This window comes from Leiobunum rupestre, chromosome 1 (genome assembly GCF_980474605.1).
Source record: "Leiobunum rupestre chromosome 1, qqLeiRupe1.1.hap1, whole genome shotgun sequence".
NCBI lineage: Eukaryota > Metazoa > Arthropoda > Arachnida > Opiliones > Sclerosomatidae > Leiobunum > Leiobunum rupestre.
In genome coordinates, this window is record NC_143384.1 from 91,175,518 (window position 1) to 91,247,606 (window position 72,089).

A 72,089-nucleotide genomic window follows, 5' to 3' on the forward strand; every position below is an offset into this window, starting at 1 on the left:
AGAGAGATTTTCAAAAAATGGGTACCCCTTAATTTATGTACCGACGCAGGGTCAGAATTTCGAAACGCCCCATTTCGCACTCTCTTAAAGCGTTATAACATCCACCATTACCTCACATACTCCGAGAAAAAGGCCTCTATGATTGAGAGACTCGTTCGTACGGTAAAATCAAAATTTTTTAAAATAATTACCAAGACCGGCGATTTACATTATCTTAATAAACTACCATTAATTGCAAAATCTTATAACGCTCGAAAACATTCTACCAGAGGTGGGCGAAATCGCACATCAATCGAAGAAAAGCGTGCACCTCAATTCAAAATCATAGAATTCCCTTCGCCCAACGTAAATTTTCGTTTTAAAAAACCAGCTTCAACAATGTTCGCTTTGTCACGTGAACTAAGTTATATATGAGCTAGACGTCAACCAGGCGCAAATTAACCCAGTTTCGTGAAAAGCCAATTGCTTGGATTAACGAAGGGAGTATACCACAATTGAAGTTCTACTTCGTGAGAAGAACTGATCGGAACGCGTAGGAGGTAGCAATAGCGATGGAAAGCGATTCTTTAATATTTTAGATCTTCATCAAGTGTAGAAGCGATCGCGACGCGAAGAATGTACCGCTTCGCGATGGAAAGCGATTATTACATAGCTAAGCTCTACTTTCAGGGTAGAAGGGATTGGTATGAGACGGAGGTAGCGCTTCTCGATGGAAAGGGATTATTTCCTATATAATGTCTTTATCGAGAGTAGAAGCGATCGCTAGACGAACGAGATACCGCGTAGTGAAGGAAAGCGCTTATTACATATCTTTAGTGCTCCTTTGAGGGTTGACGCGATCGCGACGCGAAGGAGATCAAGTTTCGCGATGGACAGCGATTCTTTCATATTTTAGATCTTCATTGAGTGTAGAAGCGATGGCGACACGAAGGAGGTAGCGCTTCGCGACGGAAAGCGATTTATTTATAATTTAAATGTTCCTCGAGTGTAGATGAGATCGCGACGCAAAAAGGTAGCGTTTCGTGATGTAAAGTGTTTATTTTATATTTTAGGTCCACATTAAGGAAAAAAGTGATCGGAACGCGTAGGAGGTAGCGATTCGCGATGAAAAGCTATCTACTTCGGGGGAAGAAGCGCTCGCGATGCAAAATGGGATTCGAGAAGCCTTTTTCAAAACTTTTTAAAATGCTTCGCCTGATTAATGCTCTGTTTGAAGCATTTGTTGGTTAGAGAGTATATTTTACTTTCATATTTTTCTGTAAAACAGCGCTGTTAAAGGGAGTGAACCCTCCTTGTTTGGTAGGGTGCGCCATAGCTTATCTCTTATCTCGATAGAACGATAATAAAACATCCAATTCTCCTATTAGAGAAAGCGTACCCACCCTAAAGGCCCGTTTTCATGACGGCGATTTTTTTCGCGATTTTCGGAAGCGAGAGCGCGGAAAAAATCCAGCGATATCGCTGGCGATTTTTTCGTGCTTGCGAATCGCTACTAGTTATGAAATCGCGATAGCGTTCCGTTTTCATTACGGCGATATTTTGTTGCGAGAACACCCGAAAAGCGTTTTTTGCCTTTTTTAAAATGGCGGCCTTTAACTGGAGGAGCCGTTTGCTCAAATTGCTCTTGAAGAAAAACTTTTATTTCTTCGAATAAGTTATTATCTAACTTTTATTAAGAAAAAAACTATGCACATAAAAGCTGGTTGAAAAATCTTATTTGGGAAGGGGATTTAGAAACATTGGTAAGTCAAAAAATGTAATACAAAGACAATTTGCTATGCTAAAATTTTAATGCCTTTTAAAACATGATCCTTCCATGTTCAAAACATACACCATAAACAATTCAACCATTTGTTATCAATTGTTGGTCCAAAAATAAACCAAAAGTTATTAGTGATCCAATTCCACCAGGTTTAATGTTGGCTCTGACTTTAAGGTAAATATTAATCAAGTTCATTTAAGACGAGGAGACAGCTCGTTAAAAAGCTAAAATAAGTATCTTGCCACTGGGATCTGTTTGTCGACCCTAGTTCATCATCTATGCAATTATTAATTATGTTGACAATGTCATTATGACATTTTCTTTTCTCGGCTGATGGATCATTATCCATGAGCTCAGTGACATACATTAAGAAACCAAAGGTTTGTGGCTCGTTTTTACATGCATTTATTTCTCTAAAAATATAAATTAATATTATATTATTACTTGTCAAGTTTTGACATTTCAGCCAAAAAGACAGCCTGTATCTCAGCTTTGTTTTTCTTATTTTTTGGAGGTTTATATTAATACAGATTTTGTTTTTAAATTGGAACTTGGAGAACTATTAACTTCTTTATTTTGGCTGACATCAGTTTCAGTAATCACAAATTCTTGGTTACCAATAGGAATAACCTTAAACAGAAAAAGTAATTAAGAACAACCCTACAGAAAATTTAATAATTTTAAGGTTTTAACAAAAACATCCCATATCAAAATATACAAGGAAAATAAACCCCTAAAGTAAAATAAAATAGATATAATATTAACCCTAATTATTAATTTAGTATATAAATAATGTTGCATGACTGGTTATTTGGAATTAATTAAATGATCATTTCAAAGAAAACTATTATATCATAAATTATTCCTCGAAACCAATTATGTAGCCACACTCAATGTAGGGTCGGGGTAACAAGGCCCAAGAGGCTTAAAATGTGACTACACTATGTTAAAAACCCAGGTCAGAGCTTCACCACAAGCTTAGACTGTATAGGTAATAATAAGGAACGAACTCACAGCTGGAATGATTAACATGGCATCCCTTGATACTGGGTGGAAAACTGTAAATAATACAATCTTCGATATTACATGAATAATAAATGGACAATATAAATCAATATTATTTATTACTTCTGGCTCCATTATTGTAGAAACTGATTCATCAATATTTTCATTCCCAGCGCAGGTATCTTCGCAAATATAATTGGAAGATGTTATATGAACATTAACAGCGTATTAATTTTAAAATCAAATCTTTACGTAATAAATTTAATACTCACTCTCGTCGTGACACTACAGCCTTTAAAAATAGAAGCATTTGAAAAAAATGCCACTTAACTAGAGTTGAAAGGTTCTTCATCAAACTCTTGTCTCCTTTTTGTTATTGTGACATTTTTGAAATGGCCTCTTAACTTCCATATTTTCTTTAATTCGTCCACTAATAATTTTCGTAAATTGAATTATAACTTATTTATTACCCCCAACGACCAACATATTTTTAGGCTTATTTTATTACCTGTTTCTTTCATTTTCGATGATACATCATCCCATGGATGCGCATTGTTCCAAGTCTCTGTTTCTATATTCTTCAGTCCGTGTATCCCAAATTGAAGGATGATTTTTAATTAGCTCGATCAACGTTTCTTTCCACTTCAATCTGTTTCCGCTCTCTTCTCTTTTAATATATATTTTTTTAATAAGGCTTTTGTGGGTTTTTTTTATTACACTTCCCATTTTGCTAAAGGCCCAAGCCCCAAACAAAAAATGACAATATGATGCCAAACGCTCTGGAGGCTCGCCTGTCAACCCGGTTGTGTTGCGCAATATTTTGAAATGCAAGTACAGTCTCATTGGCTGAAACCAACCACGTTTCTAGTGACGTGCCGAAGGTCCCGTAAAAATCGCCCAGCGAGACGCGAAAAAGTCTACTCTGGTTAGAAGAGAGCGATTTTCTCTTCTCGCTTCAAAATATCGCGATCATGAAAACACCATGACATTTTCTCGCGCGACTTTTAAACATATCTCTCGCAAATCGCTGGATTTTTTCTCGCAAATCGCTCTCATTAAGACGGGCCTTAAGAGCTTTTCTGCCTTGAAACCTTTAATGTTTCATATTAATTTTTACCTCTCCGAGGGGACAAAGTCCCCTAGGAGGGGTTATACAACGACCGTGTCTGTCTGTGGGTCTGTGGGTGGGTCTGTGGGTTCGTCTGTGGGTGGGTCTGTGGGTGGGTCTGTGTGTGGGTCTGTGGGTGGGTGTGTCTGTCTGTCAGGACTGCGAACGCGTTCGCATTTTCGGTGCAAAGTGTAATCACTGCGTACGCAGTTTCTCAAAGGGTTGGCAAAACCACCGTGTGACGGTGAGCGTTAACGGATGCATTTGCGGTTTGGTTTGGATGGTGTTTTTTCGCTCACCGTCGTGACGGTTTGGTGTATTACGTTTTTGTAATGTTTATGCGTAGGTTGTGAGTGTTGAATTTGTTGTGTTTGTGTTCTGATGGATGTGCATGTTGAGTCTGTTGTGTTTATATGGGCGTTTTCTCTCCAACTTCTTCTTAATGACTTTGGGACGGACCGAGTGCTGAGTGTAATGCTACCTCTCAACGTTCAATGGCAGGGTTTCCACCAGTTGTACACGGTATTCGTCTTAGTATCAATTTGCGATCGCATCGGGCGGGATTTGAACCCGAGACCTCCTGATTGACAGGCGGACGTTCTACCACAGAACCACCGACACTTGTTACGCCTTATTGAAAATTAGACCTTCAGCTTTATCGGAAGCGTATTTAATAGAGTACGAAATTTTGGTTTAATTGAAATAGAATTGAAATTGAAATTATTGCATCGAAGAAATTCTAATTTAGCGATTTCTCATTTGATTAAAAACAAATGCGTCACCCAGGTTTCGAACCCGGGCCGTTCAGTTAGGCAGTCGAGCGCTCTACCACAGAACCAACGATAACTTCAAGCTACACTGCAAATAAGACACTCATTGTAAGCATTATAGTTAACAAAGTCCTGAATTTTTTTACGAATGAAATTGTGAAGGCCTAATGTGGTTTTTTTACGAAAAAATTATAAAGACTTAATCTTGTTTAATATAATAAGTTACTTTATTTCAATTTGGTACTTTTGTTTAGTGTTTTTTTAATGAATGGAGTTTAAGATTGTTTCTTCTATTATTTGACGTTTTATTTTTGCGGTTGTATATTTGTTTTATCTTTTATTCTTTTAAAATTATTTACTTCTTCCGCAAAATGGTTCATTTTTTGGAGGAACCTTTTTACTTATTTTTTGTGTATTAATGTTTTGAGAACCTTTACGTTTGGGAAAGGATAATTTTTGACGGAACCTTCAAAGTGTATACGTCGCATTTTCAAAAAATTTAATGGTCAAATCTTGTTTTAGCGCAGTCAGCAGATAAGATAAAGGGTAGAACCCGTTAGTTTTTTGTAATTTATTTAGTTTTTTTCAGTCGTATATTCTTATCTATTAGGTTTAGCGTATTGGTTTTCAAGCTTAATAATTCATTTATTAACAACATATCGAGTTGGTCTGGTTTTCAACTCGGTCGTAATTTATTTTAAACGTTTTCTCGGCTGATTAAGATGTTTAATGCAGTTCATCAATTGGGTTCGTTTGTGTTTATTTATAAAGAACCCTAACTATTCCCTCTACGGTCATTTATTGATATACGTTTAGTCAAGTGGCTTTCTGTGCTTTGTGAATGGTAAGTTTTTCGCTTCTTGTTAATAAGTTTTTTGTTGGTGTGGATATTTGGATATCTACGATTCCTAATGCAGTCATTGATATCCTGGGTGTGCGAGTCATTATATGATATGGGAAATTGGACGGTTTTGGTCTTTTTCATGCGGTATGTGTCACAACGTCAACAGGTTCCGACAGTCTACGAGTCGTCCACTACCAGATATCTACGGTATCTTGATCGGGCGATAGTTGAAATAAAATGAGCGTTAACTATGCGGCAAGTATTTCGTAAGCGACAAAAATACAAATACCCTCTGTAGATATTTCTTTCATTAAAATTGGCTTCGTATTATTTTTAACTGCTAAACTTGTACCGTAAATAGGGTTAAAGTCAATTGTGCATTGTTTTAGTACGTCTAACTCACTGTTGTAACTACTTAATTTATAATATTCTGAATAAATTAATCTCGGTTGTTTCGTCTCAATTATTTTAATTCAAATTAAAATTTTATACCGGGCGGGATTGAACCGGGATTACGTTATTAGTAAATAACTCTGAATTGGGGAGATATAACTTAGAGGGTCATCTCGAGAAATTATTACCACTAGGGACAATGCTTCCGAGGAGAGGTATATTTTGGCTTGCCAACTTGTTACCTCTCCGAGGGGACAAAGTCCCCTAGGAGGGGTTATACAACGACCGTGTCTGTCTGTGGGTGGGTCTGTGGGTGGGTGGGTCTGTGGGTGGGTCTGTGGGTGGGTCTGTGGGTGGGTCTGTGGGTGGGTCTGTGGGTGTGTCTGTCTGTCAGGACTGCGAACGCGTTCGCATTTTCGGTGCAAAGTGTAATCACTGCGTACGCAGTTTCTCAAAGGGTTGGCAAAACCACCGTGCGACGGTGAGCGTTAACGGATGCATTTGCGGTTTGGTTTGGATGGTGTTTTTTCGCTCACCGTCGTGACGGTTTGGTGTATTACGTTTTTGTAATGTTTATGCGTAGGTTGTGAGTGTTGAATTTGTTGTGTTTGTGTTCTGATGGATGTGCATGTTGAGTCTGTTGTGTTTATATGGGCGTTTTCTCTCCAACTTCTTCTTAATGACTTTGGGACGGACCGAGTGCTGAGTGTAATGCTACCTCTCAACGTTCAATGGCAGGGTTTCCACCAGTTGTACACGGTATTCGTCTTAGTATCAATTTGCGATCGCATCGGGCGGGATTTGAACCCGAGACCTCCTGATTGACAGGCGGACGTTCTACCACAGAACCACCGACACTTGTTACGCCTTATTGAAAATTAGACCTTCAGCTTTATCGGAAGCGTATTTAATAGAGTACGAAATTTTGGTTTAATTGAAATAGAATTGAAATTGAAATTATTGCATCGAAGAAATTCTACTTTAGCGTTTCTCTATTGATTAAAAATAAATGCGCCACCCAGGTTTCGAACCCAGACCATTCGGCTTGGCAGTCGAGCGCTCTACCACAGAACCACCGATAGCTCCTTAGATTCACTGAAATTAAGACAGGCATCGTAAGCATAATAGGTAATAAAGTCTTTTTTTATTAATGAATTTATGAAGGCCTAATCTGGTATTTTTTAAAGGTTAAATCTTGTTTTAGCGCAGTCAGCCGAGATTAGAGGGTTAAAGGGTAGACCCTGTGGGTGGTCCACTTTTTTAACGACCTATATATAGTTCTGTTAATTCAAAAGAGATAATTTAACGTTAATTGCTTTAAGAGCTGGCGGTTCGTCAAGTGGCTCTCTGTGCTTTGTTGATGGTAAGGTTTTTGCTTCTTGTAAATACATTTGGTGTGGATATTTGGATATCTACGATTTCTAACGCAGTCAATGATTTCTTGGGTGTGCGAGTCATTATATGATATAGGAAATTGGACGGCATTGGTCTTTTTCATGTGGTATGCGTCACAACGTCAACAGGAAGTGAACGAGTCGTCCACTACCAGATATCTACGGTATCTTCATCAAGGGCGAGTGTTGAAATAAAATGAGCGTTAAAGATGCGGCAAGTATTTCGTAAGAGAGTAATTCCAAAAAGCCTCTGTAGATATTTCTTTCATTAAAATTTGCTTCGTATTATATTTAACTGATAAACTTGTTCTGTAAAAGGGTTTAATTCAATTGTGCATTGTTATAGTACGTCTAACTTACTGTTGTAACTACTTAACTTATGATATTCTGAATAAATTAAAATTGGTCGTTTCGTCTCAATTATTTTAATTATAATTAAAATTTTATACCGGGCGGCATAGAAATGGGTTAATATTTTTAACAAATAACTCTAAATTGCGGAGATATATCTTTAAGGGTTATCTCGATAAATTAATACCACTAGGGACAATTCTTCCGAGGAGAGGTATATTTTGGCTTGCCAACTTGTTATTTTTTAAATGTTCTCTTAATAAACATATAAACAACAATATTCGAGCTATATTATAGTTTCGATATTTATTCAAATACAACTTTAAAATATCTCGCCTTTCCCATAATACCAGATGGAGATAAAGGGGAAGGATGGCACTGCCCATATGCTATAATGCTTTACGAGTGTAACAACAGTTCGACCAACCTCGAATTTCGTGATTTTTTCTAATTGGATGTCGTCAGCTCACGTGACTCACTGACGTCGCGAAAGACGCGAAAATAGATTGCTATGGCGGCGAATCTTAGTAAATCTGTTCAAGTTGATTTAATTTCACGGGGTAAAAGGTTTAAATCTACCCAAGTTAATATAAAGCCAAGTCAAGTTAAATGTTTAAGTAAATACGTGCAAACAGACGACTTTAAAGTTCTGGAAAGCGATAGTAAAAAGAGGAAACTAAACGATTCGGTAAGCCTTGTTTAATAACTAATTTTCTAACTTTGATGCTGACCCAAACTAGTCCTTAGTTTCCGGTTTTAATAATTTAATTATAAACAAATACTACTTTAAAAGGCAATAGTAAAACTATTAATAGTTTTAATTAAAATCTGCGATAAAATACATACCTCCAGGTTTCCAAACAAACAAAGTCTACATCGTCCAGTTACTCGAGTCGACTTAAGCAGACAAGAAGGCGGAATTGTACCGCGGAGATCTCTCGGGATTCCTTTTTTTTTGGGAGTAATTGGTAAAGTGTGTACTCCCGCCATATTTTCGCGCCTTTTTGAGGTTGGTTGGACTGCCGTTACAGTAGAGAACCTTTGTGTCATCCTTCCCCTTTATCTCCTTCTGATAATACTTATCCGGCCCCCCTCTATCTTTGAAAAATAGTTCCGTCAATTTAAAGTAATAAGGGGGGAGTTTACGCCCTTTTTGTTCCAACCCCTTAAACTATTACGCACTGTGCATAAGCGACGCCGTGAAATTGGTCTGAAAATAGTTATTTTAAATGAGATTTTTTCCATCGAAGGTGTTGAGTACATATAGGTGCCCTTTTTCTAAATATACCGGTGGTGAGCCGCTGGTGTTACGCAATGGGGTTTTTTCACCACCTTATTTAGTATTTTAGAACTTACGGACATCTATCATCTTCCATATCTTTTTAATGGAGTGACAGTGTGTCAGAATTTATAGCCCGGTTTACCTAGTAACAGAGACCATACCACCGGAGGTCTATCATCATATTGCCCTACGCCAGCGTCCCCAAGCCCGGACAGGTGACAAATCCAGCATGGGTAGCAGAACCCTACTATATACTGATGGTCGCACCTTTGACGCAAGCCACTCAACCCAGCAGAAGGAGAAGCAATGGGTGGACCAATCCCCACTTCGGGCACAGTAGTGGGATTAAGAGTGGATGCTGTAGCAACTCCAGCCGACTCCCTACCTACAGAGGTAGAGTCAAACCCTTTGGAGAGAGCTCCTAAAGGGGAACGACGAGCACACAGCAGTCCAAGTAACCCGGCACAGCCGGCACCGGAGATCCCGGTGTGACCCGAAAGGCCGGGAAACAGGACCGCCGTGCCAGCTTATGGAGGCCCGCCGCCCAACAGCAGGCTACCCAATCCGCTAGGCGGCCAGTTTGCACGGACCCTCTCCGTTAGCCTGAGCCGAAGCCCAGTATCCAGCCCAGATTTCCGAACTTCAAATTAAAAAACCACACTAAAATAAACAGAATCCATTAACAGTTTAAGGAACACCCAAACGTCTATTCGGTGACTAAAGACAATAGTAATTTATAAAACATATGTTCCAATTTGGTAGACACATAAACATTTACTTATTGTTAACATTTGTTCGTTTGTTTTGGTAAAGCCAGACCAAAAAAAATGTATACCACATTGATAATCTATTGTTTTAAAGTTCAAAAGTCCTATTTCTTTAGCTAAGCAATTTTTAGGTTTTTTTCTGTGAAAAAACCAATAGGGGCTCACCGAAGAGCTCTTAAAATGTCCGGTGACGTAAAAAAGCGACGATTTAACGTTAACGTCCCGCAGCGCCACCTGGTTTTAAACTATCTACCACTTAATTATAATAAAAGAAAGGTACACAAGGGGGCGCTAAATGTTATAATTGCCGATATCTGAGCAGTGCACTGTTAAAAATAAAGGTTTATAAAACGACCAAAATTGGACTTTTAATTTATTTCAAACCATTTGGTTACTGAAAACGGTCTAATCAATTATTTTAGACCCATTTTACTATTTCATGTTTAATACAATACCTTTTGGGGTATTGAAAGGGAACGAGCCCTAAGAGTTAACGTTTTCCAGTCCTGGTGGTAAAGGTATAAAAAAGTTATGTTCTAACATTTAGTCCTTTTGAATACCCATTTAATTCCCTTAAACGAAGAAAAAAATGATACGGACCAATTTCGAGACTATAGTATTTGAATACTACGTTATTTATTTTTTAATATTTTCTTTAAAATAACACAATGCGGAGAAATTCCAATCACCAGGAATAATTAACTAAGGTTAAGTCTTTTAAAATTTGATAACAGATTTAAATATAGGGGATATTGAATATGGCTACAAACTATTATAACCCAAATATCGGCACCATTTCAAGAATTCTTGCTATGTGTATATCAAACACTGAAAATATAAAATGATACTTTACATGATCAACTCCCTTCGTTCAAAGACTATTTACCCCTAGCGAAAACCAGCATAATCTGGCCATGTTAATGGTTAATCTATAGAGTCGTATTGAATAATAATAAAAAAAATTAATAAGGGCCTATTAAGGACTGAAAATAAAGTTGAAAAGGATTAACTTCTTAATGTTTATGAAGTAAAATAGATAAAAGAGTGTAAAATAAGTACTTAAACACTCCACAAAAGGACTGAATTTGGGGAGCAGAAGGTTTAAATATGTTCTATGATAAAACCCTGAATGGTCTTAAATATTGGAAAATGTTTTAAGCACTTTAGAGGTCTAAAATAAGACCTTTATTTTTAACAGTGTGACGTAGCCTGGAACTTTAGGGGTGAAACTCTATACTACATCTATAGTCTATAATGTATTTCTAAATGTATGTCCTTCTGTCTGTATGTTTTATGTTTTTCCCATTAATAACTTTTAAACTCCGCCAGGTAGCGTGCTGAAATTTTGACCGTGTGCTCAGCTCCCTTTGTCCAGTTCAACGCCACTATTATGACATCGCTGTGGCCATCTGCGCCCAAGCTGCGAGTTATTTTTTACCATTTAACGTTCACAATTTCCATTACACGAGGCTCTCCCCTGCATGGCCAAGTCGGGTACAAAATCTTAGTAATAAATATTTATTGACATATTTATTAAAAACTTTATATGAATAGAGATATTCGGTAATAACATAGGTATATAACAAAGCTCCTTCTAAGTTACAATCCATCCCTAGATTTCTCCCAAGTGGTCGATTGCGCCATCTGATAGCGGGGAAACGAAATACTAGGTGTACCACTTATGAGCGCGCTCCGAGGTTTTGAAATCGTTAAAACTATCAAAGCTCGTTAAGCCTAATAGGCAAGTTAACGATCAGTTTAAAACTTAAAGAATTACCATTATACACTTTTAGTAATTTTTTTAACTTAAAGCGTAAGGAACACAACCCTGATTTCAGGGTAAATAAGAAAGCGTAGTGAATGTCGATTGTAAGTGTTGTTTAAATTAAACCCATTTGACCCCAAAATTTAAAGATTCTATGTTATAATACGTGACTTATTTAAACCAATAATTTTTGAAGTGCTATATGACACTTCCCCATAGGCAGTTTTGAGCCTCGACCACCTAGTCGCTATCCATCGCAAGCGCTTTCTCCTTCGCGTCTGCTCTCGAAGGGTAGTTAAGCTATGTACTAATTGCTTTCCATCGCGAAGTGGTATCTCCTTCGTCTTGCGATCGCTTCTACAGTCGACAAACACCTCAGATATAAAGTAATCGCTTTCCAACGCGAAGCGCTACGTCCTCCATTTCGCGATAGTTTCCCCACTCACTGAAGATCTAAAATATGAAAAAATTGCTTTCCACCACGAAGCAGTATCTCCTTCGTCTCGCGATGGTTTCTACTCTCGAAGAAGAGATAAGCTGTGTATTAATTGCGTTCCATCGCGAAGCGGTATCTCCTTCGTTTTGTGATCGCTTATAAAGTCGACAAACACCTCAGATATAAAGTAATTGCTTTCCAACGCGAAGCGCTACGTCCTCCATTTCGCAATAGTTTCTACACTCACTGAAGATCTAAAATATGAAAAAATCGCTTTCCACCACGAAGCAGTATATCCGTCGTCTCACAAACGCTTCTGCTCTCGAAGGCGAGATAAGTTATGTAATGATTGCCTTCCATCGCGAAGCGGTATCTCCTTCGCGTCGTGAGCGCTTCTTCCTTGGAAGTAGAGCCAACACAATTTACAATCTCCTTTTATCGCGAATCCATCCCTCCTTCGGATAACGATCGCTTCTTCTATATCAAAGTCAAACTGCAATTGTTTTTAATCGTTTTCTTTTATAAAAGCACAGCCCTATCGCGCGATAAAGCATTCGACAATTGAAATAAGCAATTGTTTTATACGTAAAACATTCGCCGATTAAGTCAGGTTTTCGTTAGATTTCTTAATCATGAACTGCAATTTTTAAAGGAAAAGGATTACTTCACTAAGTGCAAATGTTCAAAAACGTGAAAAGGCGATAAGTCCCACCTTTGCATTCTACAACAGGAATCGCCCCTTAAAGATGTCAATAAAAACAATGAATCGGCAATTTGGAAAAAAAAACTATGGCAACCTTAGCATGATTGGGAAGCCAACTTTAAAAATTTGGGATAAAATTCGATTAGCCGTTGCAAAATCATCATTTGATAAAGCATACAGGGGAACGTTTACAGCCGAAATATTTGAAATTCATAGAGTAATTACGAGAGATCCCTGCATGTATATTGTGAAAGATTTGACCGGCAATATAATTAAAGGGGCGTTTTACACTCAAGAAATAGTTAAAATTCAAGTGTAGAGCGCTACAGTCTTTATTCAACATTTTGTTAACCATGGGTGAAGTACACATTCTCCTGGGTCTCGCGATCGTAATATTTAGTGTTAGTGCCACAATAGTGTCATCCGCGATGAAATTTAAAAAAAGAAGTCCCGAATATAGCCTAGACATGGGAGTTAGTGACAAAGCATACGATCTAGGAAGAGACACGTACCTCGTAAAATGTAACGAGACTTTCGACGTGCGACATTTCAAGAAAGAAGACGGAAGTTTGAAGCCATCTATCAGGGGAATCAACTTAACAAAAGATCAATATGAAAAATTATGCATTTTGACAGTGACGTGAAAGATGAACACTAATCAAATCCAATCTATACTTAAGTGTGACCCCCGCTCGAGAGATAAATTTATCGGAGTGTTTCCCGCTAATAGATTACCAAAAGTTCCAATTAAAAAAATCATTGTTTCGTAATCAACACCGATCCTGATACGCTTCCAGGCTCTCATTGGACGGCTGTTTACAAATCGGGCGACACTCTGGACTTTTTTGTTCTCTAGGAAGATCACATCGTGACTATGGATTTTTGCTAGAACGATATAGCAAACGTATTCGACACAATACTCATAAATTTCAATCAAATAAAAGCCAAAACTGCGGACCACATGTGATTTATTTTCTAACCTCGAGATGTATGGGGATTTCTTACAGTAACATAATTAACGAATTGTATAATTTCAATTTAAAAAGAAATGATAGTTTAGCGTTGTTGAATTTGATGAAAGAGTGGAAACGAAATAAATCAATTTGTTTAGAATAAAAAAATGTTTATTTATTTCACACATAATTATTTTTACACATTTTTATTATTCTTGCCAGCGAGAAGGAGGCCTGGTCTGTCTTTTTGGCCTGGGAGATTTTTTAGGCGATGGTGATTTAATTTTTTTTTGCGGCGATATTGGAACTCCACCAACAGCACCCTTCTCCAAAGATAGCTCTCGATCCCAATCATCTTCCTTGCTTAATTGACTTCCAATATCGGTATTTTCTAAGTATTCTTCAAATATTTCATTTTCTTGATTTAATCGTTTATGCATTTTACCATCAGTAATTGTCTTTTGTTGCTTAACAATCGGCGTAGATGATTTCCTTTTCCAAGAATCTACTGTCTTTAAGAGACTCTCCCCTAGTAACCAATTTAGCAATTTGGTCATTTTTGTAAAGTTCGTCTGCTAGATCATCAATAATAAGTAAAGAATTTATATTTGATTCCCAGAACTCGCTGTCCATTGGAGGAAGTCCTTGAATAAACTCTATATCGGTTAAAAACTGAGATAAATCATGGTAACCTGATTGCCAAACCGAATAACAATAAATAATTTTAATAGGTGGTTTATCGATTAATTCATTCCTCCATCTAATTAGTGAGTTCGTCCATGATGATTTGCCCAACATAGTAGGCCCTGACACCATCATTCGAAATGGTGAAAGAAATTTTATATAAGACATTACTGTTTAAACAAAGACAACATACTACGTATTTTGTTAGTACATTGACTGTTTTATAGAATATATGTAAAAATCAACAAACACATTTTAAATTAAAAAAATTATTTTATTAAAGTATAATGTTTCTTATCAAAAATCATTCCTTTACCAGTTATATAAACTTTCAAAAAATATCATACAAAAATAACATTTTTGGATAAAAAATAAATCATAATATCTCCTTCACCAAAAAAAATTATTAATTCCCGTTTTTTAGTAAAAATTCAATTTTGGAAGTTAAAAGTTTAAATCTTAGGTTATTTAAAAATAAAGTATTTACTCGATTTTCGGAAGAGATTTCATTTACGATAACTATGTGGTTAAATAAAACCTGTTTTGCGGGGTTTTTTACATTATTTTTAGACTTATAATTAAAAGATGACAATTTTATTTTACAATTCACCATCTTCACATTCTAAATAGCCGTAGGGGACACTAGAGATATTATCTTTTAGCACACGTTTACAAAATGTTTTTTTGAAAGTTTTACTTAAGTTGCCAACACGTAAAAGCATTTTGTACTTATCTTTTATTACGTTAAAGGGAATTTTCACCTTAAACTCGGTATTTGGCACAAAAATTATCTGTTTAAAAGAATCGAAATGGATGATTTCTGAATTATCCCTAGTAAGAGTTATCCCTTTTAATTTTATAATTGTCTGATTATTTTCAAGTTGAAAGCTGTAACTTTTTGGTCCAGTTGATACGAATTTTGTTATATATGTATTCGGAGTCTCGCACGTAAGTTCACCTAAATTACCACCGAGGGGGGGGGGGTAGCCATTCTTTTGGTAGATGTGTAAACTTCACTTCGTCAGTGTCAAAATAAATTATACGCTTTCCCAACTTATTAATTAACTTATGCAGATGAATACGCCCGTAACTGGTGACAAAGGCGGCGATTATTACGTTACCTTTTGTAAATGTGGGTGCCAACTCACTTTTTTTTATAACCTACCATGGCAACATCGTTGTTGATTAGATGAAAGTCTGTTAATTTATTCGTTGTGTCTGCTATAATCTCGGTTAATTGGGAGTAGCGATGGATAATTTTAGTTGTTGATTTATCCATTCTTAAGGCCATTCTTCCATATAATAAATTTTGCGCCAATTTCGCGGAAGTTCTTAAGGATGGGTTATCAACATTTCCTCAGGCTCTAACCTTACTCCATCCGCTTCGTATATCGCGTCTAAATACTCTTTTTGCTCTTGATATGTTTTAATATTAGGCGGAAATCCTGAATTTTTAACTTTTGCTAAAAAAAAATGTCAATATATGGTTTGAAAAAATTGGTTGTAATACTATAGTGGTACACCTCGAAAATTTCTAACAGCTGATAATTACACTCTTTTATTGAGTAGTAGATTTCCATCGAGGGTAAGACTACCGTTATAGCTCGTTCATCAATCATATGGGTACATTTTTCATCATTATTTATCACACAACTTCCACATAAAGGATAATAAAGTTTCTTATTAAAACGGTATGGAAGAACGGATAAGTAGAGGTCTCTGGGGGGGGAGGATTCGACAACTAATTATTCCAAAATAGGCGTCCGGTGCATAATCAAAGTTGAGTGTGATAACTTTAACATTTTTACAACCATATTCCATTTTTTGTAAGCAATACGCATACAGACTACAAAAGTCAAAATATCGGATTTGTTCTCCAACTAAAGGATCTATTTCATGGTACAGCTTAATTGTTTCTATACGCCCTCCAACTAAAGAATCTCTAGGGTTAGTTTTAAGAATAATTTTAATTGTATTAAAAAATGCTTTCGCCTCAGCATTTTTTCTCAACAAGTCTAATATCGCACATTCAAAAATTTGAATATATGTGTGGTTTGGTAAATTTTCTTCTATAAATTCTTTTCGGTCTAATTCTCTTTCTCGAATTTCTTTGAATGATTTTCCAATAATTGTATTAAAGCTCGAGCCAGAAAAATGTTTTGGACAACCGTGCCAGAAATCACCCATTACATCAATTACTATGGGTGGATTTTCACAGTAGCCATCTACGAAATACGGACCTACAGCCTATTCCCCATCCGTGGATCTGACCGTTTGCAAAATTAAATTATTTTCCTTCTCGTACCAAGATAAATATTTTAAGGCAATCTCACTTTGATTCTGTCTACTTGCCAAACCGATAGCCGGAATAGTACATAAGGTATATGGTTCTAAAAACTTGTCAATAAAAACATTATTAAGTGCCCCAGAAAGAGAAATACCCCCATAATTACTGATATCAATTTCAATTAGTTCTTTATATAAGATGCGAAATTTCTGCATAGCTAAGCGTAATAAATTACAATCTAAAAGACAATACGCTCTGGATTCTGATTTAATACAATAGACCGGTTCGAGCTGTTTGTGTGAATACCAATTTTTAAATTCTCGGTATTCCAACTCTTTCATTTTATTGGGATCAAAATATTTTTCGTCCGGAATTGGTCCTGGATAATTCAAAGTTTCTTTTGTCCAAAAAATATAGGGAAACTATCCTTTAGATTTAGGTAAGGAAAACATTTTAGGAAAATGCCTTAGTGGTGCATTAATATAGTTTAAAGAATCTACAAAACGAATGTCTACCCCTTTAATATAAATAGTAAGAATTTTGGCTCCATCGTAAATAACCTCGGGAATGACATGCTTAATTAATTTAGAAATAATAAACATTCCGTCGAAAGATCTCAGATTATGGGCCATTACGATGAGGTTTGTAAATTTCGGTCTAATTGTTTTTCTTTTCCGTTTCCCATCCGTAAGTAAAATAGTTTCATGTTGAAACAAAAAATTGAGAAAGTTATTTACACAATATTATCCTTCAAAAACCGTGGTTTCCACAGGCTGATTTAAAATTTCACTTTGTGCCACTAACAGAATAGGCTTATACATATTATTCTCGATTATAGTCTCAATATCAAAATATACATAGGATCGTGGTTTTTTTTAAAGGTCGACTGTTTAACATAATGCTGGTTAGGAGGATGTTCAATTTTACAAGAGTTGCAAGCTGTTTCACATTTGTGAGTTTTTAAAGTTTCAAATTGAACACAGCATTTTTCACATCTGTGGAAAAGCTTGCAAGTTTCATTTTTAAAATGAAAATTGTAACATTCACCTTGTTTTAAATACCTATTACAAAGTTTACAACGAATTAAAGGAATTTCTAAAATTTCGTGAAAATTTATACTTAAACACCTTTTACATTTAATATTTCTAGTGTCAAAGCAGTGGTGTTTGTTCCTACGATCGGTGGAATAAAAAACATTTTCACAGTCTAAGCACGAAGCTACGCCACCCCAAATGGAATGTAGATTTTTAGCTAAATGAACGTGCGTGCCAATTTTTACAAGTAGAATTTTGTTTTCGGAAGGGGGAAAACCCTTGAAATAAATTTGAAAATTTTCCGTTGCGTTAAATATTATTATCTGATATTTTGGGGCTAAATATGTTTTAGCTATATCACCAATTTCTACAGCTCCTTGTACAATTCCTACACCATCATGCAATTTCTTAGCGGTTTCAGTTTGTAATTTACTACGAAAGAATGTTAAGGCTCTATATTCTTTAAGAACACTTGTTAATGGAAGTGTTTTCTTTTTGTACTCGGCAATTTGACAGATTTTTTGTCCGACTGTGAGGGCTCTCGCTACGCATAAATTATCGATGTTATTTATATAGTAAAAATTGGTTTTAGTTTTTAAAAAAGCATCAAGATCGATAATGTCTCTGTTTTTTAGAGCTAAAATGTTTTTTCCCATTTTCTGTGGGGATTTCAAAAGAATTATACTGAATTTAATTTCTCCATCTAGTAAGAAATCTTTTTTCGATGAGCAATGCGAGCTATATGGTTAAATATTCTAGAAACAGTTAACTGATCAATTTTAATAAATTTAATGTTAATTGGATGTTCTAAATTTTCCGATTGAATTGCAAATCTGAGGAAATCGAAACCTGGTGCCTCTTGTCTTACGTATTTGAAAATTTTGGACAGAATCTTTTCAAATACTGTAAAAAATAAATGTGTGGGGATTTCGTTTAAGTGTATTAGTTCTAATTCAATATCAAGTTGTTTACATTTCCACTTTTTTGAATTTCTAGGGCTTAATTTTTGAATTTGATAAAACTTTTTATAATCAAAACTGTTTAAAGATGAAAAGTCTAATTCACTGTCCGAACCGTATTCACTGGAGTCTTCCATATTCTAATTTCGTTTCCAGGTCTAAAATGTTATTCTAATTACTATTACGAATAATTAATTAATGAGTTTAACTTGCCTTCGTAGGTGGGCAAACAATTTTTCCTTCCGTCTGGTCAATTATCTTTTTCAGCCTGTTTGTTGAGTTTATGATTCGGATAACGTCCATGGATAGGGTGTTGGCTAAGAACTTCACTCTTTTATAATCACCCTTCCAGTTTTTATACGAATATATCTGAATATCTAGATATATTCCCTTGTCGCTCGCCTTTTTTCTCGGAGTTTTAGTTTCGTAAGAAACTCCACCTTTCTTAACTTTCACTGATTGTTCGATACCAACTTCTTCGATATTTGACATACGACGTACAGTCCCGTTCAAAAGTTTCCGGCCGTTTTTAATCGTTGACCATTTTGTTCCTATAATAGCTAGGGAGACAACCGATACGTTTTTCGATAGGATATAAACACGAAAAACAGACGCTGTTGCAAAATTTAGTGTAACCTACATAAGGAAAATGAAAGGCGGGAAATTGCGAAACCCCACCAAAGTGAGGTCACGAAAAACTGATACTTGCGTTTCGAGACCACGATTATTGAACGCGAATTTTCACACAGAAAACAAATCTGTTTTTAAATTCAAAATCGCTTTCGAACTTAAAACGTTATTAAATTATGTGTGAAGCTTAAAATTCAGAGAATTAACCCTAACCCACTTTTCAAGTGAAACAAATCAACTTAATTCTGAAGCAAGCGTAATAGAAGGGAAAACAATGTTGGTCAAGACAGACAATTTTTGTTTTTTTCCTAGATTTCGTATGTGGTAGGTTATGAAATTATGTATAAAATATTCTGAATATTTATTTTGAAAACTTTTTAGACGAACCAGATTCTAGTTTTTTATTGAAGACATTTTGAGGAGATTACTCCATCACTGATATTATGTATTTATTATCGGTGATTATTATATAAATTCTTAATAGATCGCTGTAATACGCTATTGGAACGAAACAACATATCACAGCGGCTTCTAAGTTTTTGCTTTTTCTGACAACATGGTCCCCAAAAGCCTACGCGCCTATAGTCAGTTGCAGGCTAAGAAAGACAAAATATATAGTACATTCGGCGCAAGGATACCTCAGACCAGTTCCGGCCAGTCGACCGCGCGTAATTTAAATTTGACCACTTTACGGTCAATTTCAAATTTCGTGAGTTTCATCATTTTTTCGCGCCATCTAGGAACCGAAATTGGAATCTATTTTTTAATTTCATGTTGTCATGAGTTTAATTACGAATGCAGATAAAGAAAATTCGATAATTGAAGCTCCAAATATTTTAAATAGCCCAAGAGGTTACTATAAAAAGCATGATAAAGGTTTATGGTTAACAAGTAAAGAGAAAAATATAATTTTAAACGTCTATAGCTCATTAAGACCCCCAAGAAAGCGTGGTAACTATTTTAAAAGAAACTGCCGATTTAACTGGTAAGACGTAGAAATAAATTTACAAAATTAAATAATTATACCTACTATTTTAAATTTAAGAATGATAGGAATGCCTTAACTTTTTAATTTGCTCACCACCACAATTATGAAATTAAAAAATAAAGATTCCAATTTCGGTCTCTAGATGGCGCCAAAAGACGACAAAAAGAGCAAAATTCGAATTTGACCGTAAAATGGCCAAATTCAAATTTCGCGCCGTGGAATGACCGGAAACGGTCTGAGGCATCCTTGCGCCGATTGTACTATATATTTTGTCTTCCTTAGCCTGCAACTCACTATAGTTTAAGTTTTGGTCAGAAATATTGCCGCCTATTGGCTTATTTTCAATTTCACACAAGGATTTCGTCTGCATTTCCTTGTTTTTTTGCTCCAAAACAAATTTATGTTTTATCATCGTACAATCTCAATAGGGTTCGTTAGTAGGTCATATTTCGACATTTCAATTATAAAATATACAGCTCCTGTCTGACGTAATATGGTCTAAGGATGGTTTTATGTATAAAATAGATTACAAAACTATGCTATATCATATTTAGCTCTTGAAATCGCAATCGATCAATATGGCAGATAGAGTGGTTGTTCGTCGTCAAATTGTTGAACTTCATCAATAGGGTTTTTCTAATAGATTAATAGCGCGTCAACTAAATGTGGCTCGTTCTACAGTTGCTACGTGGGTTGATAGATATAGGAATGACGAATTTAATGACGGAGTAGACCAACTAGCAGGAACAAGTAGAGCTCAACCTTTCTTGACCTCAAGACGACTGAGGACGGAATTGCAACTTCAAGTTTCATTACCAACTATAAGAAGGGCACTGATAAGTCAGAATCTAAATGGACGCATTGCTTGTCAGAAGGAGAAATTAAGTGCCGCAAACCGACGCGGAAGATTTGAATTTGCCAGAGACCATTTCGACTGGACTCAAGATCAATGGGAGCGAGTGGTCTTCACTGACGAGAAAAGTTTCGTTGTCGGACACAACGGCCAGGTATATTTATAGTCTATTAAAAAAACCTGAATCAATCTTAAAAGCACGTTTTTCTAAAACCAAAGATTTGGGTTAGAAGACCGGTGGGTACACGATACGATGAACCGTATATTACTGAAGTCCAAAGAAGCGGTCGTTATTCCGTTAACGTATGGGGCTGGATGTCAGCTGTTAATTCTGGAATACTAGTTCGTATTGAAGGACGAAACACCGCAGCACGTTACGTCGAACTTTTAGAAAATGAATGCTTCCCTAGCGTCTTAGAAAGGTTTCCGCACGGAAACTTTGTTTTCATGCACGATCGAGCTCCAATTCATACGGCTAGACTGGCGACTCAGGCATTAGAAAGACTTAGCGCTGTTCACGGTTTTACGGTAATTAAATTAAATTGTTTTATTATAGTTGAATTAAATTTTAAACTCTAGTCGTCAATTTAAAGTGATTTTTGTTCTTTTATATGTAGATAATGATTTGGCCATCGAAAGGTTGTGATATGAATCCCCTGGAAAACTTTTGGGCGGAAATGGTCCGAAGAGTTGATCATTCTAATGTTAGAAATTCTGATGAATTAATTGAAGCGATACAAAATGCTTGGCGCGATTTAAAACTCGAAATTGAACTATTCAGGTCATATCAGGAATCAATGCCACATCGAATGCGGGAGGTATTTGAAAAGAGGGGATATTGGTCACATTACTAGTAAAATATTTTCTATAAATGGTTTATTAAAAACAATTTGAAATGATTATCATTATTAACTCTATCTTAAATGCTCTGAGCATAACTAGCTCTATTTTGTCTCATCTGCCTCGAGCTCCTAGGTCTTTTACTCTTGCCGATATCTCGCTCACACTGATTATCAATATTCATTTCTTAATAGATACTTGTGTTATACGTGATTCTATATCTAAGAAGTAGTTAGTGGGTTGATGAACTAAACCGCTAGGGGACGCTCGTGCGCTCATGCCAGGCTGTAGGGAGAAATACCGAGAGTCGTATTCTGGTTCCCGACTCGAAACTGAACACCAGCTCGTTTAGTTTTATCCACGGTTTGTTAAATAAATTAATCATTAAATAATATTTTCAGCAGTAAATCGCTGAATTCACTAGGACAAACCGGATACACCATTTGACAACTGCACCTTACCACCCAGCCTCTAAGCCGGCTTAACGTAGTGTAACGCGCACTCCAACCTCAAATGGGAAGTCACCGACAGAAATGATGTTGAACCGTATAATTTTCACACGCCTCGACTTATATCATCCCAGCAATATCACAGCTAAATATGTTTTAGACGCACCATGCAAAAACAGCAAACAGAAATTCCAAATCAGCGAGCCAGTGTTTGCCTATAACGGTGAAAAATGGTTCAAAGGTATCATTATATGCCATCTCGATAAAATTATTTTTACCATACAAACCTCAAGAGGATAAATACGCCGTCATCAAAACCAACTACGCTCACGGAAAGATTAAACACAGGTTTCGTGATAGCCAATCCCAGACATTTTCACAACAAGGGAAACTCCACTTCCGGAGAGACCTTCTACTTAGAGCACAAATGGAAATTTAATTCCGGACAACACTCTTACGAGAAATCAGATTCCTGACACTTCAAATGAGAGATCAAAACCTGCTACGGATCCTCCCGGCAAACTACCACCTCTGAAAACTACCATTACCTTTCGACCACAATTTTAATGCCCTGGGGACAACAGCGCTATAATGCTGTCCCGTCTCAAGATTACCACTACAACAACAAATAAAACCACTACTACATGTCGGTCATAGCAATATATATATATATATATAAAATGTCCACTGTGTTCTTTAATATTTTTCTTTCCACACCAATTTTAAATTTTGCTTAAGTTAGAAACTTTTATTCGGGATTCGGGGGTTCGAGGTATTGTTGAATATTTAGAGTGTTCGTATGGAATCAAAATAAAGTCAGGGTCGGGTTCGGGGATGATACATACCCGGAAAAATAAAGTCGGGGTTGGGGATGGGAAACTGAATTATGAAAATGCCCCAGTTTGCCCTACTGAATTCTGCTATTTACTGCTGAAAATGTTATTTAATGGGTAATTTATTTGACAAAACGTGGATAAAACTAAACGAGCTGGTGTTCAGTTTCGAGTCGGGAACCAGAATACAACTCTCGGTATTTCTCCCTACAGCCTGGCATGAGCGCACGAGCGTCCCCTAGCGGTTTAGTTCATCAACCCACTAACTACTTCTTAGATATAGAATCACGTATATCACAAGTATCTATTAAAAAATGAATATTGATAATCAGTGTGAGCGAGATATCGGCAAGAGTAAAAGACCTAGGAGCTCGAGGCAGATGAGACAAAATAGAGCTAGTTATGCCCAGAGCATTTAAGATAGAGTTCATAATGATTATCATTTCAAATTGTTTTTAATAAACCATTTATAGAAAATATTTTACTAGTAATGTGACCAATATCCCCTCTTTTCAAATACCTCCCGCATTCGATGTGGCATTGATTCCTGATATGACCTGAATAGTTCAATTTCGAGTTTTAAATCGCGCCAAGCATTTTGTATCGCTTCAATTAATTCAGCAGCATTTCTAACATTAGAATGATCAACTCTTCGGACCATTTCCGCCCACAAGTTTTCCAGGGGATTCATATCACAACCTTTCGATGGCCAAATCATTATCTACATATAAAAGAACAAAAATCACTTTAAATTGACGACTAGAGTTTAAAATCTAATTCAACTATAAAAAACAATTTAATTTAATGTGATATAGCATAGTTTTGTAATCTATTTTATGCATAAAACCATCCTTAGACCATATTACGTCAGACAGGAGCTGTATATTTTATAATTGAAATGTCGAAATATGACCTACTAACGAACCCTATTGAGATTGTACGATGAAAAACATAAATTTGTTTTGGAGCAATAAACAAGGAAATGCAGACGAAATCCTTGTGTGAAATTGAACATAAGCCAATAGGCGGCAATATTTCTGACCAAAACTTAAACTAGGCGCGTAGGCTTTTGGGGACCATGTTGCCAGAAAAAGCAAAAACTTAGAAGCCGCTGTGATATGTTGTTTCGTTCCAATAGCGTATTACAGCGATCTATTAAGAATGTATATAATAATCACCGATAATAAATTCCTAATATCAGTGATGTAGTAATCTCCTCAAAACGTCTTCAATAAAAACGAAGTTTTCAAAATAAATATGCATTATATTTTATACATAATTTCATAACCTCCCACATACGAAATCTAGGAAAAAAACAAAAGTTGTCTGTCTTGACCAACATTGTTTTCCCTACTATTACGCTTGCTTCAGAATTAAGTTGATTTGTTTCACTTGAAAAGTGGGTTAGGGTTATTTGTCTGAATTTTAAGCTTCACACATAATTTAATAACTTTTTAAGTTCGAAAGCGATTTTGAATTAAAAACAGATTTGTTTTCTGTGTGAAAATTCGCGTTCAATAATCGTGGTCTTGAAACTTAAGTATCAGTTTTTCGTGACCTCACTTTGGTGGGGTTTCGCAATTTCCCGCCTTTCATTTTCCTTATGTAGGTTACACTAAATTTTGCAACAGCGTCTGTTTTTCGTGTTTATATCCTATCGAAAAACGTATCGGTTGTCTCCCTAGCTATTATAGGAACAAAATGGTCAACGATTAAAAACGGCCGGAAACTTTTGAATGGGACTGTACCTCTTGAATAAAGTCCCCATCCGATTCGTCCGAATCTAATAACATCTCCTCTTCAGGCCTATCAAAAACTGAAACTGCTTGACTCGCGGAGCTTTGACTCTTGCTTGTGGAAGCCATTTTAGGCTGTTATGTTTTAATAGTAAAATTTTGCCCTTTTATACCAAAAGTAATTTATTTTTTCATTAATTTTTTTCAAAATATAAAACCTTGAATATTAAAGTGTTTAATACTACAAGGATAGAACCTAGTTATAATTTATCGGTTTGTAAATGGTATTTAAAATTGTTTGTGAATGCCAATTTAAATATAGACATGTATAAAAATATAAAATTTTTTTTGGAGGATTTATATTTAATCAGCTTTTTTATCATTGAATTTTCCGTGACAAAAAAGGCAACGCCCTAAGAGTTTTAATATTTTTGCTTTAAAAATCGATTATAGATGTAAGAATTTTGTTAATTACAGGGTTAGATGTTTTAAAATTCTATGGGAAGAAATATATTTCTGCAGGGTATAGAATTTAAACGAAGGGATAAAAATTATATTTCTGCAGGGTGTATTTGATAAAAAAATTGTCTTTTGACTTGATTTTAAACAGGTTAAATCAGGATGTAAAAAATTAAATATTTCTAAAATTTTCCTTATAAAAAGTCTGTCTTTACCGTATTCGTTTTATAAAATACTTAGCTTTACGCAAAGTTAGGAATTGTAATCTTTTTAAAATTAGTGATGTTTCGATTAGAGTTGAAAATTACTGTATGAAAACAGTCTTTCTTGAGTGTCAAGCCTTAGTAGAGCCTTTTAAAAAAATCATTTTTGCTTGCCCCTTTATAAAAAAATCTTTCAAATTATCGCCAGCTGTTTTTGCTTCGGTTTTTTTCTAGAAGAATCAATAACAATTCTTGTCTATTTGACTTTCATTCCATTAATTTTGTCTGTCCCCACGACGGTTTTGAGTTTGACGGCTTACTGTTCCACACTCAATCCACTCTTGAGGGCTGGTTTTCTTACGAAATTTTACGCTTAATTGGAAAACATATGTGACTATATCAAAATTTAAATAAGATCCCATGGTTTCGCCAACATAGAAATCGTAGGAATCTTCAACACGACCTTTTAATTCTCTACCAATTACAACAACTATCTTTCTTTCGAAAAAAACAATTCAGTATAACTAATGACTTTCGCCTAACACGATATAACATCCGTTTAGAATTAGGAACGATAGTGTTATTTTTTATTAATGATTTGGATCGACAAGAAGTTAAAATAGTTACAACTTTAGAGTAAGGAATACTAATTTTAAAAAATAATTACAATAATTAAGATAAATATTTTTATTTAGTTGCAAATTATCTCCTCCAAATCCCAATTTCAACGATCGTCGGCAAATTTTACAACTACGACTCAAGGTATTTACAATATTTTTTATTTATTTTAAAAAATTTAATTTATTTTTTTTTAAAATAGGACTCAAATCTGATAAAATTTTAATTTTTTGTGACATTTTTTATTTAAAGACTTTATTTTTGTTTTTTTATATTTTTATTGTTTTTATTTGGTGAAAGATATTAATGTTTATGAAATGTTTTATATTTTTTATTTAAAATGTTTTCTTTTTAAAGGGTTTAAGATTTTTTTAAACATGTTTTCAAAAATAACTAGTTTTATCAATTTAATTCAGGCGGTGGAGGTTCTTTTTAATACTTCATAATCTACTTTTTCTTTTTTAACTAGTTTTATTAATTTAATGTTGGGATTGGTGTAAAGCCCTTTTTTCTATATTAAACATCGTTTTGTTTTCATCTTTTTTATCCAATATATTTTCAAGAAATTTTATCATTCTTATCTTTTTGACAGGTATCTAATTTTTTTTGGTTAAATTAGTTCGGTTATATAAATATTTTTTTGTTTTTATTAGTATTAGTTTTTTATATTTCCTTTTATTATTATAATTATTATTTAAAAAATTTCTGGAAAATTTATTGTTTAAAACTGATTTAAACAAAGTTCATCTGGGATACAATTTATTGCTTGTTTCAAACTACTCATTGGTTATTTATTAATCTTATTGTTATTTTCATATCTTCAATATACTTTTCTATACTAATATCGTGTTTAAACTTTAATGTTTTATGTTTATTTTGGTAATTGATGAGTATATTAACTGAAATTTTATAAGTACATTTTGTACTAGGTTGTTTAAAAATTGAATATAATTGTTTTTATTAATTTATAAAAACTTGTTTAAGAAGGATAGGGATAATAAGTTAACCTTAGTTGTATTAAAAAAATTAATAATTATTAATAAGGCAATATTTTTAAATTTTAAAATATAGGTCAGGCTAAAACTATAAAATCTCAATGTAAAGGATTTTTACCAGGAGAAATCTAGAATCAAGATGTCTGGTGAATTCTATCTAAAGCCTGTAGTTTCTTTGCCCCGATCGTTAAAATTTATCTCTCTTCGAGTAGTAAGAACGAATAACCTTTTTAAAAAACAAACTATTTGTAGATAATTCGAAGAATGTTGTTTAAAAAGTGTATTTCTAGAATCTAAAACAGTAATCGAATCATATGGTTCGATTGAGTTTAAATGCCCCTTTTTTAAATATTCCTTTAAGTTAAATCCCTTATTTTTTGTGGCACCATACGAATCGCGAATTGAAAAATCGCAAAAGTTTTGTTCTTTTTCTGTGCATGATAAAAGTTTTAAATGCTATCGTCCAGGAATTGTGTACGATGATTTATTGTTCCATTGTAGGATAATGTTAATCGGTTGGTTTAGCTACAAAATTCTTCAATTATCTAGCAAATATAAGCAGATATTTTGTAATACTAGTAAAATTTCGTGGTGGAATCACAAGAATTTAAAAAAGTTTGAGTCTGAACTTCATGTGTTAGATCAAATTCAACATGTTGGCACTGTACAACATACCGTTCGATCTGTTTTAATTAATTCAGACATTCTCGAACTATATACTTCCGAAGCGATTAAGACCAAAACCAGTGTTTTTATTCGGGCAATGTTACAGCAACAAAAAAAGTTAAAGAATTCTTGTGCTAAATATTTTTTAGATATATTCATTTTTAATAGATTAATTTATTTATATTTATAAATTCTAACCCGAATTTCCAACCCGACATGTCATTTTCCACCGAAGAGGAAAAATACCTTCTACGATTTGATGTAATTATAATTATTTTTTATTATACATTTAAAATATTTTTAACATTGTGTTTTTTATATTTTTTAGCCTTCAAATTATTTATACACCATTCTTTAATTCTTTATTATTTATTAATTTAATTTGTTAGATTATGTTTTAGTTTTATTGGTAGTGTTTCATATGTTGTTAAGTGTTTAAAAAAATATATTGTTTGAAATATCATAGTTATTAAATATTATAATAACTAATTGTTTTTTTACTTTTACTAAAACTAGCATTGTTTTAAAATAATAAAACTATTAAAATATTTGCGAAAAATGAAAAACTTATTTATATTAGTTTAATTATTTAAAGTATTTTGGGTGGGGCCAAAAGTTGCCAAGGCTATAAAACGAAGGTCTCGAATTCGTTTCCCCATCTCGCAATTAACTAATTAGCATTTTAAATGGCGAAAAAACGAAAAAATAAAAAAGTGACACCAAAAGTGAATAAGCGCAAGTATTTGGTGGGGTCACATATTACCGCCGATATCTCGGGCCGACCTTGTCCTATCGTGTCCCAACTTGTTGGGGTGATAGACCGAGGCTTAGGGGTGGTGAGCAGGTGTCAGGCGTCGAGGTCAAAGATCATCTTCAATGTGAAATTTGAGATTGAAAACAAAAATATCTTTTTCTATTTTACCAAGGACAAAAATTGGTTTTTGGAAAATATTTTGGGGGTGTTTTGGAGGGGTGTTATGGCGGCCATCTTGGCGGCCATCTTGGATTTACATGTTCAAATTTAGTCCATCTCTATACAGCTATGCTCACCACTAAACCACCATCGCGATGTGGAGCTTCGTGAGAAATATAATGATTTATAGCGATTCACTTGAATTAGATTTAACGAAAAAAGGAAACGCGTGCGATGGCCGGGAATCGAACCCGGGTCAACTAATTGGAAGGCAGCTATGCTCACCACTATACCACCATCGCAATGTGGAGCTACGTGAGAAATATAATGATTTATAGCGATTCACTTGAATTAAATTTAACGAAAAAAGGATACGCGTGCGATGGCCGGGAATCGTACCAGCGTCAACTGCTTGGAAGGCAGCTATGCTCACCACTATACTACCACCGCGATGTGGAGTTTCGTGAGAAATATAATGATTTATAGCGATTCAACTGAATTAAATTTAATGAAAAAGGAAACGCGTGCGATGGCCGGGAATAGAACCCGGGTCAACTGCTTGGAAGGCAGCTATGCTCACCACTATACCACCATCGCGATGTAGAGCAACGTGAGAAATTTAATGATATATAGCGATTCACTTGAATTAAATTTAACGAAAAAAGAATACGCGTGCGATGGCCGGGAATCGAACCCGGGTCAACTGCTTGGAAGGCAGCTATGCTCACCACTATACCACCATCGCGTTGTGGAGCTTCGTGAGAAATATAATGATTTATAGCGATTCACTTGAATTAAATTTAACGAAAAAAGGAAACGCGTGCGATTGCCGGAAATCGAACCCGGGTTAACTGCTTGGAAGGCAGCTATGCTCACCACTATACCACCATCGCGATGTGGGGTAACGTGAGAAATATAATGATTTATAGCGATTCACTTGAATTAAATTTAACGAAAAAAGGAAACGCGTGCGATGGCCGGGAATCGAACCCGTGAAAAACTGCTTGGAAGGCAGCTATGCTCACCACTATACCACTATCGCGATGTGGAGCTTCGTGAGAAATATAATGATTTATAGCGATTCACTTGAATTAAATTTAACGAAAAAAGGAAACGCGTGCGATTGCCGGAAATCGAACCCGGGTCAACTGCTTGGAACACAGCTATGGTCACCACTATACTACCATCGTGATGTGGAGCATCGTGAGAAATATAATGATTTATAGTGATTCACTTGAATTAAATTTAACGAAAAAAGGATACACGTGCGACGGCCGGGAATCGAACCCGTGAAAAACTGCTGGGTAGGCAGCTTTATTCACCAGTATAACACCATCGCGATGTGGAGCTACGTGAGAAATATAATGATTTATAGCGATTCAACTGAATTAAATTTAATGAAAAAGGAAACGCGTGCGATGGCCGGGAATAGAACCCGGGTCAACTGCTTGGAAGGCAGCTATGCTCACCACTATACCACCACCGCGATGTGGAACTTCGTTAGAAATATAATGATTTATAGCGATTCACTTGAATTAAATTTAACGAAAAAAGGAAACGCGAGCGATTGCCGGGAATCGAACCCGTAAACAACTGCTTGGAAGGCAGCTATGCTCACTACTATACTACCATCGTGATTTGGAACACCGTGAGAAATATAATGATTTATAGTGATTCACTTGAATTAAATTTAACGAAAAAAGAAACCGCGTGCGATGGCCGGGAATCGAACCCGGGTCAACTGCTTGGAAGGCAGCTATGCTCACCACTATACCACCATCGCGATGTGGAGCTTCGTAAGAAATATAATGATTTATAGCGATTCACTTGAATTAAATTTAACGAAAAAAGGAAACGCGCGCGATGGCCGGGAATCGAACCCGGGTCAACTGCTTGGAAGGCAGCTATGCTCACCACTATACCACCATCGCGTTGTGGAGCTACGTGAGAAATATAATGATTTATAGTGATTCACTTGAATTAAATTTAACGAAAAAAGGATACACGTGCGACGGCCGGGAATCGAACCCGTGAAAAACTGCTGGGTAGGCAGCTTTATTCACCAGTATAACACCATCGCGATGTGGAGCTACGTGAGAAATATAATGATTTATAGCGATTCAACTGAATTAAATTTAATGAAAAAGGAAACGCGTGCGATGGCCGGGAATAGAACCCGGGTCAACTGCTTGGAAGGCAGCTATGCTCACCACTATACCACCATCGCGATGTGGAGCTTCGTGAGAAATATAATGATTTATAGCGATTCACTTGAATTAAATTTAACGAAAAAAGGAAACGCGTGCGATTGCCGGAAATCGAACCCGGGTCAACTGCTTGGAACACAGCTATGGTCACCACTATACTACCATCGTGATGTGGAGCATCGTGAGAAATATAATGATTTATAGTGATTCACTTGAATTAAATTTAACGAAAAAAGGATACACGTGCGACGGCCGGGAATCGAACCCGTGAAAAACTGCTGGGTAGGCAGCTTTATTCACCAGTATAACACCATCGCGATGTGGAGCTACGTGAGAAATATAATGATTTATAGCGATTCAACTGAATTAAATTTAATGAAAAAGGAAACGCGTGCGATGGCCGGGAATAGAACCCGGGTCAACTGCTTGGAAGGCAGCTATGCTCACCACTATACCACCACCGCGATGTGGAACTTCGTTAGAAATATAATGATTTATAGCGATTCACTTGAATTAAATTTAACGAAAAAAGGAAACGCGAGCGATTGCCGGGAATCGAACCCGTAAACAACTGCTTGGAAGGCAGCTATGCTCACTACTATACTACCATCGTGATTTGGAACACCGTGAGAAATATAATGATTTATAGTGATTCACTTGAATTAAATTTAACGAAAAAAGAAACCGCGTGCGATGGCCGGGAATCGAACCCGGGTCAACTGCTTGGAAGGCAGCTATGCTCACCACTATACCACCATCGCGATGTGGAGCTTCGTAAGAAATATAATGATTTATAGCGATTCACTTGAATTAAATTTAACGAAAAAAGGAAACGCGCGCGATGGCCGGGAATCGAACCCGGGTCAACTGCTTGGAAGGCAGCTATGCTCACCACTATACCACCATCGCGTTGTGTAGCTACGTGAGAAATATAATGATTTATAGTGATTCACTTGAATTAAATTTAACGAAAAAAGGATACACGTGCGACGGCCGGGAATCGAACCCGTGAAAAACTGCTGGGTAGGCAGCTTTATTCACCAGTATAACACCATCGCGATGTGGAGCTACGTGAGAAATATAATGATTTATAGCGATTCAACTGAATTAAATTTAATGAAAAAGGAAACGCGTGCGATGGCCGGGAATAGAACCCGGGTCAACTGCTTGGAAGGCAGCTATGCTCACCACTATACCACCATCGCGATGTAGAGCAACGTGAGAAATTTAATGATATATAGCGATTCACTTGAATTAAATTTAACGAAAAAAGAATACGCGTGCGATGGCCGGGAATCGAACCCGGGTCAACTGCTTGGAACACAGCTATGGTCACCACTATACCACCATCGCGATGTGGAGCTTCGTGAGAAATATAATGATTTATAGCGATTCACTTGAATTAAATTTAACGAAAAAAGGAAACGCGTGCGATTGCCGGAAATCGAACCCGGGTTAACTGCTTGGAAGGCAGCTATGCTCACCACTATACCACCATCGCGATGTGGGGTAACGTGAGAAATATAATGATTTATAGCGATTCACTTGAATTAAATTTAACGAAAAAAGGAAACGCGTGCGATGGCCGGGAATCGAACCCGTGAAAAACTGCTTGGAAGGCAGCTATGCTCACCACTATACCACTATCGCGATGTGGAGCTTCGTGAGAAATATAATGATTTATAGCGATTCACTTGAATTAAATTTAACGAAAAAAGGATACGCGTGCTATGGCCGGGAATCGAACCCGGGTCAACTGCTTGGAACACAGCTATGGTCACCACTATACTACCATCGTGATGTGGAGCATCGTGAGAAATATAATGATTTATAGTGATTCACTTGAATTATATTTAACGAAAAAAGGATACACGTGCGACGGCCGGGAATCGAACCCGTGAAAAACTGCTGGGTAGGCAGCTTTATTCACCAGTATAACACCATCGCGATGTGGAGCTACGTGAGAAATATAATGATTTATAGCGATTCAACTGAATTAAATTTAATGAAAAAGGAAACGCGTGCGATGGCCGGGAATAGAACCCGGGTCAACTGCTTGGAAGGCAGCTATGCTCACCACTATACCACCACCGCGATGTGGAACTTCGTTAGAAATATAATGATTCATAGCGATTCACTTGAATTAAATTTAACGAAAAAAGGAAACGCGAGCGATTGCCGGGAATCGAACCCGTGAACAACTGCTTGGAAGGCAGCTATGCTCACTACTATACTACCATCGTGATGTGGAGCTTCGTGAGAAATATAATGATTTATAGCGATTCACTTGAATTAAATTTAACGAAAAAAGGATACGCGTGCGATGGCCGGGAATCGAACCCGGGTCAACTGCTTGGAAGGCAGCTATGCTCACCACTATACCACCATCGCGATGTGGGGTTACGTGAGAAATATAATGATTTATAGCGATTCACTTGAATTAAATTTAACGAAAAAAGGAAACGCGAGCGATTGCCGGGAATCGAACCCGTGAAAAACTGCTTGGTAGGCAGCTATGCTCACTACTATACTACCATCGTGATGTTTAGCTTCGTGAGAAATATAATGATTTATAGCGATTCACTTGAATTAAATTTAACGAAAAAAGGAAACGCGTGCGATTTCCGGAAATCGAACCCGGGTTAACTGCTTGGAAGGCAGCTATGCTCACCACTATACCACCATCGCGTTGTGGAGCTACGTCAGAAATATAATGATTTATAGCGATTCACTTGAATTAAATTTAACGAAAAAAGGATACGCGTGCGATGGCCGGGAATCGAACTCGGGTCAACTGCTTGGAAGGCAGCTATGCTCACCACTATACCACCATCACGATGTGGAGTTACGTGAGAAATATAATGATTTATAGCGATTCACTTGAATTAAATTTAACGAAAAAAGGAAACGCGTGCGATGGCCGGGAATCGAACCCGTGAAAAACTGCTTGGAAGGCAGCTATGCTCACTACTATACTACCATCGCGATGTGGAGCTTCGTGAGAAATATAATGATTTATAGTGATTCACTTGAATTAAATTTAACGAAAAAAGGATACGCGTGCGATGGTCGGGAATCGAACCCGTGAAAACTGCTTGGAAGGCAGCTATGCTCACTACTATACTACCATCGCGATGTGGAGCGTCGTGAGAAATATAATGATTTATAGTGATTCACTTCTATTAAATTTAAGGAAAAAAGGAAACGCGTGCGATGGCCGGGAATCGAACCCGGGTCAACTGCTTGGAAGGCAGCTATGCTTTTTTTTTTTTTTTTAAACCCTTTATTCACAGTATTAAAATTACAATACAATCATAAAGATTGAAGGTTATAAAACACAAAATAGAATTAAGGACAAGCAATCAACAAGCATTCTATTCAAATATTTTGTTTAACATGTTGTATAAGATTAAATCTGACGGTAAATCTAAATGTAATTTCTGTTGCTTATAACGACATTCTAGTTTTAAAACTGCATGGAATTTCTTTTGACACAAAAAATGATTAAATTGAATATCATTAAAAGAACAATAACACCGGTATAACCAAATTTCTCTTTTCATTACAGCACAAAGGAACTGGACCACTGTCCAAAACATTTTAGAGTTATGCAAGTCTTTGTGAATTAAACCAAAAATAAGGAAAGAATTTCGCGTATACGAAGAAACGCCATATAAATCACGATTAAGTTCCAAAATATCACAGAATAGCCAAGTCCATAATTGAGAAACCACGGGGCACGTTACGAAGAGATGTTCTACGGTCTCTGAGTCTATCCGACAATATATGCACGTATCATCCGGTACCACTAGAGCGTGCACCAAACGCGACTTCACCGAGAAACCATGATGAATGAGGCGTAAATTTATGGCAGAGAGCGAAGGACCCAAAAAATTGGATCGCACGAATTTCCAGCGAATCCGTTGAAGAGGGCCACCGAAAAAGCGACGCCAGCGTTCTTCTCCACTCGACTCGATAGACAATGATTCCGCGAACGCAGCGTAAATGGGCCTCACTGCGATAGCGAGAGACACCTTTTCGCCCGACACGTCAATAACCGATAAACCGACCTCGTGCGCGACCGGAGGGCGACGCAATTGACGCCCCCCTTGTTGAATGCTCATGGACCAAATCGGAGGAACTGCATCAATAAGTTCTTGGTAGAGTAGCAAGACCCGAGACCGAGGCAAAACGAGCGATGAATCGGCTGTAGCGTCGAAACACGCCTGAGGCGGCAAGAACCCGGGGACGTACTCGTAACACAGATCGCGTACTGTCCGAAAACCCGCTTGCGAAAAAAACCCACGCTCGAGACGACCGAAATGTGGCAACGACAGACGCGGATTTAAAAAAAGCGGTTCATCCAAAAAATTCGAGAGAGCGGGAAAGGTCCAGCCATGAATGTGCTGAAAATCCTTCCAAGCAAGCAGCATGGAAACATACCGAGACGGAAGACCGGCGGCGCAACGAGAAGTGATAGATAACCGGAAAACGTGTAGGCCCAATTGCAAGGCGCCGCCATAAAGATTAAGAATCTGCGACGAAAGATCCCGAGCGAAAACCGGAGTAGTCTCTGCAAACAACGTAAGAGCTTCACGAACGCGAAACGCCTTAACTTTGGTACAAATGTCTACTAGCCCGAACCCTCCGATCAGCGTTGGCCGAACAAGACTCTCATAGGCGACCAGATGAGGGCCATTGCCCCAAATAAAGTTCAAAATGGCTTCCCGAAATTGACGAAGCCAAAAAGGCGAAATATCGACTGTTTTTAAAATATGCCAGAGCATAGATGCAGCGAGCACATTGACAACCAAAACTTTGCCAACGACCGAGAGAGTACGACCTTTCCAAGACCGTAAGACCCGAGAGAACTTGCCATAGCGCTCCTCCCATTGAAGGCGAGCCGAATGCACAGAATCGTAGTCTATCCAAATACCGAGAATTTTCAAAGGTGAACTAGAAAGCGTTACGCCGCTGATCTCGATAGGGTCCCGACCATGATATAGACCAAGCCATTTCGCGTGGCACTTTGACGGGTTCAATTTCGCTCCGGAGGCTTGACCGAAATCCGCAAAAACATCGCAGATCGCGGGAATCGCGGCCGCTGTTGAGGTTACAACCGTGGTGTCATCCATATGTTGAAAGAGAGTCGGCAAAACCGAATGCGCGGATAACCGTACCGGCGGGATGGATTCGTGCGACGTGACCGCGGAAAACAGAGGTTCCGAGGCTAAAACATATAGCAGAGGGCTAAGCGGGCACCCTTGGCGAACCGACCGCCCTAACGAAAAGACATCAGTCAAATGACCATTGACTTTGACACAGGCCCTGGAACCCGCGACAAAAGCTTGAATCCACTTGCAGAAAAACGGGCCAAACCCCATGGCCGCTAAGAGCTCAAATAAATATGGCCATGCCACCCGGTCGAAAGCCTTCATAAGGTCCAGCTGGACCATAATGCCACCCTCTTCACGAAGGCGGAGGTTCTCGGCGACATCTGACAACAGTCTCGTGGAGGTAGAAATGTCCCGACCACGAACCGCACCCGTTTGAGTAGCTGACGTAATGTTCGGCAAAAGCGACGCTACTCGGAGAGCAAAAACTTTGGATAAAATTTTATAATCAGTATTGAGTAACGTTATAGGCCTCCAGTTCTTTAAAAGAGTTAAATCACCAGTCTTGGGCAAAAGTATAATAAGACCTATTTTCATGCTGCGCGGAATTCGGCCCTGATCACGGGCGATATGGGCTAAGCGAAGAAAGTCATCCTTAATAAGCGGAAGAAAAAACCGCCAAAACGCCACCGGCAAACCATCAAGTCCCGGACTCTTATTGGGCTTCATAGACCCCAAGGACCGCTCGAGTTCCTCCCAGGTGACAGGCAACTCAACTGCGTCACGATCAGCTTTCGATACCCGGTCCCGGACCCGATCGCTAAAACTTCGACTCTGGGCCTCGCAAATAGGCTCCTGAGTATAAAGGGCATTATAGAAATCAAAAATTTGCTGACGGATGAGACGCCCGTCGCGAAAGACCTCTCCTGATGGAGACACTAAACGACCAATCGATTTGATACTCTGACGATGAATCTCCAGGCGCAGAAAATAGCGCGTGGGCCGCTCACCCAATTCTTTAAAATCCGTCCTAGCGCGTACGACCTGGCCACGAAGCACCTCAGAATCGAAATCCGCCAATGCCTGCTTAGCGTCCAGCAACTCCGGCAAACAAGTAAGATCGGACGCGTAGCGAGACTCGAGGTGAGAAATCCGAACCAATAAAGCAGCGCGAGAACTTCTCAACCTCTGAGCGCGAGCTTTGCCGTAGAACATGGCGTAATCCTTAATACAAACTTTAAGATTTTCGTACCATTGAAAAATATCTACACGGTACTCGACGGTGTCGCGACTCCGATCAACAATACGCTGGATGCCCGTACGGAAGCGCTCCTCTTGAAGTAACGTAGAGTTAAACGCCCAGACCCCAGGGCCGCGCTGGACGCCACTGGGATCAAAGACGAAAGACACGGCCTTGTGGTCAGAAAAAGGAACAGTCAAGATTAGATTCCGCGAACAATTATGCGCATCCGTTGGGCGAATAAATAAATAGTCAATCCGCGACATGACAAAGTTCCCGAATACGAAACCGGAACGAGTATAATCAAAATGATCGGCGTGAGAAGCCCTCCAGGGATCATAAAGATCAAGACTGGTAAGCCAAAGCTTAAAACTCGTAGGCGTATTACGACACTATAACTTTCAGGGGGGTTAGGGGGGAGTCGTGGAGATCAGTAAGGAGGGAAGATTCAAAAAGTTCCAAATGTAACCTTGAGAATCTGACCCACGCACTAAACTCGAGGGAAATTTAAATACTTATTTCCCCGTGCCGTATGTATCGAATTTATTTGTTCGGGATCCTTAGAGTCGGTATTGTTACAGGGTAGGTAAATGAAATCAATTGAAGTTATGCAAAAATAGAACTCTTGGTTTATTATTGGACTTATAGTGACAACAGATTCAATTATGGTAATTACATAAACATTGGTAATTATTTGTAGATAATTAATACTTGAAGGCTATGACGGGCTCTTTGGGGTGTATAATGAATATAGCAGGGGTAGCTTCGGTTGGGTTATTAAGTAGATTGGCTATGGTTGGCCGAATCTTTAAGTTAAAGTTATACAAAATACACTTTAGAATAAATAACAAAAGAATGGAAAAATAACAATAGTTTAAAAAGTACTTATCGTTCTTCAAGTAACCGTCCTTAAACCAAGGAACGAACCGCACATAATTCTCTTCACCAAGAATTATCACGAAAAACCACGAATCCGACGCGAAATACCCGCACAAATACCGTGCACTTTAACCTTCACGTCGAACCGCGTCACCGGATGCTGTATACCACATCCTGATCATTAAAACCTTGAAGACACGATTGAAACAAATTAAAGAAAAACTGAATTCTTGTCCAAAGCTGACTTGGCTTTATATACTAGATAAATAGATGACCCCTTATCTTATCGGGGTGTGTAAATAACTAAAAAAGTTACGGGGCTGCCAGATTAGGCCAGAGAAACGAAATGAAACAAAAACAATATATGAATGGTCCCTAGATGTATACTGAGGGGAAAAACGATAAAAAGTAGAAAAATAACAAGATGATCACTCCCGAAAGTTAACGGGTCGTGATAGGCGGAACAACGGAACGAAGATTAGAAACGGGGCGACGATCAAGAGATGAGTTTAAAATATCATTAAAATCCCCCGCTATAATCGGACGAGGTAAAAGCGAACACCACAACTTCGCCGAAGACATAAAAAGAGAACGCGACGGCGCGTCATTCGGAGCGTAAATATTCGCGAAATCCATAGGAACATCGTCAACAACCGCGGAGACGGAAAGAAATCGGCCGCAGTCGCTTCGAAAAACTCGCGAAGGAACAATATCCAGCCCAGCCCGAAAGCAGGTCGCTACGCCGCAAAAAGTAGTAGTAGGGTCATTATCCCAAAAAACGCGGCCGCGAAAAATTTTCCGAAAAGTACTCACATGTTCATTCGTCCAGTGTGTCTCTTGTAAAAAAACCACATCATACGCGTCCATAAAAATAAGCACTTCCGACATCTTATTAACATTCCGAAGACCATTAACGTTAAGAGAGACGATTTTTAATGGCATTAAAGGAACCGGGGACAGGCGTGACAACGGTTGGCAGGGACGTAGAAGGCAACTTGGCAGGTGCGATGGCATGCGATTCCGTAGAGTAGACGTTCGTCTTCTTAGGAGGAGGCTGGCGTTTATCACCCTCCGAGCCACTCGTCGAAGTCAAAATTCTCTTACCAACGTCCTTCGTAACGTGCTTGGGAAATTTCGGCCGATCAACATTATCGCCCCCCTGGGCAACCATGCCTTGAGAGGACTCTTTGGCTAAAAGAACCTGATCAGTAATCAGGCCCGCATCCTGTTCTTCGACCATCCTATCAGCAACCGGATCCTTGGATTCAACAACTTCAGCGCGAGTGGGACAGGACCGCGCCACATGACCTTGCTTCTTACAACGAAAACAGATAAAAGAGGGACAGTCTTTATACAGGTGGCTCGAAGAGAGACACCCATTACAAACTTTACTCTGAGAGGAGTGACGAACCTGATAAAAAGTCTCCCGACCTAAAACGTCTTTGATCTTTAGACCGAACGGTAACGAACTGACACATTCGGCAAGGCGAACCTTGACCGAACGAATTCCAAAATAAATTCCGGCGTCATTTTTAGTCCAGACAATTTCGCCACGCAACTCACATTGTAAGCTTTCCAATTTCTCCTTCACCGCTCCGTCACTCACAAACTCAGGTAAACCATAGATATGGACAATAACTGTTTTCCTCGCTATCCCAGACACAGCAAAACGCGTCTCTCCTACTTCGATCCCAGCATCAAGACACAATTCCGCTTCTTCCTCGCGTAAGAAGGTGACGTAATAGCCACCCTCCGTAGCAACAACCGACGAGACCGTATTAGGCCCGTAATCCAAAATACATGCCGTCAAAATTTCTTGCTTCGAAACTTCTTTCACGACGCATTCCACAAAAATGGAACGTTTTAAAACATCCATCCTGGAATTCAGAAGAAAACCCTGGAGGGCACGAAAAACGAAAAATAAACTGCGCGAATTAGTAAATTTTAAATTAAGCAAACAAAATGTTAGAAAAAGAACCGAAACTAAGGCTTAGCGAGAAGACGAGGAGAGCAAAGAAAAACGAACCGCACTCTCCAAAAAACCAAACGCGACTCCCCCTGCTCACCACTATACCACCATCGCGATGTGGAGCTTCGTGAGAAATATAATGATTTATAGCGATTCACTTGAATTAAATTTAACGAAAAAAGGATACGCGTGCGATGGCCGGGAATCGAACCAGGGTCAACTGCTTGGAAGGCAGCTATGCTCACCACCATACCACCATCGCGATGTGGAGCTTCGTGAGAAATATAATGATTTATAGCGATTCACTTGAATTAAATTTAACGAAAAAAGGAAACGCGTGCGATTGCCGGGAATCGAACCCGTGAAAAACTGCTTGGAAGGCAGCTATGCTCACTACTATACTACCATCGTGATGTGGAGCTTTGTGAGAAATATAATGATTTATAGCGATTCACTTAAATTAAATTTAACGAAAAAAGGATACACGTGCGACGGCCGGGAATCGAACCCGTGAAAAACTGCTGGGTAGGCAGCTTTATTCACCAGTATAACACCATCGCGATGTGGAGCTTCGTGAGAAATATAATGATTTATAGCGATTCAACTGAATTAAATTTAACGAAAAAGGAAACGCGTGCGATGGCCGGGAATCGAACCCGTGAAAAACTGCTTGTAAGGCAGCTATGCTCACTACTATACTACCATCGCGATGTGTAGCTTCATGAGAAATATAATGATTTATAGCGATTCACTTCAATTAAATTTAACGAAAAAAGGAAACGCGTGCGATGGCCAGGAATCGAACCCGGGTCAACTGCTTGGAAGGCAGCTATGCTCACCACTATACCACCATCGCGATGTGGAGCTTCGTGAGAAATATAATGATTTATAGCGATTCACTTGAATTAAATTTAACGAAAAAAGGATACGCGTGCGATGGCCGGGAATCGAACTCGGGTCAACTGCTTGGAAGGCAGCTATGCTCACTACTATACTACCATCGCGATGTGGAGCTTCGTGAGAAATATAATGATTTATAGCGATTCAACTTAATTAAATTTAACCAAAAAGGAAACGCGTGCGATGGCTGGGAATCGCTCCCGGTTCAACTGCTTGGAAGGCAGCTATGCTCACCACTATACCACCATCGCGATGTGGAGCTTCGTGAGAAATATAATGATTCATAGCGATTCACTTGAATTAAATTTAACGAAAAAAGGATACGCGTGCCATGGCCGGGAATCGAACCCGGGCAAACTGCTTGGAAGGCAGCTATGCTTACCACTATACCACCATCGCGATGTGGAGCTACGTGAGAAATATAATGATTTATAGCGATTCACTTGAATTAAATTTAACGAAAAAAGGAAACGCGTGCAATGGCCGGGAATCGAACCCGGGTCAACTGCTTGGAAGGCAGCTAGGCTCACCAGTATAACACAATCACGATGTGGAGCTACGTGAGAAATATAATGATTTATAGCGATTCACTTGAATTAAATTTAACGAAAAAAGGAAACGCGTGCGATGGCCGGGAATCGAACCCGTGAAAAACTGCTTGTAAGGCAGCTATGCTCACTACTATACTACCATCGCGATGTGGAACTTCGTGAGAAATATAATGATTTATAGCGATTCACTTCAATTAAATTTAAGGAAAAAAGGAAACGCGTGGGATGGCCGGGACTCGAACCCGGGTCAACTGCTTGGAAGGCAGCTATGCTCACCACTAAACCACCATCGCGATGTGGAGCTTCGTGAGAAATATAATGATTTATAGCGTTTCAACTGAATTAAATTTAACGAAAAAGGAAACGCGTGCGATGGCCGGGAATCGAACCCAGGTCAACTGCTTGGAAGGCAGCTATGATTTTATTTTTTTTTATAAAATCTTTATTCACATGTCTAAAACGATACAATACACATAACAATTTTATGTGATCATAGCGGGTACGAAAATAAAAGAGGAAATGTCTCTATCGTTAAAAAATAAATAATTTCGACATTGATAATGATAAAAACTATATTTAATAGATTATTCATGATAACGTCAGACGGGAGTATCCATATTTAGTGTTCTTTGCTTATTCCGACATTTAATATTGCGTGGACTTTTTTTAGAAATATGACATCCTGAAATACAGTTTCATTAAAGGAACATTGACAACGATACATCCAAATTTTCGTTTAAAAATTGCACTTCATAAATTTACAACTTTTCAAAAAATAACAGGTTTTTTTAAATCAGTAGTTATCTCGCCAAAAATTATAAAAGAGTTTCGAGTTTTTGTAGGACTACCGAATAAGTCCCGGGAAAGGTCCAAGACGGCACAGAACAACCAAGTCCACCATTGCGACACCACGGGACACTCCACGAAAAGATGTTCTACAGTTTCGGAGCCGGTTTGACAAAAGGGACATCGAGAGTCCGGGTACACGAGACCGTGCACTAAACGTGATTTTACTGGAAATCCCTGATGGATCAGTCGAAGATTCGTGGCAGAAAGGGAAGGGCCCAAAAAGTTGGAACGGACGAATTTCCAACGAACACGGCAGATAGGGCCACCGAAAAAGCGACGCCAACGCTCCTCGCCGCTGGACTCAGTAGATAAACCGGTCGCGAAAGTATCGTAAATAAACTTGACCGAAAGAGCGAATTTGATCATTTCACCATTGGCATTTACAACCGATAACCCGAAATTTGGCGCGACAGGAAAACGGCGTGGTTTCATCACACTCCGCGCAATCTTGGTTGCCCAGGCAGGAGGAATAGCAGCGATAAGTTCTTTATAGAGGTCCATCGTTTTGGACTGCGAAATTCTGATTATCGAATCCTCGGTAGCATCGATGATCGCTTGCTGTGGTAAAAAACCTGGAACGTACTCGTAACACAAATTGCGAATGGTCCGGAAACCAGCACGAGAAAAGTATTGACATTCGAGACGACCGAATCGCGACAAGGTCAATCGCGGATTCAGGAAGAGTGGTTCATCCAAAAAGTCCGAGAGTGGGGGAAAAATCCATCCGTTGAGATGAGAATAATCATCCCAAGCGCGAAGCATTGAAACGTACCGATCGGGAAGACCGGCAGCACGACGCGAGTCAATAGTTAATCGGAAGACTTGAATGCCAAGTTGCAAATCGCCCCCATAGTGGTCAAGGATCGCTGAATAAAGGTCCCGATAGTAATCCGAAGTAGCGTCTTCAAACAGAGTAAGGATTTCGCGAACGCGAAAAGCTTTGACTTTTGTTGGGATATCCACGAGGCCGAAACCCCGAAAAAACGTTGGCCGAACGAGAGTGTCATACGCGACAAGGTAAGGACCGGTTCCCCAAATAAATGATAAAATGGCGGCTTGAAATTGGCTGAGCCAAAACCGAGAAATGTCGACCACTTTTAAGATATGCCAAAGCGTAGACGCAGCCAAAACGTTAACCACTAAGACTTTCCCAATGATAGATAGAGGACGACCCTTCCAAGAACGTCCCTCCCAAGAACGTAAGACGCGACAAAACGTTCTGTACCGCTCTTCCCACTGAAGTTGAGGCAAATTGGCATAGTCATAGTCAATCCAAATGCCGAGAATCTTCAAAGGCGCACTTGAGATAGTTATACCACGCGAGACGAGAAGATCCCGACCGTGATAAAGACCAAGCCATTTCGCTTGACACTTCGCTGGGTTTAATTTAGCACCCGAAGCCCGACCAAAATCCGAAAGAATTTCGCATATCGGAGGGATAGCAGTCTCAGATGTAGATACGATAGTAGTGTCATCCATATGTTGAAAGAGTTTCGGCAAAAGCGAATGAGCAGAGAGACGGAGTGCCGGTATTGTGTCGTGGCGATTCACCGCGCTAAACAATGGTTCCGAAGCTAATATATACAGCAATGGGCTGAGTGGGCAACCTTGACGAACCGAGTGACCCAACGAGAACAGAGGAGTTAAATGACCGTTGAATTTGACACAGGCCTTGGAACCCGCGATAAAAGCTTGAATCCACCGGCAGAAGAAAAGGCCAAACCCCATCGAGGCTAATAATGTGAATAAAAACGGCCAAGACACCCGATCGAAAGCTTTCAAGAGGTCCAACTGTACGAGAATACCACCTTCCTCACGAATCCGCAGAAGCTCCGTTACATCCGACAAAGTCCTTGTAGTGAAAGAAATGTCCCGACCGCGAACCGCTCCCGTCTGAGTCAGTGACGTAATATTTGGTAACAGTCGAGCGAGCCGAAGCGCGAAAACCTTGGATAAAATTTTATAGTCCGTGTTTAACAATGTAATAGGACGCCAATTTTTTAAAAGCGACAAGTCACCAGCTTGCGGCACAAGAACTATTAGACCAACTTTCATACTGGGAGGAATGTGCCCATGGTCGCGTATAGTTTGAACAATACCAAGATATTCGTTTTTGATTAGAGGGAGAAAAAAGCGATAAAACTCCACCGTTAAACCGTCAAGACCCGGACTCTTATTGTTCTTCATAGAACCCAAGGCGTGTTCAATTTCCCCCCAAGCAACCGGTTGTTCAAGGGCAGAGCTATCAACGGCATCAACACGGTTACGGACTAGGTCAGTAAAACGGTGACACTGTTCCTCGCAGATAGGCTCGTTGGTATAAAGGGCATTGTAAAACTCGATTATGTCGTTACAGATAAGAACCCCGTCACGTAACACCTCACCAGAGCTGGAAACCAAACGACCAATTGACTTAATGCCCTGGCGGTGGGTCTCCAAACGCAAAAAATAACGCGTAGGTCTTTCTCCCAATTCTTGAAAATCTGCCTTTGCGCGAAGAACCTGGCCCCGAATTACCCCAGCATCGAAATCCGCAAGCGAATGCTTCGCTACTAACAATTCCGACAGGCAGCTCGGATCATTGGCGAAACGCGCCACGAGACCCGAAATCCGCTCTATCAGAGCAGACCGCGAATTCCGTAACTTCTGAGCGCGAACTTTACCATAGAAGATAGCGTAGTTCTTGATAGTGACTTTAAGGTTCTCGTACCAGCCAAATATGTTCTCGCGGTACTCTATAGGGTCGCGACTCCGATTAACAATACGCTGGATACCGTTCCGAAAGCGATCCTCTTCCAGTAAAGTAGAATTAAATGTCCAAACCCCAGGACCGCGTTGAACCCCACTAGGATCAAAAACAAGAGACACGGCTTTATGATCGGAAAAAGAGATGGGCGAAATGAGACATCGTGAACAATTATGGGTATCCTTAGGGCGGGTAAATATATAATCAATACGTGACATTACAAAGTTCCCGTACACGAAACCCGAACGCGTGTAATCAAAGTGATCTTGGTGAGACGCCCGCCAGGGATCATGAAGATCCAGTCCCACAGACCACAATTTAAGTGACGAAGGCTGACAAACAGGGCGGGCCTTCGAAGCAGGGCGGCGATCGAGATTATAGCTTAAAACATCGTTAAAATCGCCCGCAATAATCGGACGAGGTAAAATAGAGCACCATAATTTCGCAGTAGACAAAAAAGCTGTTCGCGCCGATGCGTCATTCGGCGCGTAGATATTCGCAAAATCCAAAGGTAAATCGTCAACGAGCGCGGAGACAGATAAAAAACGCCCGCAACCACTACGAAAAACCCGCGAAGGAATAATGTCAAGGCCGGCACGGAAACATGTCGCTACGCCGCAAAAAGTGGTAAGTGGATCATTATCCCAAAATACACGTCCACGAAAAATGTACCGAAAAACTCCCACGTGCTCATTCGTCCAATGGGTCTCCTGAAGGAAAACCACGTCGTACGCCCCTATAAAAACAAGAAGTTCCCTCATCTTGTCAAGGTTCCGAAGACCGTTGACGTTAACTGTTACGATTCTTAGCGGCATGATGAGAGTTGGGGATGGGGGTAACAACACTTGGAAGCGACTTCGATGCGGGAGTGTCCGAAGAATTAGTCTTCGGATCCTTGGAAACTACATTCGTCTTCTTAGGTGGAGGTTGTCGTTTTTCAGCGTCCGACCCACTTGTAAAAGGCAGGTCTCGTTTACCCGAGTCCTTCACGCTAGGAGCTACTTCATTTTTCTCCACGTCGTCACCACCCTTGGCGGCACCAGTATCATTAGGCATATGTACATCCTGAACATTATGATCGTTAGAGCGATAATTACCGAGAATTCCGGAACTGGCTCATCGTCAGTCTCCCTCGACTCAATGATCGTAGACCGAGTGGGGCAGACCCGAGCCGTATGGCCCTGCTTCTTACATCGAAAACAAATAAAAGATGGGCATTCCTTGTAGAGGTGGCTGGATGAAAGACACCCATTACAAACTTTACTCTGGGAGTTATGACGAACTCGGTAAAAAGTCTCCCGACCAAGAACGTCCTTTATTTTTAAGCCGTACGGTAAGGAACTAACGCATTCGGCAAGACAAACCTTGACCGACCGGAGACCAAAATAAACACCTTCGTCATTTTTACGCCAAAGTATTTCCCCTTTAATCTCGCATAATAAGCTCTCCAATTTTTCTTTAAGAGCCTCATCACTCACAAATTCTGGTAAGCCAAAGATATTAACAATGACTGTCTTCCTCGCAATCCCAGACACATCAAAACGCTTGTCTCCCACCTGAAGATCAGCATCAAGACAAAGATCGGCGTTCTCCTGGCCAAAGAAGGTGACGTAATAGCCACCGTCCGTAGCAACAACCGACGAAACCGAATTAGGTCCGTAATCCAAAATACATGCCGTCAATATTTCCTGCTTCGAAACTTCTTTAACTTCACACTCCACAAAAACGGAGCGCTTTAAAATATCCATCCTGGATTTCAGAAGAAAACCAAGGAGGGCACGAAAAACGAAAAGTAAACTGCGCGAATTAGTATATTTTAAATTAAGCAAACAAAATGTTAGAAAAAGAACCGAAACAAAGACTTAGCGACAAGACGAGGAGAGCAAAGAAAAACGAACCGCACTCTCCAAAAACCCAAACGCGAATCCCCTTGGAAGACAGCTACGCTAACCACTATACCACCATCACGATGTGGAGCTTCATGAGAAATGTTACGATTTACAGTGATTCACTGGAATTAAATTTAAGGAAAAAAAAGCGCGTGCGATGGCCGGGAATCCAACCGGGGTCAACTGCTTGGAAGACAGCTATGCTTACCACTATACCACCATCGCTATGTGGAGCTTCACGAGAAATGTTACGATTTATAGCAATTAACTGGAATTAAATTCAAGGAAAAAAGAAAGCGCGAGCGATGGCCGGGAATCTAAGCCGGGTCATCTGCTTGGAAGACAGCTACGCTAACCACTATACCACCATCGCGATGTGGAGCTTCATGAGAAATGTTACGATTTACAGTGATTCACTGGAATTGAATTTAAGGAAAAAATTAAGCGCGTGCGTTGGCAGGTTATCGAACCCGGGGCAACTGCTTGGAAGACAGCTACGCTAACCACTATACCATCATCGCGATGTGGAAGTTCATGAGAAATGTTACGATTTATAGCGATTAACTGGAATTAAATTCAAGGAAAAAAGAAAGCGCGTGCGATGGCCGGGAATCTAACCCGGGTCAACTGCTTGGAAGACAGCTATGCTAACCACTATACCACCATCGCGATGTGGAGCTTCATGAGAAATGTTACGATTTATAGCGATTCACTGGAATTAAATTTAAGGAAAAAAGAAACCGCGTGCGATGGCCGGGAATCTAAGCGGGGACAACAACTGGAAGACCGCTACGCTATCCACTATACCACCATCGCGATGTGGAGCTTCATAAGAAATGTTACGATTTACAGTGATTCACTGGAATTAAATTTAAGGAAAAAGAAAGCGCGTGCGATGGTTGGGAATCTAAGCGGGGTCAACTGCTTGGAAGACAGCTACGCTAACCACTATACCACCATCGCGATGTTTGGCTTCATGAGAAATGTTACGATTTATAGCGATTCACTGGAATTAAATTTAAGGAAAAAAAAGCGCGTGCGATGGCCGGGAATCCAACCGGGGTCAACTGCTTGGAAGACAGCTATGCTTACCACTATACCACCATCGCTATGTGGAGCTTCACGAGAAATGTTACGATTTATAGCAATTAACTGGAATTAAATTCAAGGAAAAAAGAAAGCGCGAGCGATGGCCGGGAATCTAAGCCGGGTCATCTGCTTGGAAGACAGCTACGCTAACCACTATACCACCATCGCGATGTGGAGCTTCATGAGAAATGTTACGATTTACAGTGATTCACTGGAATTGAATTTAAGGAAAAAATTAAGCGCGTGCGTTGGCAGGTTATCGAACCCGGGGCAACTGCTTGGAAGACAGCTACGCTAACCACTATACCATCATCGCGATGTGGAAGTTCATGAGAAATGTTACGATTTATAGCGATTAACTGGAATTAAATTCAAGGAAAAAAGAAAGCGCGTGCGATGGCCGGGAATCTAACCCGGGTCAACTGCTTGGAAGACAGCTATGCTAACCACTATACCACCATCGCGATGTGGAGCTTCATGAGAAATGTTACGATTTATAGCGATTCACTGGAATTAAATTTAAGGAAAAAAGAAACCGCGTGCGATGGCCGGGAATCTAAGCGGGGACAACAACTGGAAGACCGCTACGCTATCCACTATACCACCATCGCGATGTGGAGCTTCATAAGAAATGTTACGATTTACAGTGATTCACTGGAATTAAATTTAAGGAAAAAGAAAGCGCGTGCGATGGTTGGGAATCTAAGCGGGGTCAACTGCTTGGAAGACAGCTACGCTAACCACTATACCACCATCGCGATGTTTGGCTTCATGAGAAATGTTACGATTTATAGCGATTCACAGGAATTAAATTTAAGGAAAAAAGAAAGCGCGTGCGATGGCCGGGAATATAAGCGGGGTCAACTGCTTGGAAGACAGCTACGCTAACCACTATATCACCATCGCTATGTTTGGCTTCATGAGAAATGTTATGATTTATAGCGATTCACTGGAATTAAATTTAAGGAAAAAGGAAAGCGCATGCGATGGCCGGGAATCTAAGCGGGGTCAACTGCTTGGAAGACAGCTACGCTAACCACTATACCACAATCGCGACGTGGAGCTTCATGAGAAATGTTACGATTTATAGCGATTCACTGGAATTAAATTTAAGGAAAAAAGGAAGCGCGTGCGATGGCCGGGAATCTAACCGGGGTCAACTGCTTGGAAGACAGCTACGCTAACCACTATACCACCATCACGATGTTTGGCTTCATGAGACATGTTACGATTTATAACGATTCACTGGAATTAAATTTAAGGAAAAATGAAAGCGCGTGCGATGGCCGGGTATCTAACCGGGGTCAACTGCTTGAAAGACAGTACGCTAACCACTATACCACCGTCACGATGTTTGGCTTTATGAGAAATGTTACGATTTATAGCGATTCACTGGAATTAAATTTAAGGAAAAAGGAAAGAGCGTGCGATGGCCGGGAATCTAACCGGGGTCAACTGCTTGGAAGACAGCTACGCTAACCACTATACCACCATCGCGATGTTTGGCTTCATGAGAAATGTTACGATTTATAGCGATTCACTGGAATTAAATTTAAGGAAAAAGGGAAGCGCGTGCGATGGCCGGGAATCTAACCGGGGTCAACTGCTTGGAAGACAGCTACGCTAACCACTATACCACCATCGCGATGTTTGGCTTCATGAGAAATGTTACGATTTATAGCGATTCACTGGAATTAAATTTAAGGAAAAAGGAAAGCGCGTGCGATGGCCGGGAATCTAACCGGGGTCAACTGCTTGGAAGACAGTACGCTAACCACTATACCACCGTCACGATGTTTGGCTTTATGAGAAATGTTACGATTTATAGCGATTCACTGGAATTAAATTTAAGGAAAAAGGAAAGCGCGTGCGATGGCCGGGAATCTAACCGAGGTCAACTGCTTGGAAGACAGTACGCTAACCACTATACCACCATCGCGATGTGGAGCTTCACGAGAAATGTTACGATTTTAGCGATTCACTGGAATTAAATTTAAGGAAAAAATTAAGCGCGTGCGTTGGCAGGGAATCTAAGCGGGGTCACCCGTTTGGAGACAGCTACGCTTACCACTATACCACCATCACGATGTTTAGCTTCATAAGAAATGTTACGATTTATAGCGATTCACTGGAATTAAATTTAAATAAAAAAGAAAGCGCGTGCGATGGCCGGGAATATAAACGGGGTCAACTGCTTGGAGACAGCTACGCTAACCACTATACCACCATCGCGATGTGGAGCTTCATGAGAAATGTTACGATTTACAGTGATTCACTGGAATTAAATTTAAGGAAAAAGAAAGCGCGAGTGATGGCCGGGAATCTAAGCGGGGTCAACTGCTTGGAAGACAGCTACGCTAACCACTATACCACCATCGCGATGTGGAGCTTCATGAGAAATGTTACGATTTACAGTGATTCACTGGAATTAAATTTAAGGAAAAAGAAAGCGCGTGCGATGGCCGGGAATCTAACAGGGGTCAACTGCTTGGAAGACAACTACGCTAACCACTATACCACAATCGAGATGTGGAGCTTCATGAGAAATGTTAAGATTTATAGCGATTCACTGGAATTAAATTCAAGGAAAAAAGAAAGCGCGTGCGATGGCCGGGAATCTAACCGGGGTCAACTGCTTGGAAAACAGCTACGCTAACCACTATACCACCATCGCGATGTTTGGCTTCGTGAGAAATGTTACGATTTATAGCGATTCACTGGAATTAAATTTAAGTAAAAAAGAAAGCGCGTGCGATGGCCGGGAATCTAAGCGGGGTCAACTGCTTGGAAGACAGCTACGCTAACCACTATACCACAATCGCGACGTGGAGCTTCATGAGAAATGTTACTATTTATAGCGGTTCACTTGAATTAAATTTAAGGAAAAAGGAAAGCGCGTGCGATGGCCGGGAATCTAAGCGGGGTCAACTGCTTGGAAGACAGCTACGCTTACCACTATACCACCATCACGATGTTTGGCTTCATGATAAATGTTACGATTTATAGCGATTCACTGGAATTAAATTTAAGGAACAAAGAAAGCGCGTGCGATGGCCGGGAATCTAAGCGGGGTCAACTGCTTGGAAGACAGCTACGCTAACTACTATACCACCATCGCGATGTGGAGCTTCATGAGAAATGTTACTATTTATAGCGGTTCACTTGAATTAAATTCAAGGAAAAAAGAAAGCGCGTGCGATGGCCGGGAATCTAACCGGGGTCAAATGCTTGGAAGACAACTACGCTAACCACAATATCCCCATCGCGATGTGGAGCTTCACGAGAAATATTACGATTTTAGCGAATCACTGGAATTAAATTTAAGGAAAAAAGAAAGCGCGTGCGTTGGCAAGGAATCGACACCGGGTCAATTGCTTGAAAGACAGCTACGCTAACTGCTATACCACCACCGTGATGTGGAGCTTCGTTATAAATGTTACTATTAATAGCGACTAACTTGAATTAAATTTAAGGAAAAAAGAAAGCGTGTGCGATGGCCGGGAATCAAACCGGGGTCAACTGCTGGAAGACAGCTACGCTAACCACTATACCACCATCACGATGTGGAGCCTCATGAGAAATGTTACGATTTATAGCGATTCACTTGAATTAAATTCAAGGAAAAAAGAAAGCGCGTGCGATGGCCGGGAATCTAACCGGGGTCAACTGCTTGGAAGACAGCTACGCTAACCACTATACCACCATCGCGATGTGGAGCTTCATGAGCAATGTTACGATTTATAGCGATTCACTGGAATTAAATTCAAGGGGAAAAAATGCGTGCGATGGCCGGGAATCTAACCGGGGTCAACTGCTTGGAAGACAGCTACGCTAACCACTATACCACAATCGCGATGTGGAGCTTCATGAGAAATGTTACGATTTATAGCGATTCACTGGAATTAAATTTAAGGAACAAAGAAAGTGCGTGCGATGGCCGGGAATCTAACCGCGGTCAACTTCTTGGAAGACAGCTACGCTAACTACTATACCACCATCGCGATGTGGAGCTTCACGAGAAATATTACGATTTTAGCGATTCACTGGAAATAAATTTAAGGAAAAAAGAAAACGCGTGCGTTGGCAAGGAAACGACCCCGTGTCAATTGCTTGAAAGACAGCTACGCTAACTACTATACCACCATCGCGATTTGGAGTTTCGTTATAAATGTTACTATTAAAAGCGATTCACTTGAATTAAATTTAAGGAAAAGAGAACGCGCGAGCGATGGCCGGGAATTAAACCGGGGTCAACTGCTTGGAAGACAGCTACGCTAACCACTATACCACCATCGCGATGTGGAGCTTCATGAGAAATGTTACGATTTTAGCGATTCACTGGAATTAAATTTAAGGAAAAATAAAGCGCGTGCGATGGCCGGGAATCAAACCGTGGTCAACTGCTTGGAAGACAGCTACGCTAACTACTATACCACCATCGCGTTGTGGAGTTTCGTTATAAATGTTACTATTAAAAGCGATTCACTTGAATTAAATTTAAGGAAAAGAGAAAGCGCGTGCGATGGCCGGGAATTAAACCGGGGTCAACTGCTTGGAAGACAGCTACGCTAACCACTATACCACCATCGCGATGTGGAGCTTAATGAGAAATGTTACGATTTTAGCGATTCACTGGAATTAAATTTAAGGAAAAATAAAGCGCGTGCGATGGCCGGGAATCAAACCGGGGTCAACTGCTTGGAAGACAGCTACGCTAACCACTACACCACCATCACGACGTGGAGCTTCATGAGAAATGTTACGATTTTAGCGATTCACTGGAATTAAATTTAAGGAAAAATAAAGCGCGTGCGATGACCGGGAATCAAACCGGGGTCAACTGCTTGGAAGACAGCTACGCTAACCACTATACCACCATCGCGATGTGGAGCTTCATGAGAAATGTTACGATTTTAGCGATTCACTGGAATTAAATTTAAGGAAAAATAAAGCGCGTGCGATGGCCGGGAATCAAACCGTGGTCAACTGCTTGGAAGACAGCTACGCTAACTACTATACCACCATCGCGTTGTGGAGTTTCGTTATAAATGTTACTATTAAAAGCGATTCACTTGAATTAAATTTAAGGAAAAGAGAAAGCGCGTGCGATGGCCGGGAATTAAACCGGGGTCAACTGCTTGGAAGACAGCTACGCTAACCACTATACCACCATCGCGATGTGGAGCTTAATGAGAAATGTTACGATTTTAGCGATTCACTGGAATTAAATTTAAGGAAAAATAAAGCGCGTGCGATGGCCGGGAATCAAACCGGGGTCAACTGCTTGGAAGACAGCTACGCTAACCACTACACCACCATCACGACGTGGAGCTTCATGAGAAATGTTACGATTTTAGCGATTCACTGGAATTAAATTTAAGGAAAAATAAAGCGCGTGCGATGGCCGGGAATCAAACCGGGGTCAACTGCTTGGAAGACAGCTACGCTAACCACTACACCACCATCACGACGTGGAGCTTCATGAGAAATGTTACGATTTTAGCGATTCACTGGAATTAAATTTAAGGAAAAAGAAAGCGCGTGCGATCGCCGGGAATCCAACCGGGGTCAACTGCTTGGAAGACAGCTATGCTAACCACTATACCACCATCATGATGTGGAGCTTCATGAGAAATGTTACGATTTATAGCGATTAACTGGAATTAAATTTAAGGAAAAAGGAAAGCGCGCGCGATGACCGGTAATCTAACCGGGGTCAACTACTTGGAAGACAGCTACGCTAACCACTATTCCACCATCGCGATGTAGAGCTTGACGAGAAATGTTACGATTTATAGCGATTCACTGGAATTAAATTTAAGGAACAAAGAAAGTGCGTGCGATGGCCGGGAATCTAACCGGGGTCAACTTCTTGGAGGACAGCTACGCTAACTACTATACCACCATCGCGATGTGGAGCTTCACGAGAAATATTACGATTTTAGCGATTCACTGGAATTAAATTTAAGGAAAAAAGAAAACGCGTGCGTTGGCAAGGAAACGACCCCGGGTCAATTGCTTGAAAGACAGCTACGCTAACTACTATACCACCATCGCGATGTGGAGTTTCGTTATAAATGTTACTATTAAAAGCGATTCACTTGAATTAAATTTAAGGAAAAGAGAAAGCGCATGCGATGGCCAGGAATTAAACCGGGGTCAACTGCTTGGAAGACAGCTACGCTAACCACTATACCACCATCGCGATGTGGAGCTTCATGAGAAATGTTACGATTTTAGCGATTCACTGGAATTAAATTTAAGGAAAAATAAAGCACGTGCGATGGCCGGGAATCAAACCGGGGTCAACTGCTTGGAAGACAGCTACGCTAACCACTACACCACCATCACGACGTGGAGCTTCATGAGAAATGTTACGATTTTAGCGATTCACTGGAATTAAATTTAAGGAAAAAGAAAGCGCGTGCGATGGCCGGGAATCCAACCGGGGTCAACTGCTTGGAAGACAGCTATGCTAACCACTATACCACCATCACGATGTGGAGCTTCATGAGAAATGTTACGATTTATAGCGATTAACTGGAATTAAATTTAAGGAAAAAGGAAAGCGCGCGCGATGGCCGGTAAACTAACCGGGGTCAACCGCTTGGAAGACAGCTACGCTAACCACTATACCACCATCGTGATGTGGAGCTTCACGAGAAATATTACGATTTTAGCGATTCACTGGAATTAAATTTAAGGAAAAAAGAAAACGCGTGCGTTGGCAAGGAAACGACCCCGGGTCAATTGCTTGAAAGACAGCTACGCTAACTACTATACCACCATCGCGATGTGGAGTTTCGTTATAAATGTTACTATTAAAAGCGATTCACTTGAATTAAATTTAAGGAAAAGAGAAAGCGCATGCGATGGCCAGGAATTAAACCGGGGTCAACTGCTTGGAAGACAGCTACGCTAACCACTATACCACCATCGCGATGTGGAGCTTCATGAGAAATGTTACCATTTTAGCGATTCACTGGAATTAAATTTAAGGAAAAATAAAGCACGTGCGATGGCCGGGAATCAAACCGGGGTCAACTGCTTGGAAGACAGCTACGCTAACCACTACACCACCATCACGACGTGGAGCTTCATGAGAAATGTTACGATTTTAGCGATTCACTGGAATTAAATTTAAGGAAAAAGAAAGCGCGTGCGATGGCCGGGAATCCAACCGGGGTCAACTGCTTGGAAGACAGCTATGCTAACCACTATACCACCATCACGATGTGGAGCTTCATGAGAAATGTTACGATTTATAGCGATTAACTGGAATTAAATTTAAGGAAAAAGGAAAGCGCGCGCGATGGCCGGTAATCTAACCGGGGTCAACCGCTTGGAAGACAGCTACGCTAACCACTATACCACCATCGTGATGTGGAGCTTCGTTATAAATGTTACTATTAATGGCGATTTACTTGAATTAATTTTGAGGAAAAAATAAAGCGCGTGCGTTGGCAGGGAATCGAACCCGGGTCAACTGCTTGGAAGGCAGCTATACTTAAAATTTTTAATACTATCGGTGAAAGCTTTAAATGTATGTCGGGAGACTTATTTTAACGAAAAGTTATTGTTTAATCTATGTAAAATTACTTTTAAATTAAAACACTTTTATTTTTCATTAATCACGAAGACCTTTATTTAACGATTTAAACACAAAAGTGGACGACCACACAATCAACTTGATATGTTCAGATTTTAATTTGAGTAAAATTATATATACTTTAACTTGATATGATATTAATAACAAGTTGGCAAGCCAAAATATACCTCTCCTCGGAAGAATTGTCCCTAGTGGTATTAATTTCTCGAGATAACCCTTAAAGATATATCTCCGCAATTTAGAGTTATTTGTTAAAAATATTAACCCATTTCTATCCCGCCCGGTATAAAATTTTTATTATAATTAAAATAATTGAGACGAAACGACCAATTTTAATTTATTCAGAATATCATAAGTTAAGTAGTTACAACAGTAAGTTAGACGTACTATAACAATGCACAATTGAATTAAACCCTTTTACAGAACAAGTTTATCAGTTAAATATAATACGAAGCAAATTTTAATGAAATATCTACAGAGGCTTTTTGGAATTACTCGCTTACGAAATACTTGCCGCATCTTTAACGCTCATTTTATTTCAACACTCGCCCTTGATGAAGATACCGTAGATATCTGGTAGTGGACGACTCGTTCACTTCCTGTTGACGTTGTGACGCATACCACATGAAAAAGACCAATGCCGTCCAATTTCCAATATCATATAATGACTCGCACACCCAAGAAATCATTGACTGCGTTAGAAATCGTAGATATCCAAATATCCACACCAAATGTATTTACAAGAAGCAAAAACCTTACCATCAACAAAGCACAGAGAGCCACTTGACTAACCGCCAGCTTTTAAAGCAATTAACGTTAAATTATCTCCTTTGAATTAACAGAACTATATATAGGTCGTTAAGAAAGTGGACCACCCACAGGGTCTACCCTTTAACCCTCTAATCTCGGCTGACTGCGCTAAAACAAGATTTAACCTTTAAAAAATACCAGATTAGGCCTTCATAAATTCATTAATAAAAAAAGACTTTATTACCTATTATGCTTACGATGCCAGTCTTAATTTCAGTGAATCTAAGCAGCTATCGGTGGTTCTGTGGTAGAGCGCTCGACTGCCAAGCCGAATGGTCTGGGTTCGAAACCTGGGTGGCGCATTTGTTTTTAATCAATAGAGAAACGCTAAATTAGAATTTCTTCGATGCAATAATTTCAATTTCAATTCTATTTCAATTAAACCAAAATTTCGTACTCTATTAAATACGCTTCCGATAAAGCTGAAGGTCTAATTTTCAATAAGGCGTGACAAGTGTCGGTGGTTCTGTGGTAGAACGTCCGCGTGTCAATCAGGAGGTCTCGGGTTCAAATCCCGCCCGATGCGATCGCAAATTGATACTAAGACGAATACCGTGTACAACTGGTGGAAACCCTGCCATTGGACGTTGAGAGGTAGCATTACACTCAGCACTCGGTCCGTCCCAAAGTCATTAAGAAGAAGTTGGAGAGAAAACGCCCATATAAACACAACAGACTCAACATGCACATCCATCAGAACACAAAGACAACAAATTCAACACTCACAACCTACGCATAAACTTTACAAAAACCGTAATACACCAAACCGTCACGACGGTGAGCGAAAAAACACCATCCAAACCAAACCGCAAATGCATCCGTTAACGCTCACCGTCACACGGTGGTTTTGCCAACCCTTTGAGAAACTGCGTACGCAGTGATTACACTTTGCACCGAAAATGCGAACGCGTTCGCAGTCCTGACAGACAGACAGACACACCCACAGACCCACCCACAGACCCACCCACAGACAGACACGGTCGTTGTATAACCCCTCCTAGGGGACTTTGTCCCCTCGGAGAGGTAAAAATCACTCAAAAACAAGGTTTTTTCGTACACTATAAAACTCTTTAATTTGCCTTAAATAAATACTGTTTTCATTTTAATGATAATTTTGGTTAAAAACAAATTGTGATTTAAAAAATACATTTATAACTTAACATTTTATATTTTTACTTTTTTCAGATAAGTACCACCCACAATCGAAGCACTCAAGAGCATGAAAAAAATTAGTTTCGTTAATTAATAAAAAAAGTATAATAATATTGTAATTAATGGTCACTTAAGAAACGACTTCAAGTTCGGTTTTAATTTGTTTTATATAAATAAAGTTTAGAAACAAATTATTGAAAGGAGAGCAGAGGTTCAAAACACGTGACACGCTGCGTGCTATGTACTCTCTTAAAAAACTTGCTAAGGTTAACGGTAATAGTTAGTGTAGGGAGCTGTTGGCTCGCGTGGCATGAAGGTCTTGCCACCACCCTCCTACGCATTGTAACCCGGCCACCTGTTACTTGATCACGCACAAGCAACATTGCTTATGTGGTCGAAGGTGGTGCCTTGGATATTAGCTCTGTTTAAAAAAAAACTATACGGAAATAAAGTAAAAAACACATTCAAAGTTGTTTTTTCACCGTAAAGAACGTACTCGAAGCCAAGCTATATTTTAATGTACTAACAGTATTAAAGTAATGATAAATGTTTTTTGTAATAAACCATTATACTCAAGGGAAAAACATATTAAAATAATGTATTACAATCATTTAATGTATTTGTAGAAACGCTTAATAGCAATCCTTATTTCTAAGAACCAAACGACGTTGAGAATATAAAAGTAACGGTTTCGTTGTACTTGCTTTTTACGAAGAGAAGCTGCTCTTAGCGGGCTTTGCTGTTTATACTTTGGGAATTTGAATTATGAATGCTTTCGGAAAAATTGAAATGAAACGCAATAATGAAGGAATTGACATGATAAAGGTAGGTCGATTTAAATACAACGAATATTGGCAAATATATAAAAATTTCGTGTAATAAATAGTATTACAATGTAGACTTATAGTAAAGTTTTATATTTTTAATGTTTTTTATTAAAAGGATGAGATCCAGCTTCGTGATATCTCCATCAGAGAATATTCTTGCGATTCTCTATTTGATTTCGTTTTTCAGAAACTTACGAATGTGAGGTAGTGCTCTTTATTCACTATAAATATTAAGGTATTTTTAAGGATTAGCATTTAAAATTGGAATTGTTATTGATATGTTTGTGATTTCCTTCACCATAGTTTAAACGTTGAGAGTAAACCGCGACCCCAAACGACTAAATCAATTTATATCTTTCAGTCTTTTTAACGTGACACCAGAATTGCCCTTGCCAGGTTGCTTAACAGAAGGAGTAAGTTAAAGAACATATTGGGCCTTTGTAAGGAAAATTAATTTTGGCTTACTTATAAAATATACCGATATCTTATGATGCAGGAATTAGATATTGCTATTGGCTTAACAACAAACCAACAACTGGAAGATTGTTTGTTTAACAACGTGACTGGTATCACTCAGTCTTTCGAATCGTCCCACTTTAATATTTACACTTGTTTCGACGGACAACATGAAAACGAAAGGGTTTTGCTGCCGCATCAAGCCCTGGATCGAGTTAATTGGAATTTGTTACTAATCTGCTTCTTCGTATTATCCATAATAGCGGAATTTTTCTTCAGAGGAACTTTGAAATCAAAAACATTCTTTCAAAAAATCCGTTCCATCCTGTCTCGCGTCTTCTTCTTCTATTCTCATCTTATCTCCAATTCCTGCACAAGTACCCGATTCAATTTAATTGGAAGCTAATTCTACTTATTTTTGGATATACCAAAATCAATATTTTATTTCTTTATTTTATAGATATTGGAGTAACTTGGCGTCGCAGCCCCTTTTGGAGTCTTTTCCTGTCCGGCTGGCTTATCGGAGCCACTCTGATTCTGCAGAGATGTTACATCTGTAACATGAACGGAGATTTGACGGTTGCCAAAATTCAACATATCGACGCCATAGAAGATGTCCTTAGCAGGCCCCATTTTGAAAAATACTATTATGATGAATTTATTGACAAAGAGGTAATGTTTGCTGTAATTAATAACATGCATGATAAGGGATGAAAAATAATGTTTTATTTAGGGCGCATGATCATTAGTAAGGCAGAGGATAGTCTTTTTACCAACAACATTACAAATATAGAAAAAACAGCTTACACGTTTTCTGTTATAATAAATAAGACATTATTCATTAATTTTCCAATAGGAGAAGTGTTCGTATAAAAACTAACTGAAGCAATAGGGTTAGAACTCAAAATTGTTTCGTATAATCTGACACACTGTTTTAAGCCCAAATTTTACCATATCTCAGCAAAGGCAATTTAAAATTGACTTATACTGGAAAGCTAATAGGCCTAGCTATAAAGTAGCATTATTCTTATTGTTTAGATGTATCGGGTGCTTCACTCGTGACGTGGCAGTGACGTTTCACTATGAAAATTCGACGAGTCACCCTTTTTATAAAGATCTAACCTTCAAAACTGAACGGAACTAGTACGTATCTCGTGACGAAAGCGATACATTAAAACAAGTTCGGCAAGCGTTATGACTTTATAGAAAGGTCAATTAGATATTATTTTAGTGCTGTAACTAATTTGGCATAATATTTTACGTTTCTATAAACCCAATATCAGAAAATTGGTTTGTTAATAAAAAATATGTTATTTAGGACTTGAATCCACTCTTTTATATCCTTATTTGTGAGAGCTGCCATTTTATTAAAGATCTGATTTCAAATACACTACTGATCTCTTTAATTTCTATCTTTTGTTGGATATGCGGTGCGATATAGAAAAAAAGGCTTATCGGTGGTCTATCAACAGTTTGGGAAGTATTGTTTAACTGTTGTTGCTGTTTGGTGCCTTCCAAACAAACACAAAATAGTCCCATGGATATCCAACAAATATCTGGTTAGGATATTTGGATATCCCTAAGATGACCAAAAAACCTTAACTGTTACCTATTAGATGAACTGGGGATGCCCAAATGTTCGCATTTTCAGTGGAATATCCCTTGGAAGTGGGTTTCGGATTTTGAGAGATATCACACGGACTTGCACACGATATTCGTTAGGTCCTAAGTTGCTCTTTCTGGTGTTATATGGACATCAGAAAGTGATTTTACGGAGTTTCCGAGCAAACACAAATAGCTCAATAGGATATACATGATATCTATTAGTTCTGCATTTCGCATCTTCATTGGGTATATATTATTATATATGGGTCAGAGTGTGCAATAACTGGTGGCTTTACCGGGGCGCACTGGGATATTTTAGCTCTGGTCAAATGGTCCTATCTCCACCTCCGACTTCAGTCAGGTAGGGGCTGGATACTGGGTTTTGTCCCAGGCTAACGGAGAGGGTCCGTGCAAACTGGCCGCTTCGGCGGATTGGGTAGCCTGCTGCGGAGCGGCGGGCCTCCGTATGAGGGCACGGCGGCCCTGTTTCCCAGCCTTTCGGATCCCACCAGGATCTCCGGTGCCGGCTGTGCCGGGTTACTTGGGCTGCTGTGTGCTCGTCGTTCCCCTTTAGGAGCTCTCTCCAAAGGGTTTGACGTTTTAACTCTGTAGGTAGGGTGTCGGCTGGAGTTGCTACAGCATCCACTCTTACTCCCACTGCTGTGAGCGAAGTGGGGATTGGTCCACCCATTGCTGCTCCTTCTGCTGGGTTGAGTGGCTTGCGTCAAAGGTGGGACCATCAGTAGTAGGGCTCTGCTACCCTTGCTGGGTTTGTCACCTGTCCGGGCTTGGGGACGCTGGCGTAGGGCACTATGATGATAGGCCTCCGGTGGTATGGTCTCTGTTACTAGGTACACCAGGCTATACATTCTGACACACTGCCCACAGAATACGTCTTGCTTATTGACAAAGTCAACAACAGTCTGCTTTCCACGGAAGACATTTGACGAGGAACGGTCGAGGACGGTCTATTTGTTCGGGTCTTGTCTTGCACAGTCAACGGATGGAAGCGTACTGATCAGGATGATTCGAAAGCAAAGCCGTACTTTACCGGACGTGATAAACTATCCACCATGCAAGGACTACCCATGCTCGGACAAAGAATAGTCATTCCTGAGAGCCTAAAACCGGCCATATTGGAGCAACTCCACGAAACGCACCAGGGTATCATAAGGATGAAATCTCTAGCAAGGTCCATGTTCTGGTGGCCTGGAATCGACAAGAATATAGCCGATTATAGCAAGCAGTGCCAAATGTGCCAAACCAGTGCTCCTGAACCTAAAAAAGGGTACTCACTATGGCCCTTAACTACATCTCCGTGGAACAGAGTCCATTGCGACTTCGCCAGCCCGATCGAGAATAAGTATCTCTTCATATGCGTTGACTCTTTTTCAAAATGGATAGAGGTTGATGTCGTTGCCTCCACGTTCACGGACATTGTTGTTCGTTCGTTGCGTTCCAAGATGGCTCGTTTTGGATTTATCCGCACTTTGGTCACTGATAATGCTCCATGCTTCACTAGCAAGGAATTCAACGAGTTCACGTCTACGAATGGAATAAATCATATGACGATTGCCCCGTACCACCCACAGAGTAATGGTCAAGCTGAAAGGACTGTCCGCACCATAAAGGGATAACTGACACATCAGAAGTCACTCAACCGCAACGTTCACAACGTACGCACAAACCAGTAATTAGACTAGGATTATAAAAAACAAATGCATCGTCAAGGTGGTCTACTACAGCTTGAGATTGATGTGGAGTCGCACCATAACGTTGGTAACTGATTCATCCGTAGTTGGCCAAAGAAATGTCTTCTAATGCGCCCGCGACTTCATTCTGTAACACAGCTAAGTAACTCTGCCCATTTAGAAGGTTTAGCAGAAAAATGGGCCGATGACACGATCTCCAACGGGACCCACCCACACGTTTAACCGAAATTTTTGTTGGTGGTGGTGGTGGGGAAATCCCCATCGTGGAATTCACACAAATCATAATTCGACCATTAAAACGCGCGGTTCAGAGGAATACACATGCATAGTTATAATATAGAACATCTATACGTGGCCATAAAATAGATATTTACATACATCGCCTTAATGACGATTGCGCTTTGATCGCCACCCCAGGGAAAACTTCTATAGGTTGCAGGCTGTCACCTTCGTACTACTGGCCCGTAGAATCTAGGGTCTAACCGGTTTCAAATGTCTATGATTACCAGTGTAAAAATCCGAAAAGCTAGGGACCAGTTAGAAAATAAACCAGGCTGGCCACGGCCTTATTTTCAATACTGCTTGTTTGTGAAGCGGAGAAAAGCTTGGCGCTACCTATCGATTAGCAGAAAAACTAGTATTAGCCCGCAGATTAAATGTAGTGTAGTTCGTTTTACCGCGCGTAGATGGCGCCACATAATATGTCGCCAGATTCAATAGGCGATTTAATAGATCAAAAGTAGATCCGGGAAGAATTTTTTTCGGTTGGTCAGTTACCAGATTAGACTGGTTAGCAAACTTATCAAAATGCAATGCATAATGAGTCAAAGCTTCAAGTTTTAATTGTAGACAATTAATAAATAATAATCAGCTAGGCTTATACCTTCAAGCTGTTTTTATTTTTTCCAACGGGCAAAAACGTAGCGTTCGCCGGAATCCACGCGAGAAATCGCAGTTAGGCCCAAATAATTATAATGCATCTTTGCAAAGATCATATAAAGAGTAGCTTGCATGTCCAGGCTCCGTGCTATAATACTTCTTAGCGAATTCTGGGAATTTCTTATGTTAAATGGCCTATTGTGCCTCTACTTATTTTTTTATCTCTATGGAACTGAACGTTTTATATAAACAGTGTCACCGATAGTTTAAGGGAATATAGCCTCCGGTATTTGGTGCGGAACACCAACGTTTGCAGCTCTGGCCTCTCTTGCCTTTGACTTTAAAAAGGTCTGGCGCCACTGTACAGGGAAGTTTAATAAAAACCCAAAAGTAGATGAACTAATCGTATAAGTTAAAATTTTTATTTACCATGGTTTAAAATATTAATTTAATAGTTGTTTAAAGCATGACTGATACTTCATGGTATTTTTGATTTTATTAAAAACAGTTAAAATTTTACATGTTTCCGAAGCTTTCAGGTTCGAGACCCCTCGTCAAGCGGTATTTTGAGAACTGAATAATTTTACAGATTGAATTATGTTCAACCACATTTCGGCAAAAGTTCTTGGTTCCATTAGGTCTGGAAGAAAACAAAGCTTGAATCATATTTTTCAGCTGGTGCCTTGGGCAACGCTCGTTGGGCAAATAGCCCAGTGTATTTTTCTCCCTTCTACTAATGGGTTTTCAAAGCAAGGATGAATATTAAAATCTTCAGTATTTGTTGGAAATGCTTCCTGATGACCAAGGGACAGATTTTCACTGACACCGTCATTAACTAGACACATAGTTCCAAAGGAATACGCGTTGAGAGCTTTTATAGTTTTAAACAAAGCGTCTGCAACAAAGTATTGCTGTAAAGTTAATGAGGCAGTAAAGTAAGGTCCAATGAAGTGATAATCGGAGGTTTAGTCTCCAACCAATTTGTTGAAAACGCACTGTTTTAAGTTATAACTGGCAAGGATATCACATAGTTCAACTAATTTAATAGTTGTTTAAAGCATGACTGATACTTCATGGTATTTTTGATTTTATTAAAAACAGTTAAAATTTTACATGTTTCCGAAGCTTTCGGGTTCGAGACCCCTCGTCAAGCGGTATTTGGAAAACTGAATAATTTTACAGATTGAATTATAAATTGTGGAATTTTCGAAACAGAGATTAACAATTCGCTTACAATAAGTTGTTTTATGATTTAATTTTTAGGTCTCCCCAATTTTTAATACAAATTTTACCCTTGTCTAAATTCAATTCTCCCATATTTTTAATTGCTACTGCCTCTTTAAAATCTCTTTTAAAATAATGTTGTTCTTTAAAAACAATATCACCGTTATCAAAATCCATATTATGCCCTTCTGTCGCCCATATATGGTTTGCAATTCCGTTAGTAGTAGTAAACTAAATATGAACATGTAAAATCCAAGATGGCCGCCAAGATGGCCACCAAAACAACCCCCCCTTCCCCCCAAAATATTTTCCAAAAATTTTTGTCCTTGGAAAAAAATCAACATAATATTTTAATTTCAATCTCAAATTTCACCTTGAAGATGATCCTTGACCTCGACGCTCGAACACTGTCCACAACCACTAAGCCTCGGTCTATACTCCCAACAAGTTTGGTCACGATCTAACAAGGTCGGCCCGAGATATCGGCGGTAATATGTGACCCCACCAAATACTTCCACTTATTTACTTTTGGTGTTATTTTTTTTATTTTTTTCGTTTTTTAGCGGTTTAAAATGCTAATTAGTTATTTGCGAGATGGGGAAACCTTCGCTTTATAGCCTTGGCAACGTTTGGCCACACCCAATCACGTAATATCCAACTTACCCCTGTTGAAAATTAAACTTTATTTACTTTTTGGAAATAAATAAATAAACAATCAATACATAGTTTGCATCCCTACGTCATCAATGACGCAGTTCCAAGTATAGATATAAGAACCAAGAATAAATATTTAATTTGAGCTAGAATGAACTATGCCGCCATTTTGCCGGTGTAGATTTTTTAGTAAAACGGTAGGGTTAACAGTTTCAATCGTCTGTTTGCGGATTTTAATTATTTTCAAATGATTAAGAAATTAGTTTCACGTTAAAAATGGTTATCTGCCTGGTTAAAAATTGTTCGAGTAGTTCAATTACCAAGGGAGAGCGAAAATTGTTTATTTTATTCGATAGCGAAGGTAATTGTAAAAAGGATGACCGCAAAGGCCTAACTTTGATAAGCTTTGTCAACTTCTTTTCGTAGATATTTCTGTCGTAATTTGATATTTTATTTAAATAACCCGGCCTTAGAATCTTATCTGACTTTGTTTAGGGCCCATTTAAAATCTGAAAGCATAAATCTAATTAGTTTTGTCGCTTTGACGAGATTACCAACAAAATGGCTACCTATTTAGTAGCTACGCGCGAAATGGTTTGAATTTTTGATCGCCCTCCCAGTTTCCTTGGAGACCATAGGACCCTCCCTTCGGTGCAAACTATGTATACACATTTTAAAACAAATTACAATGGGGCTGGTCAATATCCGCATGAGATATAGCCCCTTATGTATAACCCCGGTCGAAATAAAATACAATTTAACTTACCCCTGTCGAAATAAAATACTATTTAACTTACCCCTGTCGAAATAAAATATAATTTAACTTACCCTGTCGAAATAAAATACATATTTTAAAACACAACAAATTGCAATAGGCCTGATTGGTCAATATCCGACCAATAACTTATGTTTTACCCCTGTTGAAATGAAACTTTATTTACTTTTGGAGATAAATAAATAATACAATAACGACATAATAAACAATCAATACATATTTTAAAAACACAACAAATTACAATGAATAAAAGCGGTATTTTTTTAAGTAATTGTTTGTTTTTATTTAAATAATAGGCTTATTCACTTTCAATTATTTAAACATTTTGCAATTTTTATTAAACTATTGGTTATTTAAATAAATATTGAAATATAGCCGAGCTTATTTTATTCATGGATTAATCGACTGCCGAGCACTAACTTTTGCAACTCGAAAGACTATAATTTTACCCAAATAGATGTCTGGTTAATTTTTAGTAGTAAAATAATATATTCTAAAGTTGGAAAATCATTTTTAAGTTACATAATCAATAAAAATTCCAAAAACCATTTATTTAAAATAAATAAAAAATAATAATAATTAAATTAAAAATAGCAAGATTGTAAATAGAATTTTCTCTGACTATACACAGTAAACGAACGGGTATTTATTGGCGGCTAAATTAAAACAACATTAAGTTTATTAATTTGAATTATTTTCAAAATTAAACATTACTTACTTTGATTTATAAGTTTATTTTTCTGCTGAACAGCGTTATCAGAAGCACGCTCTATGAAATTATGCCGCATTGTGAACTATAAAAAATATCTATATATCTTTAAATTCATAAATTAAAAAATTACCTCTAGGATAGAACAGGTTCAATTGCATTATCCTTGTAATTTCATACCCACCCTTAATTATAGTCACGTGTAAACGTTATCAACTACAGTTACAGCCTTGGAAAACTAGTTTGGATTTTTCAACAATTGACTAATTATATCAATTAAACGCAAAAATGTTTATTAACATCTGGTATTATTGATCCTACTCTATTTTTTCCCAACTTTCGCATCTCCGCGCCAGATTGAATTAATCAATAAAATTATAAACGCAGATCACGTTTTGCCAGGAGACATTCCACAGAGCCAGTGAGAAGAAAAAACTGGTTGCTCTAACAAACGTTGTATATATTTATTGTGAATTAAAAAACGGTTTTTTTCAAAAAATTCAATTTTATTTTGTATTGCTCTGTTTTTTATGTAACTTTTCTCTATATAATACAAGAAATATTTATAAAAAAAGATTTATTTCATTTTATACACAGTGTTTTTTTTAGATCGAGGATAAATACATACCGAACTATATTCAGATTCTATACAATCTGTATCTCTCGAACGTCTTCTATTTCCTCTTACACCACATATTATACAAATTAAATGTTGAGGAAAGATTAATAATGCATCCGATGGAATTCTCATTGATAAACAATTGCCTTGTCTAAAAACAACAGGTTGGTAGTAAAATCGACATTGTTTATTCCAACAATAATACAGGAGTCCACCATAGGTTTCTAACGACTCAGTATATCCAAAACAATAAGGACAACAAATAAAACCATCTTTTTGTACTTTAACAGAACCTCTTTCTAACAAATTTTTGCAAGAACTCTCGTCCACTGTATAAAATGAAGAAATAATTAAAAAATATAATTAAAGAATATTAAAATTACTAAATAACATACTTTTATCTCCAAAATTTAAGAAAAACTGTATTTCTTAATATTCAACTCTCTCGTTTACACGGCGAATATATTTCTAATGATTAAAGGTATAATTCAAGTTTTTATACAAATTATGTATGTGTAGATATTAATATTATCATAAATTAAAAACCCCGAAGATTTCAGGTTATATAAAAATAAGTCAAGGTAAAATCTTTTTTCATAATATAGTATATTTAAAATCACCTTTAGAAATAATTAATCAAATAATTATGTTTCAAAAATAATTTATATTTTGTAATTATTTTCAACCTTATTAAACGATAATTATAATACAAATTTATCGTAAATACATGTACTTTTTATATATTAAAAAGGGTGTTCGTATCGTTGGAATGTGCTTTCCCCCATCAATACACAAACCTGCTAACCTTGAGGAATTTAATATTTTTCAAAATATAAGTTATTTGTTGAGTTGTATAATATCACTGTAAAACCTAATTGCGAGTAAATTTTTTTTATTATATCACAGTTGAAATGGGAAAACGCAAGATGTCTCAAAAATCGCCCCCTTTAAAAGTTAAAAAAATGAAGTTATTTATGGGGAAACCAGAAATGAAATGCAAATCGCCTACCGAGAACCCTTGTTATTACGAGGAGCCATGTCGCAAACACGCGTTTGATTTTATAGATAGTTTTAAATTTAGTGTTAAATGCTGGGTTTGTCAAGCTTTATTTCTGGAACGAAGAGTTTTTAAGATGCATCTGATGAACCATTTGACATCTAGTTATTCTAATAAAACACTTCTTAATATTGATGTTTGCGATTGTCTTCATTCAAATCAACCGAAATACACAAGCGAAGAAGAAATATTAGACGACCAAATTATTGATTATTTGAACGAGTTTAACGTAAAAAATCAAGAATGGTACGATGATTTAGTAATCGACGGTAAGATTCAACCTTCGAACTCAAATGTTGAACCAACTAGTAAAGAAGGAAAAAGTATAGATTCTAATATTCTTAACATGGCTGAAGAAACGTTGAATTCTTTAATGGAGTCTAACCCTGTACTTACAAACGATTTGAAAATGACGACTGATAAACAACTTTAAGCACTGGTCTATTTTCAAGAATATTGAAAAAATAATCAAATTTTAATCCCCAACAATGCGGAAACTTCTATTAAAGTATTGCAAAATCTTGAAAAACTTGTAAAATGATTTAAAACATGTAAATAAATCTTTTTTCTATAAAATCCACTGTTATTATTTTCCTACGTAAGATTTCTTTCAAACAAAATTCAATAACAATTTACTTTTGAAGATACAATTTTTTATAATATTTAATAATATTTATTTTGCCAAAGACAAAATTTGTAGGCGACCACAGAAAGTCTATATGTAACGAATACCATCCTAGTACAAACCACTTAATTAGATTAAAATAAATAAAATTTTACTCGAATAAAATCATTTTTTGCGAAGAATTACAAAATAAATTATACAATTTAAAAAGATTTAAAAAAATAATTCAATTCCAAAAATCTGTACAAAATAAACCATACAATAAAGATATTAATAGGACTATGAAAAAAATAATGGTTGTAAAAAACTAGAAATATTATAACGATATAATTAAAAATAATTATAATTACATTATTTCGTAGAAGTTTTTCTTCTTAACTAAAAAATGAGGTATTATGTTTTAGGCTAAAATTTTTAATAGTTAATTAGTATAATTATAAGTATATATTGTAAAATATAAACCTAAAAAATTATTTTATTTTATACTCTTTCTCTAGTTCCTATTTAAAATAACTTAATTTGATTTTACCTAGAATGAGTCTAAAATTTAATAATCACATAATTTGCAACATGGTCTTAAATATCAAACTGATGGACTGTTACTTTTAAATTGACAATTGCATACTACATTAAAACTCACATTATGGAAATGTTCCTTAATGTGATATTCTACTATAATCTTCATAAATACCATTTTTATAGTATTTTCTGTCTATATTTGCGTATCGGAATTGTGTTATGTCGTATTAAAAGTAGAAGAAGAAGGAATTTTTATATTATTATTCTACCTATTAACATATCGGAAATTTATTTTATCAAATTTAAAAAGGGATTTTAGTAGTATTTTTCTATCTATATTTTCATGTTTGAAATGTATTTTAAAGTATTAAAAGCAGAATAAAGTTCCATAAGAATTCATCTTTCTGACAAGAGTCTTACCAATCATAAATACATCATCTAATCTGGAATTTATGTTTAACAAATGGATAAATTCGTGTTTACAAAGGTTCTTTTAAACGTAACTTAGTGCATTAATTAAGTATATTTTTAAAATTGAATATCAGAGTTTTTTAATTTTAAAGTGTAATAGCTAGAAGTATATAAGACAATTTTTCCGTTAAAATAATAACAATTTTACAAGTATATTTAATTTCAGGTTCCGAGTTGAAAATTATCTTATAACTGTATTATTCATTTTGAATTTTTGTTAAAAACTAAATTTGGAAAAAAGTTATGTTATCAATTTTATTCAAATAAGCAACACTCGTTAGTTGTAAACTAGATTAAGTGTTAAAAACTAAAACCCAAAATTTGATAGTAAACCATGATTTCCAAAAATTTACATATCAACCTCACCGAATGCAAAGCTTATCAGACAGTAAAGTGAGTCATAAAATCGATTGATTTAAAATATATTAAAAATCAGACAAAATAAAGGTGTTTCGGGTAATTGATTTCTTACTATTTTGTATATTCGCTTAAATGTATCGACTGCATTTTTAAATTTCAATTAATTTAGTTTTGTATTGTATTTAAAAATTAAATATACAATTTTCATGATATTTATTATAAAGAAAAAATATCCAAAATAATACAATAAAACCTTTAAATTAAACCAAATTTAAAAAAATATATAAAATATTAAGAAATGAAACATCTACATTTTAAGCAAAAAAATAAAATATTGTATCTATCTTCGGGGCAAACGTTTCTAATATTACGCAAACATTTAAAAAATTTCTTGTGGTTTCGGGCTACTATTTTTTGCATTGTAACACATTTTTCGTATACAGTACCTGTTTATTTATTTGATCTGCTTTAAAATACTAATTGTCTGATTATTATAGGACAAGAAAATTAACACTTATACGAAAATATTAGTATATTTTCTACTAAATCATGTTTAGATGGATTATGAATTAACCGTTTGAATAATACGTATAAGAATTAATCGTTATCGAGATGATTAGGGTTATTTCAAAAACTTTAAATGCTTTAATTCGTAAAATATTTTAAACGTAACAAGGAAAGACTAAGTAACATTTACCCCGGAGAAAACAAAGCGCATTCTAGCCAAGGGCTGTACTATTAAGGAAACGTAATTGACTTATTGTCGTTTTTACCTGAGAGTAAGAGTGAAGGAAATGGAGCCAATCAAGCCTATGGTAATACTGTGAGGTTAGTGGGTGGCCGATTCTGTCCACCTTGGTATTAGGCGATTATTAATGTATTATTTTTATGGTCCGTTATTCAGCGTTAACATTTCACTCCTATACGCTTAAATAGGATTTATTGACCGTCGTCTTGATTGTTGGCTACTGTTATAATTACTACAATGATTACAAGAACTTTAATTTATTTATTCCGAGAGATTGATTTGACATACACTTTACAACGATAAGTTATTAATGCTTTAAATTTTATTAAAAATGGTGTCCTAGGTAAAATATTTCCAAGTCAAAAACACCCTTAGATAAATGGTCAAAGTTTAAATATTTTATTTAATTTAAAAATATAAACTTTATTATAACAGATTTGACATATTATATATTACATAGAGTTGAAATCTTTGAAAGATGATATAATTATTTTTAGTGTTTTTTAATGAAAATTATAATAAAATATCGCATTAAGAAACATTTTCATAGAGTAGGTTTTTAATGGAATATGCAATTATCAATATAAAACTATCATTTGATATTATAGGTTTATGTTGTTGCAAATGAGATTATTAAATTTTAGAGTTTTTCCACGTGAAATCATTTTTTAGTTATTACAACTACTTTAACACTAACACAACTTTGTTTATTTCAAATAATGTTTGGAATATAGACTATTTTCTAAATCTTCCAGGTTTTACTGGTTTTATTAAAAAATCTATTGCTTTTGGTCCCAGTTTATTAATATTTTGGTAAAGAATATTTTTTCACATACAACGAGACAACCCGAGGTGGTTCTCACTGATTTTGTTCAAAGTTGGGGAATAAAGTCCGAAATGTAACACGAAAACAATAAAGGGAAAATTACGCTAGGCTTCCGTTTTGTTATGGAAACCAAAAAATGCTTCTGACAACTTAAAAGAAAAGTTCAACGTAAAATAACATGGGAAAATAACAATGTTTAATTATCTGACCGAGTAAAAAAATCCTATTTATTTTGAAAGAAATCTTGTTTCGTTTTGCAAATAAGCGCATATTAATGTATCTCTTTGTGTGATAAATTCGATATTATCATTGTTATTAAAAATTATGTCAAATTCATAT

The 72,089-nt window shown here is 38.0% G+C and overlaps 7 non-coding genes across 7 annotated transcripts; all 7 read right to left on the reverse strand.

The window, feature by feature from the left end:
• Positions 1-29,353: 29,353 nt before the first annotated feature.
• On the reverse strand, positions 29,354-29,425 carry TRNAG-UCC (transfer RNA glycine (anticodon UCC)). The gene has a single exon. It is a non-coding gene; the product is annotated as a tRNA-Gly (tRNA).
• Positions 29,426-30,391: 966 nt separating this feature from the next.
• On the reverse strand, positions 30,392-30,463 carry TRNAG-UCC (transfer RNA glycine (anticodon UCC)). Its single transcript has one exon. It is a non-coding gene; the product is annotated as a tRNA-Gly (tRNA).
• A 76-nt stretch (positions 30,464-30,539) lies between these two features.
• On the reverse strand, positions 30,540-30,611 carry TRNAG-UCC (transfer RNA glycine (anticodon UCC)). Its single transcript has one exon. It is a non-coding gene; the product is annotated as a tRNA-Gly (tRNA).
• A 965-nt stretch (positions 30,612-31,576) lies between these two features.
• Positions 31,577-31,648, reverse strand: TRNAG-UCC (transfer RNA glycine (anticodon UCC)). Its single transcript has one exon. It is a non-coding gene; the product is annotated as a tRNA-Gly (tRNA).
• A 76-nt stretch (positions 31,649-31,724) lies between these two features.
• Positions 31,725-31,796, reverse strand: TRNAG-UCC (transfer RNA glycine (anticodon UCC)). The gene has a single exon. It is a non-coding gene; the product is annotated as a tRNA-Gly (tRNA).
• A 1,410-nt stretch (positions 31,797-33,206) lies between these two features.
• Positions 33,207-33,278, reverse strand: TRNAG-UCC (transfer RNA glycine (anticodon UCC)). Its single transcript has one exon. It is a non-coding gene; the product is annotated as a tRNA-Gly (tRNA).
• A 7,595-nt stretch (positions 33,279-40,873) lies between these two features.
• On the reverse strand, positions 40,874-40,945 carry TRNAG-UCC (transfer RNA glycine (anticodon UCC)). Its single transcript has one exon. It is a non-coding gene; the product is annotated as a tRNA-Gly (tRNA).
• Positions 40,946-72,089: the final 31,144 nt, after the last annotated feature.